This window comes from Anolis sagrei, chromosome Y (assembly GCF_037176765.1).
Source record: "Anolis sagrei isolate rAnoSag1 chromosome Y, rAnoSag1.mat, whole genome shotgun sequence".
NCBI classification, from domain to species: Eukaryota; Metazoa; Chordata; class Lepidosauria; order Squamata; family Dactyloidae; genus Anolis; species Anolis sagrei.
In genome coordinates, this window is record NC_090035.1 from 37,746,343 (window position 1) to 37,818,431 (window position 72,089).

Below are 72,089 nucleotides of genomic sequence, written 5' to 3' on the forward strand. Positions count from 1 at the left end.
ATGAGAAGAGAAAGGAAAGGGCCTGAGGGATTTGCAGTACCTTCACTCACTCTACATCCTACTCACTTTCTGAAAATGCTGTGACCTTCATCCAATGACTGATCTAGACCAAACTTGGCACATAGAACTCTCATGACCCGCTTTACGCCCTGGTGTGGTTTGGCCAGGAATGGACCATTGATTATGGGACTTGCAGTACCTTCGCACAATTCCTGAGACCACTGCAAGCCTCATCCAATTACCGATAAAGACCAAACTTGACACACAGAGCCCCCATGACCCACTCTATATCCTGCTGCTGTTTGGAGGAGGGTGGACCATGGATGATGGGACTTCAAGTACCTTCACTCACTTCCTGAAAACAATGCAACCGTCATCCAATGACCAATAAAGACCAAACTTGGAATACTGAACCGCCATTACCCACTTTATCTAATAACCCGAGCAGCTCCGAGTCCCCAAGCTAATATATAATAAAAGTCAAAGTTTATATGTGTGTGATGGACGTAGGTAGGGAAGTGTATGTGGCAGAGTTCTGATTGGCTGCCAATGTGGTATTATTTGCATGTGGTCTTTGATTGGCCAACCTGAAAACTCCAGCATCCTCAAGTGGCTGAGAGGGGAAAGGAAATGTGCATATGGTTTCTGATTGACCAACCTCAACAGGAGCCCCTGATGGCGAAGAGGGTTAATGAGAGAACCGGGGACATGAGAGAGGGAAATTTGCGTATGGTTTCTGATTGGCCAGCTTCAACAGAAGCTTCCTGATTGGCTGCCACTCGGGTGCTATTTGCATATGGTATCTGATTGGCTAGCCTCAATTCCAAGATTCTGAGATGACAAAGAGAGGAAAGAAAAAGGCCAGAGGCGGTGTCAGAAAATTACCAATATAGACACAGAGCCCGCAAGACCCACTCTACATCCTACTGCAGTTTGGAGGAGGATGGACCATGGATGATGGGACTTGAAGTCCCATCACTTACTTTCTGAGACCGCTTTGACCTTCATCCAATGACTGATCTAGACCAAACTCGGCACATAGACATATCATGACCCACTTTACGCCCTGGTGTGGTTTGGCTGGGAATGGACCATGGATTATGGGACTTGCAGTACCTTCGCTCAATTCCTGAGACCACTGCAACCCTCATTCAATTACTGATAAAGACTAAACTTAGCACACTGAGTCTCCATGATGCATTCTACATCCTGCTGCAGTTTGGAAGAGGATGCACCATGGACGATGGGACTTGCAATACCTGCACTCCCTTCCTAAGAAAATTACAACTGACAACAGTGATGGATCAGGATCACAATTCACACAGAGAGCCCCCATGACCTACTATACATCCTGGTGTGGTTTGGAAGGATTTGGTGATGGATGATGGGACTTGCAGTGACTTCACTTCCTGAGACCACTGTAACCCTTGCCAATGACTGATCAAAGCCAAACTTGGCACACAGAGCCTTCACGACCCACTTTACATCCTGGTGCACTTCCGAGAAGGACAGACCATGGATGATGAGACTTCAAGCACCTCCACTCACTTCCCAAGACTTCTGCAACACTCATCTAATGACCAATCAAGACGAAACTTGGCACACAGAGCCCCCATGACCCACTCTCCATCCTGATCCAGTTTGGAGGAGGATGGAGCACAGATGATGGGACTCACAGTAACTTCACTAGCTTCCTGAGACCACTGCGAGCCATATAAGGAACTGATAAAAACCAACCTTGAAACACAATTCCTTTCTCAAATAACCCGGGCAGCACCGGGTCCCCAAGCTAGCATATAATAAAAGTCAAAGTTTGTAGGCGGAAGACGGGAGGTGTACATGGCAGGATTCTGACTGGCTGCCACTGCAGTAAAATTTGCATATGATCTCTGATTGGCCACCCAAACATTCCAGGATCCTCAAGTGGCTTATAGGGGAAAGGAAATTTGCATATGGTTTCTTAGTGGCTAGCCTCAACAGGAGCCCCTGGTGGTGAACAGGGTCAATGAGAAGCAGGGACATGAGAGAAGGAAATTTACATATGGTTTCTGATTGGCCAGCTTCAACAGGAGCTTTCTGATTGGCTGCCACTCTGGTGCTATTTGCATATGGTTTCTGATTGGCCAGCCTCAATTCCAAGATTCCGAGATGACAAAGAGAGGAAAGGAAAAGGCCAGAGGCTGTGACAGAAAATTACCACTACAGACCAAACTTGGCACACAGAGCCCGCAAGACCCACTCTACATCCTACTGCAGTTTGGAGGAGGATGGACTATGGATGATGGGACTTGCAGTACCATCACTCATATTCTGAGACCGCTGTGACCTTCATCCAATGACTGATCTAGACCAAACTTAGCACATAGACCTCTCATGACCCACTTTACGTCCTGGTGTGGTTTGGCCAGGGATGGACCATGGATTATGGGACTTACAATACCTTTGCGCAATTCCTGAGACCAATGCAACCCTCATCCAATTACCTATAAAGCCCAAACTTGGCACACTGAGTCTCCATGATGAACTCTACATCCTGGTGCAGTTTGGAGGAGGAAGCATCATGGATGATGGGACTTGCAATACATGCACTCCCTTCCTAAGACCATTACAACTGTCAACAATGATGGATCAGGATCACAATTCAAAAAGGGAGCCCGCATGACCCACTATACATCCTGGTGTGGTTTGGAAAAATTTGGAGATGGGTGATGGGTCTTGCAGTAACTTCACTCATCTCCTCAGACCACTGAGACCCTTGCCAATGACTGCTCAAGACCAAACTTGGCACACAGAGCCCTCCTCTCTTTGTCATCTCGGAATCTTGGAATTGAGGCTGGCCAATCAGAAACCATATGCAAATAGCACCAGAGTGGCAGCCAATCAGAAAGCTCCTGTTGAAGCTGGCCAATCAGAAACCATATGTAAATTTCCTTCTCTCATGTCCCTGCTTCTCATTGACCCTGTTCACCACCAGGGGCTCCTGTTGAGGCTAGCCACTCAGAAACCATATGCAAATTTCCTTTCCCCTATAAGCCACTTGAGGATCCTGGAATGTTTGGGTGGCCAATCAGAGACCATATGCAAATTTTACTGCAATGGCAGCCAGTCAGAATCCTGCCATGTACACCTCCCGTCTTCCGCCTACAAACTTTAGATCCTGGTGCACTTTAGATTCTGGTGCACTTTCGAGGAGGACAGACCATGGATGATGGGACTTCAAGTACCTCCACTCCTTTCCCAAGACTGCTGCAACACTCATCTAATGACCAATCAATACCAAGCTTGGCACACATAGCCCCCATGACCCACCCTACATCCCGGTGCTGTTTGAAGGAGGATGGAGGATGGATGATTGGACTTGCAGTACCTTCACTTACTTCCTGAAACCACAGCGACACTCATCCAAACACCAATAAAGACCAAACTTGGCACAGAGAGCCCCCATGGCCAACTCAATATTCTGGTGAGGTTTGGGGGAGAATAGACTATGGATGATGGGAGTTCAAGTACCTCCGTTCACTTCCCAAGACTTCTGCAACACTTAACTAATGACCAACCAAGGCCAAACTTGGCACACAAAGCCCCCATGATCCTCTCTCCATCCTGAGCAGTTTGGAGGAAGATGGACTTCAGATGATGGGACTCACAGATGATAGGACGTCACTAACTTCCTGAGACCACTGCAAGTCATATAAATAACTGATAAGACTAACCTTGATACACAATTCCTTTCTCATATAACCCAGGTAGCACCGGGTCCCCAAGCTAGTATGTAATAAAAGGGAGTGTTTGTATGCGGCAGATGGAAGTGCGGCGAACGGAAGTGTGGCGCACATAGGGTTGTGTATGTGCCAGATTTTTGATTGGCTACCACTTTGGTACTATTTGCATATGCTCTCTGATTGGCGAGCCTGAAAGTTCCAAGATTCTGAGGTGACAAGAGAACAGAGGAAAAGGCCTTATGCTGTGTCAGAAAATTACCAATACAGACCAAACTTGGCATGCAGAGCCCCCATGACCCACTCTACATCCTATTCCAGTTTGGAGGAGGATGCACCATGGACGATGGAACTTGCAATACCTGCTCTCCATTCCTAGGACCAATATAACTGCCAACAATAATGGATCAGGACCACAATTCACACTGAGAGCTCGCATGACCCACTCTACAACCTGGTGCAGTTTCCAGCAGGATGGACCATGGATGATGGGACTTGAAGTACCTCCACTCACTTCCCAAGACTGTTCCCACATTCATCTAATGACCGATTAAGACCAAAGTTGGCACACAGAGCCTCCATGACCCACTCTACATCCTGGTGCTGTTTCAAGCACGATGGACCATAGATGATGGGACTTCTAGTACCTTCACTCATATTCTGAGAACTCTGCGAATCTCATCCAATGTCTGATCAAGACCAAAGTTGGCACATAGAGCCCCCATGACTCATTTTACATCCTGATGCTGTTTCAAACATGATGATCCATGGATGATAGGACTTGAAGTACCTCCACTCACTTCCCAAGACTGCTGCAACCCTCATCATTAGGTCATTAGACCGAGCAAGACCAAAGTTTGCACACAGAGCCCCCATGGGCCACTCTACATCCCAGTGCTGTTTGGATCATGGATGATGGATGATGGGACTTCAAGTACCTCCACTCACTTTCCAAGACTGCTGCAACCTTCATCTAATAACCAATCAAGACCAAACTTGACACACAGAGACCCCATTAGCCATTCTATATCCCGGTGCTGTTCAGAGTAGGACGGACGATGGATGATGTGACTTGCAGTTCCTTCACTCACTTCCTGAAACCACAGCGACATGCATCCAAATACCAATAAAGACCAAGCTTTGCACAGAGAGCCCCCATGGCCAACTCAACATTCTTATGAGGTTTGGAGGATGATGGACCACAGATGATGGGACTCGCAGTACCTTCACTAACTTTCTGAGACCACTGCAAGCCATATAAATAACTGATAAAGACCAACCTTGATACACAATTCCTTTCTCAAATAACCCGGGCAGTGCCGAGTCCCCAAGCTAGTATTATATAAAAATATAAATGTGATTTAAAACAAAAACAATATAATATATATATATATATAACATATATGCAATATAGATAAAATATATAATATAATTTGGAGACTACTGAAAGAATGAAGAACACAATTGTTGCTGTTTTTGTTTCTTTTTTTCAATGAGGAAGGAAGTGGAGGAGTCAAAGGGACAAGTGGGGGAGGTCAAAGGTTAAAGGGCAGGGGTGGTGGTGTTGCGCCCGACCCGCTTCCTGTGCAGAGCTTGGGCCCTCTTCTGTCGGTCGGTGAAGGCAGTGCCTAGTGTCTGCTTTAGGGCAGGAAGTACTGCCCTCTCTGCCGGGGGAGGGGCAGGAAGTAATGGGGTCAGCATCTGGCTGCAGACAGGAAGTGAGGGGAGGGGCAGGAAAAAGAGAGGTTGGTGAGAGAAGGATCAGGAAATAAAGAGAGGGAGGAGACATAAAAGACATAATAATGAATAGATATAATAGATATACACAAAACTATATTACTATTATACATTATGTATTTACACATACACACACATACATACACACAATGGTCCTTCACTTATCATGGGTGTTATGTTCCTGGACCAACCACGATAAATAACATTCCAATGAGGAGGAAGAGGAAGGTAAAAAGGGTGAGGGGCCTCTCCTTCCCCTCCATCCTCCTTACCTTCCTCATCCTCATCTTCTTCACTGCCTGGGCTTTGTGCTGCTGCTTGGGCCCTGCAATGCCTCCCCAGTCATGGGGCCCAAGCAGCAGCAAGAGTCCCCATGCGGCGATGAGGAGGAAGAGGAAGATAAGGAGGGCGAGGGAGTGGCTCTTCTTCCCACTCGCCCTCCTTACCTTCCTCTTCCTCCTCTTCTTCACCACCTGGGCCTCTTGCTGTGAGGCCAGATGGGGCTCAAGCGTCAGCAAGAGGCACCATGTGGTGACGAGGCCGAAGAAGAAGATAAGGAGGGAGAGGGGGTGGCTCTTCTTCCCTCCTTATCTTCCTCATCTTCCTCCTCTTTGCCACCTGGGCCTCTTGCTGCTGATTGGGTCCCACAACACCTCCTCAGTTGCAGGGCCCAAGTGGCAGCAAGAGGCCCCATGTGGCCATGAGGAGGAGGAAGATAAGGAGGGCAAGGGGCACCTCTTCTTCCACCTTGCCCTCCTTACTTTCCTCATCCTCCTCCTTTTTGCCACATGTGTCTTGCTGCCACTTGGGCCTAGCGGCGCCTCCTCAGTCACAGGACCCAAGCCGCAGCAAGTGGCCCCATGCGGCCACAAGGAGGAGGAAGAGGAAGATAAGGAGGGTGAGGGGCAGATCTCCCCCCCCTCACCCTCCTTACCTTCTTCCTCCTCCTTCTCCTCTTTGCCACCTGGGCCTCTTGCTGAGACACTACATGAAGCCCAAGTGGCAGCAAGAGGCCCCATGCAGTGACAAGGAGAAGGAAGATGAAGGTAAGGGCGGTGAAGGGGAAGCTATGGGTCTCTTATATACACAGTGTTACCTCACAACTTAAATTCTTTTAAAAAAAAATAAACCAAAACAGCGAGTCTGCGATAAGCGGACTGTAAAGTAGCGAGGGGCCACTTTGTGTGTGTGTGTGTATTTATATATATATACATATACATAATAGTAGCAATAATAATAGATATACATATAACAGGATTTTTTCATGTCAGGAGCGACTTGAGAAACTAAGTCACTGCTGGTGTGATAATGACATATATAATTCTAAAACACACATATATTAATACACAGTATTAAGTTTATTAATAATACATATGTGGGATGGGCAGAGCCACATCTTGATGAACAGCAGCTAAATTTGTGAGCTCCTGAGGGAGGAAAATATAATGAGCTAAAACTCCAAAGTACAACAGGATCACAATGAGTAATCAATATCTTCAGATGAACTGAGAAAAGCAGAACAAGGGAGCATTAATGAACTGATCAAAAATGAGAGTTAAAAGCTAATAGCTACTTTCATTTTCAGACCGATCTGCTCAGATCGTTCCTGGCATGCAATTATAAGAAAACAAGTCATGATTAATGTCTGTTAGAAGAGATAAAGACTGTAAATCTAAACTAACTGGTGCAAACGTTACAGAATACTTCTTAAGATCTAAAATAAAACCGTCAGATAGAAGCTTAGACAGACTGTCTGTGCGAAGAGCTTCTAAGACAGAGAGACAAGAAGAAAGGGAGGAAGAAGAAGAAGTATTAATGGCATTAAAGCATGACAAAGGACCACTGAGGGAAAAGCAGGGAGCAATTCCCAAACAGCCTCAGGAGTCCCAAGAACCAACAAACTTAGAACTTTCAGGACAGTTTAAGACACAAATTGAAGAATTAAAAAGTATGATTTTGGAAAGCACCTAAAAGATCACATCCAGTATTAAGAATCTGGAACTACAAGTTGCAGAGCAGGCTGAAAAAAACTTCTTTAGAAAGACTGACTCCTTGGGGACAAAGATGGAAACAGTGGAACAGCAGTTGGCAACCAGCACTAAAGATCTACATCAGCTACAAATTGTCTGTCACAGACATGATTTGAATTTTATCTCATTGGCAGACAAAGATAGAAGAGTGAACATCAGGATCAGGAACTTTACAGAAACCCAAACAGAGACTTTCAAAAATCTAAGAGAAACAATAATAAACTGGATCCAGGAAATAATGAAAGAGGATTGGCAGCAGTCTCAGTTTGATCGTACTCATAATGTTGGAGTCGGAAAAACAATCTTCAAGCCTAGGGAAGTTATAATATTTTCAAGTTATTACTATAAAGATCAATTCATGCAAGCCATCAGAAATCAATCCACCACACAAGCAATTCAAGAAAGTAAAATCCAAATTTTTCAGGACTTATGTCCAGAGACTGTGAGCTGGAGAAGGACAATGTGCCCTTGTACCATAATACTCCACGATAAGGGTATATTGTACAAATGGGGATACCCTATTCAAATACGCGGGGAAAAGCTACAATATAACATCAGTGGATCAAGAAATGAGACTATTGGAAGAACTGTTTGAACAACCACAAGGCTCCCTGGATGGAAAGTGAAAGAAAGAGAAGCAGGAGGTGCAGAGGGAAAGAAGAGAGAGGACTAAAAGGACAAAGTAAAGAAATATGAAGTAAAGAAGAAAAGAAGAAAGAAGAAACAACAAGACAATAAGAAATAAGTACTGTATGGATAGTGATACTAATTAATAAATTTGAAGAAATTGTAATAATAACAATAAGTATTATAAAGGGATAATTCAATTAATTTGATAAAAAGGAGGGGTATTTGAATTGTAGAAATAATAATGAAGATAATTGGGAATATGTATAAATGTATCTATGTATGTTACTGTATATGGGTGTGTATGCATGTATGTATATATACACATATATGTATGTTTTGTATGCATATATGGATGGGGATATGGATATAGTTATGGAGATAGATACAATTTTTTCATCCTTTAAGGAATATTTTTGAAACAAAAATAAATACATTGGAGAGAAGAATATAAATTTAATATAGAACCATTGGGAGGTTGTGGTTTGGCTGCTGGTCGGGAGTAAAGTGGATCCCCCCTCTCCCACCGAAAGGCTATGATTAAGCCATGTCCTGGACAAAAAGTTCCAGGGCTCGGTGGGAGAGGGGAAGTTTGGGGAAGAAAAGAGGGGGAGGGATATTTGGGAAGGAGGGGGGAGAAAGGGCGGGAGGGGAGGAGGATAACACATTAGGGTGATTCTCTTAACAGGGACCAACCAAGAAACAGAAGAACGCGAACAAGTACTGGATTGAGTTAAGCTGATATCCTGATATCGTGGAACTGTCACGGGCTTGAATCATGTAAACAAAGGAGGATTACAAATCAGATTCTTAAAGCCAAGGAGGACTTTTTTTTTTGCAAAAAACTCACAAATCATGAGAAGGTTTAAATGAACTGAAATTAAAGGGAACTATAATATATGAAAACACTATGGGCACTTTGAAAGCAAAAGGAGTAGCAATTATAATTAAGAATAGTAGTGGATTTAGCATGGTACTAACAAAAAAAGATGAAATGGGAATGTATGTGATGATTCAGGCGTCTATGGGAGGGGATATATTATACTTTGGTTAATATTTATGCACCAAATACAAAACAGAAAGAATCTTATGAATTGATTTTTAAAGAGTTAGAAGAAATTAAAATAGGGTATGTAATTTTAGGAGGGGACTTCAGTGGAGTTATGGATAGAAAACTGGATAAATCCCACCCAACAAAAGAAGAAAATGGGGAAAGGAATATAACAGAACTTAATAAAGTAATAACTAAAGAGAGATTGATAGATGTTTGGAGAATGATAAAGGGTAATGAAAAAGGATTTACTTTCCACTCCTCAGTGCATAAAAATTACTCGAGAATAGATTATTTCTTTGTTTCAAAAGATGTAATTTCTAAAACTCAAGATACCGAAATAGAGATTATAAAAACTTCAGATCATGCACCAATTAGTATTATAATACAAATTTAAAAAATTATAGGTTAGCTAAAAGATGGAGAATTGATAATAGAGTACTAGAAGATAAAAAAAATCAGGAAAAATAGCAAAAGAACTAGAGGAAATTTGGGAGATAAATGACAATAGCCAATGTTCTGTCGCAATAGTATGGGATACAATGAAGGCAGTGGCTAGGGGAGTCTTCATTAAAGAATATCATCATTTAAAAAAACAACAGGAGGCAGAAGAAAAAAATTAGAGGCAGAAATCAAGAAATTAGAGAGAAGATATATGACAGAACAAAATAGAATGAGTTATGTAAAATAAATAGCAAAAAGACAAGAACTGAGAAAAAGAGGGATTGAAAAGGCACAGAGAAATCTGATTTATTTAATCAGAGAGTATTTTGAGTACAGTAATAGAAACTCTAAGTTATTAGCTAATGCAGCACAAACTAGGAAACAAAAGAAATTGATAACTGTGATTAAAGATAAAGATGGAAAACAGTGCATGAGAACGGAGGATAAAATACTATTTTTTCAGGAATTCTATCAGGAGCTATATACAGCAAATGAAGCTTCTAGAAAGAAAGTTGAAGAGTATATATATAAAGACAATAAAATAAAGATCCAAGAAACAGATAAATTAATTACGGAACAAGCAATATCAGAGAAAGAGATTGAGGAAATTATAGACAATTTAAAACCTGGAAAGACTCCAGGACTGGATGGGCTGGGACCAGAATATTACAAAAAATATAAAACATTATTGATACCTAAATTAAAAGATCTATATAATAAAATAATAAAAGGAGAAAAATTATGCCATCATGGGAAGAATCATTGATCACTTTGATATTAAAACCCAATAAAGACCCTAGAGACCCAGGATCATACAGACCTATCTCATTAATAAACCAAGATGCAAAAATATTAACTGCCACACTGGCTAAAAGGATAAATAAATTAATATATAAATATATTAAAGAGGATCAGTGTGGATTTATAGGAGGAAGGCAAATGTCAAATTTAATGGGTCGAGTATTAAACGTAATTCATAGTATTAAAAAAAGAAATTTAGTGGCAGGAGTATTAGCTCTGGATATTTATAAGGCATTTGATAGTGTATCCTGGCAGACAATAAAATTAATATTAGCTAAATTTGGATTTGGAGAAAAATTTAGAAACCTAATTGATAAATTATATTCAAAAAATTATGCCCAAGTAATGGTGAATGATGGTTTAACAGGGAAAATAGATATAACACGAGGCACGCAACAGGGATGCCCTCCTTCGCCAATTTTATTCGCAATTGTAATGGAACTATTAGCTAATGTAATTAGAGATGAGAGTAGTATAAAAGGAATAGGAATAAAACAGAAATATAAAATAAATTTGTTTGCAGATGACACCCTTTTATCAATGGAACATTCAATAAAACAATGAGAGAAAATCAAGACTCATTTAACAGAATTTGGATTAATGACAGGGTTACAAATTAATTGGAACAAATCAGAAATGATGATATTTAATTATCGAGAAGAAGAGATAAAAATATAAAACAAGAGGGGAAAATTAAAATTAAAGAAACAATTAAATATTTAGGAATAAATATAACTAAAGATTTTTAAAAATTTAGAAATAAATAATCTAACCAAATTAAGAAAGGAAATTGATAAGAAATTACTGGAATACAATAAGCTCAAATTATCATGGTTCGGTAGGATAGCATTAGTTAAAATGAAGATATTACCCAAACTAACATTTCTATTTAGAATGCTACCTGTAAAAATTTCAGATCAAGAAATAAAAATCTGGCAAAACGTGTTAAATCTGTATTGTAATGGGAACAAAAAAACTAGAATAAATAAAAGTTTATGGTATAAATCACAGGAAAGGGAAGTCTTGGATTACCAAACCTCAAGTTATATGATCATTCAAATCAAATAAGTTATATAGTAGAAAGTTTAGCAAAACAAAAGAGCTTGTAGTGGCTGGAAGAAGATGGTAAAAAATTAGGACTGAAATTAGAATACATTTTATAGAGGTAATAGAGGAAAGGGTAAAAAGAAATGATATAACAATTTAAACATTCTCCTTTTAAAAAATATTTTAGAGATTTGGGGGAGATATAAAATAACCCTAATGCTCGGTATTTATCCTATCATGCCAGTTTTAATGACAGAAAACTTCCCAGAAAATTTGAAAAAAGAATTTGAAGTAGAACTTAATGGAAGAGGTTTAATGAAAGTAAAAGACAGATATGAAAATGATAAATATGGAAAGGATAAAAAAGGAATTAGGAGACTTAGATTGGTACAAGTATCTACAATTGGATAAATGGTCAAGTGATATAAGGAAAAAGTATAATGGAGGTAGGAAATACACAAAAATAGAAAAGATAACTCAAAGGGAGAGTAAAGAAGAGAATATTAAAAGACACAGTAAGTGATATCTATAAGCTATTATTAATGAATGAACAGGAACAAGATTATTTGAAGGAAGTATGGGAAACAGACTTGGAGGGAAAACGAATAATCAAGAATGAGCAAACATATGGAATATGAGAATACTAAAATATATGTCTATAAGAATTAAAGAAAATCACCACAAAATGATATGGAGTTGGTATCTAACTCCCATTAGATTAAATCAGATTGATAAAAAAATTTACTCAAATCAGGGCTGGAGAGGTTGTCAGGAAATAGGGATGTACTTTCACATGTGGTGGTCATGTAATATTATACAAAATTTTTGGGAAAGCATATTCAAAGAAATAAGAGCAATAAAAAATAGAGACTGAGATTACACCAAAAATAGCATTATTACTTATACATGATAATATAATTCCTTTACAAGAGGAGAAAGAATTGGTTTCTAATTTGATAACAGCAGCTAAATTGTTAATAGCAAAAAAAGCTGGAAAGAAAAAAAGAAATTCAATTAGAAGAATGGTATAGGGAAAATTGGAATATAGTGATTAATGATAAGCTAACTTGCAATATTAAAATTAAAAGGAAAATATGCAAACAAACAGACTTTTGGAAAATATGGGGAAAATTTATTGAGTATATTTTTAATGAGGGAAAGGGGTATAAGCCAGCAGGAGAAATTATATTTTGTAATGGTGAAACAACATGAGTTGGTTGGTCCTGGTGAAGGGGGCACAAACTAAGGGGAAGGGGAAGGGAGGGGGGAACGGTATAATAATAATAATTATAAAGAAATACGATATGTATAAGCGGATAAAAGATGTGTGATAGAGTTATATAAAGCATAAGTTATAATGGAAATTTAAAAAGAATTATAAGAAATATGATTAAAGATGTTAGATTGTATATAATATGTCATACTCTTTTGTCTGAGGTACTATAAAAAGAGAGAAGAATGTATGCTTATACATTTTGTTGGACAAATTTATAAATAAATTTAAAAAAACATGTATCTAGTATTTATATATATATATATATATATATATATATATATACACACACACACACATACATATATACATATACATATACAACAACAATAATAACATATACACAGCCACAACAATATAAATACATATATTCTTACCATTGTTTTGGGGAATTTTTCACTTTGGGGAAGCGAGACGTCTGTGAACTCCTTCAGAGGAAAAGAAATAATACTATATGTATGTAACTTATTTTTACTTGAGCTCTCCACCTTTAAAATAATAACATTAAATCTATATCTATCTATCTCTATCTCTATCTCTATCTCTATCTCTATCTCTATCTCTATCTCTATCCCTCTCCCTCTCCCTCTCCCTCTCCCTCTCCCTCTCCCTCTCCATCCCTATCCCTATCCCTATCCCTATCCCTATCCCTATCCCTATCTCTATCTCTATCTCTATCTCTATCTCTATCTATATCTATATCTATATCTATATCTATATATATCTATACATATAATAAAAGTCAAAACTTGTATGTGGCGGATGTGTGGCGGTGTGGCGGGAGGAGTATGTGCCAGCGTTTTGATTGGCCAGCCTGAAAGTTCCAACATTCGGATTGGCTGCCACAGTGGTGCTATTTGCATATGGTCTCTGATTGGCCAGCTTCAAGAGGAGCCCCTGGTGGAGAAAAGAGTTCATGGAAGAAACGGGAACATGAGAAGGAAATTTGCATATGGTCTCTGATTGGCCAGCCTCAAACCCAACATTCCGAGATGAGAAAGAGAGGAAAGGAAAGGCCGGGGGCTGGGTCAGAACACTCCCAATACAGACCGAAATAGGCACACAGAGCCCCCATGACCCACTCTACATCCTACTGCAGTTTGGAGGAGGATGAACCATGGATGATGGGACTTGCGGTACCATCACTCACATTCTGAGACCGCTGTTAACCTCATCCAATGACTGATCAGGACCAAACTTGGCACATAGACCTCTCATGCCCCACTTTACATCCTGGTGTGGTTTGGTTGGGGATAGACCTTGGATTATGGGACTTGCAGTACCTTTGCTCAATTCTTGAGACCACTGCAATGCTCATGCAATTACCGATAAAGACCAAACTTTGCACACTGAGTCTCCATGACACACTCTATATCCTGGTGCAGTTTGGGGGAGGATGCACCATGGACGATGGGACTTGCAATACCTGCACTCCCTTCCTGAGACCATTACAACTGCCAACATTGATGGATCAGGATCACAATTCGCACAGAGAGCCCACATGATCCACTCTACATCCTGGTGCAGTTTGGAAAAACATGGAAATGGATGATGGGACTTGAAGTCACTTCACTCACTTCCTGAGACCACTGAGACCCTCGCCAATGACGGATCAAGACCAAACTTGGCACACAGAGTCCCCATGACCCACTCTACATCCTGGTGCACGTTTGAGGAGGACAGACCATGGATGATGGGACTTGAAGTACCTCCACTCCCTTCCCAAGACTGCTGCAACCCTTATCTAATGTCCGAACAAAACCAAACTTGGCACACAGAGCCCCCATGACCCACTCTACATCCTACTGTGGTTTGGAGTAGGGCATACCATGGATGATGGGACTTGCAGTACCCTTACTCACTTACTGAAACCACTGCGACCCTAATCCAAGGACCGATAAAGACCAAACTTAGCACACAGAGCCCCCATGACCCACTCTGCATTCTGCTGCAGTTTGAAGGAGGATGGACTTTGGATGATGGGACTTGCAGTACCTTCACTCACTTACTGAAATCACTGCCACCCTCACCCAATGACTGATAAAGACCAAAGTTGGCACACAGAGCCCCCATGACCCACTCTATATCCTGCTGCTGTTTGGAGGAGGGTGGACCATGGATGATGGGACTTCAAGTACCTTCACTCACTTCCTGAAAACAATGCAACCGTCATCCAATGACCAATAAAGACCAAACTTGGCATACAGAACCGCCATTACCCACTTTCTCTAATAACCCGGGTAGCGCCGGGTCCCCAAACTAGTATATAATAAAAGTCAAAACTTGTATGCGGCGGATGTGTGGCGGTGTATGTGCCGGCTTTCTGATTGGCCATCCTGAAAGTACCAAGATTCTGACTGGCTGCTGCTGTGGTGCTATTTGCATATGGTCCCTGATTGGCCTGCTTCAACAGGAGCCCCTGGTGGAGAAAAGGGTTCATGACAGAAACGGGGACATGACAGAAGGAAATTTGCATATGGTCTCTGATAGGCCAGCCTCAATTCCAAGATTCCGAGATGACAAAGAGAGGAAAGGAAAAGGCCAGGGCTGAGTCAGAAATTTACCAATACAGACCAAACTTGGCACACAGAGCCCCCATGACCCACTCAACATCCTACTGCAGTTTGGAGGAGGATGAACCATGGATGATGGGACTTGCAGTACCATCACTCACATTCTGAGACCGCTGTTAACCTCATCCAATGACTGATCAGGACCAAACTTGGCACATAGACCTCTCATGACCCACTTTACGTCCTGGTGTGGTTTGGCTGGGGATGGACCATGGATTATGGGACTTGTGATACCTTTGCTCAATTCTTGAGAACACTGCAACCCTCATCCAATTAGCGATAAAGATCAAACTTGGCACACTGAGTCTCCATGATGCACTCTACATCCTGGTGCAGTTTGGAGGAGGATGCACCATGGACGATGGGACTTGCAATACCTGCACTCCCTTCCTAAGACCATTACAACTGCCAACAATGATGGGCCAGGACCACAATTTACACAGAGTGCCTGCATGACCCATTCTCCATCCTGGTGCAGTTTGGAAGAATTTGTCAATGGATGATGGTACTTGCAGTCACTTCACTCACTTCCTGACCATTGAGATCCTCGCCAATGACTGATCAAGACCAAACTTGGCACACAGAGTCCCCATGACTCACTCTACATCCTGGTGTACTTTCGAGGAGGACAGACCATGGATGATAGGACTTCAAGTACCTCCACTCCCTTCCTAAGATTGCTGCAACCCTCATCTAATGACCGATCAAGAAGAAACTTGGCACACACAACCCCCATGACCCACCCTACATCCCGGTGCTGTTTGAAGGATGGACAATGGATTATGGGACTTGCAGTACCTTCACTGACTTCCTGAAACCATAGCGAGACTCATCCAAAAACCAATAAAGACCAAACTTGCCACAGAGAGCCCCCATGGCCAACTCAACATTCTGGTGAGATTTGGGGGAGTACAGACTATGGATGATGGGACTTCAAGTACCTGCACTCACTTCCCAAGACTGCATGCAACCCTCATCTAATGACTGATCAAGACCAAACTTGGCACACAAAACCCACTCTCTATCCTGGAGCAGTTTGGAGGAGGATGGACCACAGATAATGGGACTCACAGTACCTTCACTAACTTCCTGAGACCACTGCGAGCCATATAAATAACTGATAAAGACCAACCTTGATATACAATTCCTTTCTCAAATAACCCGGGCAGCGCCGGGTCCCCAAGCTAGTATATAATAAAAGTCAAAACTTGTATGCGGCGGATGTGTGGTGGTGTATGTGCCGGCTTTCTGATTGGCCAGCCTGAAAGTTCCAAGATTCTGACTGGCTGCTGCTATTTACATATGGTCCCTGATTGGCCTGCTTCAACAGGAGCCCCTGGTGGAGAAAAGGGTTCATGACAGAAACAGGGACATGACAGAAATTTGCATATGGTCTCTGATTGGCCAGCCACAATTCCAAGATTCCGAGATGACAAAGAGAGGAAAGGAAAGGCCAGGGGCCCTGTCAGAATATTACCAATACAGACCAAACTTGGCACACAGAGCACACAAGACCCACTCTACATCCTACTGCAGTTTGGAGGAGGATAAACCATGGATGATGGCATTTGCAGTACCATCACTCACATTCTGAGACCGCTGTTAACCTCATCCAATGACTAATCAGGACCAAACTTGGCAAGTAAACCTCTCATGACCCACTTTACGTCCTGGTATGGTTTGGCTGGGGATGGACCATGGATTATGGGACTTGCAGTACCTTTGCTCAATTCTTGAGACCACTGCAACCCTCATCCAATTAGCAATAAAGATCAAACTTGGCACACTGAGTCTCCATGATGCACTCTACATCCTGGTGCAGCTTGAAGGAGGATGTACCATGGACGATGGGACTTGCAATACCTGCACTCCCTTCCTAAGATCATTACAACTGCTAACATTAATGGGTCAGTACCACAATTTATACAGAGAGCCTGCATGACCCATTCTACATCCTGGTGCAGTTTGGAAGAATTTGTCAATGGACGATGGGACTTGCAGTCACTTCACTCACTTCCTGGGACCACAGAGACCCTCGCCAATGACTGATCAAGACCAAACTTGGCACACAGAGCCCCCATGACCCACTCTAAATCCTGGTGCACTTTCGAGAAGGACATACCATGGATGATGGGACTTCAAGTACCTCCACTCCCTTCCCAAGATTGCTGCAACCCTCATCTAATGACCAATCTAGACCAAACTTTGCACACAGAGCCCCCATGACCCACGCTACACCCTGCTGCAGTTTTGGAGGAGGGTTGACCATGGATGATGGGACTTGCAGTACGTTTACTCACTGAAACCACTGCGACCCTAATCCAATGACTGATCAAGACGAAACTTAGCACACAGAGCCCCCATGACCCTCTCTTCATCTTGGTGCGGTTTGGAGGAGGAAACACCATGGATGATGGGACTTCAAGTACCTCCACTCCCTTCCCAAGATTGCTCAACCCTCATCTAATGACCAAACTTGACCCACTTTACGCCCAGGTGTGGTTTGGCCGGGGATGGACCATGGATTATGAACTTGCAGTACCTTTGCTCAATTCCTGAGATCATTGCAACCCTCATCCAATTAACGATAAAGACCAAACTTAGCACTCTGAGTCTCCATTACACACTCTACATCCTGGTGCGTTTTGGGGGAGGATGCACCATGGACGATGGGACTTGCAATACCTGCACTGATTTCCTAAAACCATTACAACTGCCAAGACTGATGGATCAGGATCACAATTTACACAGAGAGCTTGCATGACCCACTCTACATCCTGGTGTGGTTTGGAAAAATTTGGAAATGGATGATGGGACTCGCAGTCACTTCACTCACTTCCTGAGACTACTGAGACCCTCGCCAATGACTGATCAAGACCAAACTTGTCACACAGAGTCCCCATGACCCACTCTACATCCTGGTGCACTTTTGAGGAGGACAGACCATGGATGATAGGACTTCAAGTACCCCACTCCCTTCCCAAGACTGCTGCAACCCTCATCTAATGTCTGATCAAGACCAAACTTGGCACACAGAGCCCCCCAAACCCACTCTACAGCCCGATGCTGTTTGGAGGAGGATGTACGATGGATGATGTGACTTCCAGTACCTTCACTCGCTTCCTGAAACCACAGCAACATTTATACAAATACCAAGAAAGACCAAAGTTGGCACAGAGAGCCCCCTTCACTAACTCAACATTCTGGTGAGGTTTGGGGGGGGAACAGACTATGGATGATGGGACTTCAAGTATATCCACTCACTTCCCAAGACTTCAGCAACACTCATCCAATGACTAATCAAGACCAAATGGGCACACAAAGCCCCCATGATCCACTCTACATTCTGCTACAGTTTGGTGGAGGGTTGAGCATGGATGATGGGACTTGCAGTACCTTCACTCACTTACTGAAACCACTGCCACCCTCATTCAATGACTGATAAAGACCAAACTTGGCACACAGAGCCACCATGACCCACTCTATATCCTGCTGCTGTTTGGAGGATGGTGGACCATGGATGATGGGACTTCAAGTACCTTCACTCGCTTCCTGAAAACAATTCAACCGTCATCCAATGGCCAATAAAGACCAAACTTGGCATAAAGAATCGGCATTTCCCAGTTTCTCTAATAACCCGGGCAGCGCCGGGTCCCCAAACTAGTATATAATAAAAGTCAATGTTTGTATGCAGTGGACGTGTAGCAGTGTGGACAATTATGTGCCAGCTTTCCGATTGGCTGCCACTGTGGTGCTATTTGCATATGGTCTCTGATTGGCCAGCTACAATAGGAGCCCCTGGTGGAGAAAAGGGTTCACGACAGAAACGGGACATGAGAGAAGGAAATTTGCATATGGTCTCTGATTGGCGAGCCTTAATTCCAAGATTCCGAGATGACAAAGAGTGGAAAGGAAAAGACCAGGGGCTGTGTCAGAAATTTACCAATACAGACCAAACTTGGCACACAGAGCCCCCATGACCCACTCAACATCCTACTGCAGTTTGCAGGAAGATGAACCATGGATGATGGGACTTGCAGTACCATCACTCACATTCTGAGACCGCTGTTAACATCCAATGACGGATCAAGACCAAACTTGGCACACTGAGTCTCCATGATGCACTCTACATCCTGGTGCAGTTTGGAGGAGGATGCACCATGGACGATGGGACTTGCAATACCTGGACTCCCTTCCTAAAACCATTACAACTGCCAACCATGATGGATCAGGATCACAATTTACACAGAGATCCGTCATGACCCACTCTACATCCTGGTGCGGTTTGGAAGAATTTGACAATGGATGATGGGACTTGCAGTCACTTCACTCACTTCCTGAGACCACCGAGACCCTCGCCAATGAATGATCAAGACCAAACTTGGCACACAGAGCCCCAATGACCAACTCTACATCCTGGTGCACTTTCCAGGAGGACAGAACATGGATGATGGGACTTCAAGTACCACCACTCTCTTCCCAAGACTGCTGCAACCCTTATCTAATGACCGATCAAGACCAAACTTGGCACACAGAGCCCCCTTGACCCACTCTCCATCCCAATGCTGTTTGGAGAAGGAGGGACGATGGATGATGGGACATCCAGTGCGATTCAGGACAGGATGGGCCACTAATGATGGAATGTGCAGTACCTTCACCCGATTCACTTCCCACAGAACATTGTAGCCCCTACAAATCACAAACCACGCCCAAACTTGGCACACAGAGTACTCATGGCCCACTCTACATCCTGATGCAGTTCTAAGGATGGTGGACCATGGATGATGGGACTTGCAGTATCTTTACTCCCTTACTAAAACCACTGCGACCCTCATCCAATGATCAATCAAGGCCAAATTGGCACACAGAGCCCCCATAACCCACTCTATATCCTGGTGCACTTTTGAGGAGGACAGACCATGGATGATGGGACTTCAAGTAACTCAACTCCCCAAGACTGCTGCAATCCACATTTAATGACAAATCAAGACCAAACTAGGCACACAGAGCCCCCATGACCCACTCTACAAATTGCTGTCATTTTGGAGGAGGGTTGACCATGGATGATGGGACATTCTGAGACCGCTATTAACCTCATCCAATGACTGATCAAGACCAAATTTGGCACATAGACCTCTCATGACCCACTTAACATTCTGGTGTGGTTTGGAAATATTTGGAGATGGATGATGGGACTTGCAGTAACTTCACTCACTTCCTGAGACCACTGAGACCCTCGCCAATGGCTGATCAAGACCAAACCTGATACACGGAGCCCTAATGACCCACTCTACATCCTGGTGCCAATTGGAGGAGGACAGATAATGGATGATAGGATTTCAAATACCTCCACTCCCTTCCCAAGATTGCTGCAACCCTCATCTAATGACCAATCAAGACCAAATTTGCCACACAGAACCCCCATGACCCACTGTACATCTTGCTGCAGCTTGGAGGAAGGTTGACCATGGATGATGGGACTTGCAAGACCTTCACTCATTTACTTAAACCACTGTGACCCTGAACCAATGACTGATCAATACCAAATTTGGCACACAGAGCCCCCATGACCCTATCTACATCCTGTTTCACTTTGGAGGAGGATGGACTTTGGATGATGGGACTTGCAGTACCTTCACTAACTTACTGAAACCACTGCCACACTCATCCAATGACTGATAAAGACCAAATTTGGCACACAGAGCCCCCACGACCCATTCTATATCCTGCTGCTGTTTGGAGGAGGGTGGACCATGAATGATGGGAGTCGTTCCTTCACTCACTTCCTGAAAACAATGCAGCCGTTATCCAATGACCAATAAAGACCAAACTTGGCATACAGAACCGCCATTATCTGCTTTCTCTAAGAACCCTGGCAGCGCCGGGTCCCCAAGTTAGTATATAGTAAAAGTCAAAGTTTGTATGCGGCGGACAGAGGTGTGGCGGTGTGGTTGCGTATGTGAGAGCTTTCTGATTGGCTGCCACTGTGGTGCTATTTGCTTATGGTCTCTGATTGGCCAGCCTGAAAGTTCCAAGATTCTGATTGGCTGTTGCTGTGGTGCTATTTGCATATGGTCTCGGATTGGCCAGCTTCAACAGGAGCCCCTGGAGGAGAAAAGGATGCATGACAGAAACGGGGACATGAGAGAAGGAGATTTGCATATGGTCTCTGATTGACCAGCCTCAATTCCAAGATTCCGAGATGACAAAGAGGGGAAAGGAAAAGGCCAGGGGCTGTTTCAGAAAATTACCAATACAGACCAAATTTGGCACACAGAGCCCCCATGACCCACTCTACCTCTACTGCAGTTTGGAGGAGGATGACATCACTCACATTCTAAGACCACTGTTAACCTCATCCAAAGACTGATCAAGGCCAAACTTGGCACATACACCTCTCATGACCCACTTTACACCCAGGTGTGGTTTGGTTGGGGATGGACCATGGATTATGAACTTGCAGTACCTTTCCTCAATTCTTGAGACCACTGCAACCCACATCCAATTACCAATAAAGACCAAACTTGGCACACTGAGTCTCCGTGACACACTCTACATCCTGCTGCAGTTTGGAGGAGGATGCACCATGGACGATGGGGCTTGCAATACATGCACTGCCTTCCTAAGACAATTACAACTGCCAACAATGATGGATCAGGATCACAATTCACACAGAGAGCCAGCATGACCCGCTCTACATCCTGGTGTGGTTTGGAAGAATTTGGAAATGGATGATGGGACTACAGTCACTTCACTCACTTCCTGAGACCACTGAGACCCTTGCCAATGACTGATCAAGACCAAACTTGGCACACAGAGTCCCCATGACCCACTCTACATCCTGGTGCACTTTTGAGGAGGACAGACCATGGATGATGGGACTTCAAGGACCTCCACTTCCTTCCCAAGACTGCTGCAACCCTCATTTAATGTCCGATCAAGACCAAACTTGGCACACAGAGCCCCCATGACTCACTCTACATCCTGATGCTGTTTGGAGGAGGACGTACGATGGATGATGGGACTTGCAGTACCTTCACTCACTTCCTGAAACCACAGCGACACTTATACAAATATCAAGAAAGACCAAACTTGGCACATAGCGCCCCCTTGGTCAACTCAACATTCTGGTGAGGTTTGGGGGTAGAACAGCCTATGGATGATGGGACTTGCAGTACCTTCACTCACTTACTGAAACCACTGTGACCCCAATCCAATTACTGATCAAGGCCAAACTTGGCACACACAGCCCCCATGACCCACTCTATATTCTGCTGCTGTTTGGAGCAGGGTGGACCATGGATGATGGGACTTGCAGTACCTTTACTCACTTCCTGAAAACAATGCAACCATCATCCAATGACCAATAAAGACCAAACTTGCCATACAGTGCCCCCATGACCCACTCTATATCCTGCTGCTGTTTGGAGGAGGGTGGACCATGGATGATGGGACTTGCAGTACCTTCACTCACTTCCTGAAAACAATGCAACCATCATCCTATGAGCAATAAAGACCAAACTTTGCATACAGAACTCCCATTACCCACTTTCTCTAATAACCCAAGCAGCGCCGGGTCTCCAAGTAATATATATAAATAAGAATGTAATGTTTATTTGTGGGATTAACAGATATCAAAATCCACTGGACAAATTGACACCAAATTTGGATACAAAACACTTAACAGCCCAATGTATGTCCTTCACTCAAAAAAATTTGATTTTGTCATTTGGGAGTAGTAGTTGCTGGGATTTATAAATCTCCTACAATCAAAGAACATTCTGAACCCCACCAACGATGGAATTGAACTTGGCACACAGTTGGCACACAGTTCTCCCATTACCAACAAAAAATACTGGAAGGGTTTAGAGGGCACTGTCCTTTGGTTTTGGAGCTGTAGTTCACCTACATCCAGAGATCACTGTGGACTCAAACAATGATGGATCTGGACCAAACTTGGCACAAATACTCAATATGCCCAAATGTAAACAATGGGGAAGTTGGGGAAAAATAGAATCTTGACATTTGGGAGTTGTGGTTGCTGGGATTTGTAGTTCACCTATAATCACAGAACATTCTGAACCCCACAAATGATATAATTGGGCCAAACCTCCCATGCAGAACCCCCATGACCAGAGTGGGCCACAGCAAAGCGTGGCAGGGGACAGCTAGTATATATATATAGAGAGAGAGAGAGAGAGAGAGGGAGGGAGGGGGTCAGAAAAATTCTCAAAAACTCAATGGAGGCAATACTATCAAGGCCATAAACAACTGGGCCATTCCTGTCATAAGATATACTGCTGGCATCATAAACTGGACACAGACAGAACTGGACAATTTGGACAGAAAAACAAGAAAACTCATGACCATTAATAATTCCCTACATCCTCGCAGTGATATTGACCAGCTCTATCTGCCTAGAAAGTCTGGTGGCAGAGGACTCTTACAAGTAAAACAAGCAGTTGAAGAAGAAATACATGCCCTGGTAGAATATGTCAAGGAAAGCCAATAACCTGCTTTAAGTGTAGTCAATAATTGGAAACTTCTCAAAGCACAGCAGACAAAGAATCTGAAAACTGAACTACAAACCAGAGCTAACAGCTGGCACAACAAAGCATTGCATGGGCAGTTTCTTGACAAAATTGAAAGAAAAGTGGATAAGGAGAAGACCTGGTTATGACTCATGAATGGAACACTGAAGGAGAAAGAAGGCCTGATTCTTGCAGCCTAGGAGAAAATAATTAGAACAAATGCAATTAAGGCCAGGATTGAAAAATCAGCTGATGATCCAAAATGCAGACTGTGCAAGGAAGCTGATAAAACCATTGATCATATCCTCAGCTTCTGCAAGAAAATTGTACAGACAGACTCCAAACAGAGCCACAACTCTGTGGCCCAGATGATTCATTTGAACTTATGTCAGAAGTACGACCTGCCAATAGCAAAGAACTGGTGGGATCACAAACCTGCAAAGGTAGTAGAAAATGAACACGCAAAAATATGGTGGGACTTTCGAATACAGACTGACAAAGTTTTGGAACACAACACACTAGATATCATGATTGTGCAAAAGAAAAAAGTTTGTATTATTGATGTCGCCATAACAGGTGACAGTCAAATTGAGGAAAACAGGAAAATCTCAGCCATTATCAGGAACTCAAAATCGAACTGCAAAGGCCCTGGCATAAACCAGTACAAGTGGTCCAAGTGGTGATCGCCACACTGGGTGCCCTGCCAAAAGATCTCAGTCGATATTTGGAAACAATAAACATTGACAAAATTTCTATCTATCAACTGAAAAGGATCTGTGTGCAACATTTGAAAAAACATCACACAGTCCTAGACACTTGGGGACTGTTTGACTTGTGATTTTGTGATACAAAATCCAGCATATATTTCGTTTGCTGTGACATACTATGTTTTTGTGTCAGTAAAATAATAAAATGTATATAACATAATTACTATATTATATAATAATAGTAGATTGGGAACCCAGCGGTGCCCAGGATGATTTGAAAAAGGCATTGTTTGTTTTGGGAAGTTTGGTAATATCTCTGGATGCTGGATGAACTACAACTCCCATGCAGTTGGGTCATTCCCCCCTGCCCCCCAAAAGCCTCCAGTATGTTATGTTGGTCACCAGGATTCTGTGTGCCAGGTTTCATCCAGATCAATCATCAGGTGGGTTCAGTGCTGCCTGGATAAGGGTGAACTATAACTCCCAGATCCAAGGTGAATCATCCCCAGACCCCGGCTGTATGCACAGTTGGCCATGTTGGGTCTGTGTGCAAAGTTTGATCCAGATCCAGATCGGATGGGTTCAGTGTTCTCTGGATGCAGGTGAACTACCACTCTCAAAATCATTGTCATCATGGAAATGTCCACAAACATTTCCATTATGTTCACTTGGTCATGGGGCTTCTCTGTGCCAAGTTTGGCCCCAGTCCATTGTCGGTGGGGATCACAGTTTCTCCAAATGCAGCTGAACTATAATTCCCATAAATCAAGGTCAATTTTCCCCAAAGATCTCCATTATGTTCTGTTGGTCATGGGGAGTCTGTATGCCAAGTTTGGTCCGAGTCCATCATTTATGGGGGTCTCATTGGTCTGTTGAAGTTGTAGCTGAATAGGGTGAAGGTACTGCAAATCCCATCATCTGTGGTCCATTCTCCCCCAAAACACACCAGGAAATGAGGTGGGGCATGGGGTTCTGTGTTCCAAGTTAGGTCCAGGTCCATCTTTGGTCAGTCAGTCAGTCAGTCAGTCAGTCAGTCAGTAGCCTTTATTTCGGTCAACAAACCATTGGCTAAGTCAAGTAAAAGAATGATGAAATACAACATTTAAGAAATTAATAATATTACATTTGGCTTATGATTAATGAAAACAAGTATAACCATTCGCATTTGGTTGAATGATTGGCTTTATAATCTAAAACAGGAACTGATTGCCAATTAATAATAAGTCTCCCGAGTACTCTTTGTTACAGTCTTAATGTTTACAGGTTATTCGTGAAGCACTTGCGGCTTTTTGCCGCTGCAAAGAGAAATTTGGCCACCTGTTCTGTTACCCTTTTGGGCCCATCTTTGGTAGGATTCAAAGTGCTCTTTGATTGCAGGTGAACTTTAAATCTCAGTAACTACAACATCCAAATGGCCAGGGCAATTCTTCCCCCCAAAACCCACCAGTATTCATATTCAGGCGTATTGGATATGTGCATCAGTTTTGGTCCAGATCCATCTTTCTTTGGGTTCATAGTGCTCTCTGGATGTAGATAAACTACAACGCCTATAAATCAACATCAACCCCCCCCCCAAAAAAAAACCCCCTTTCCAGTATTTTCATTGGTCATGGGGAAACAATGATCTGTCAGTGGGGGTAACAATGATCTGTCTTGATGCAGGGTGAACTACAACTTCCATCATGTTTAATCAGGCCCCCAAGCCCATCCCATATGTTCATCTGCTGATCAATTTGGCTCTGCTTTCTGTGCCCTGCGGAAAAGAGTAGGAAAGCGTTGAGAGGCAGTGGGTGGGATCATGCAAATTCCATATCAATGGTGTGCAAACCACCAAGATTGTGTGTAAACTGCCCTGAATCCCCCCAGGGAGAAGAAGCGATCTATAAATAAAGTTTATTATTATAAACGAGAGAGTCAGGAAGAATGAGATGTTTGTAGTAGAGGAAACACATGAAATCTAGGATGAAATTTCCCTGGATGAAAGCCTTCACTTGGGTGGTGGACAGTCTGTTGATTCTGGAGAACAACTGGCAAGGGTTGTAAATGTTCACAGTGCTCACTATAACTGCAATGTCATTGGAGGGAAGGCCTTTAGTGGCTCCTCACAGGTGGGGATCATAGCTGTTTGAGGAAGTGAAAGTGTCAATGAAAGTGGGCAACGCAGCCACACACATATATAATATTTTAACTTTTATTATGTGTATAGGTTATATAACATTATAGTATGATGTTACATTATTATATTATTATTGTATTACTGCTAAGTGAAATAACAATGCTTACAAAATACTAATAAATAAATCCTATGAATATAATAAATATAAGGATATTTATAACCACAATACAATAAATATAATGATACATACTAAGAAAGCTTAACTACTTCCAATAAATATTATAAATATAATACTATAATAATGATGCATATAATAATATAGATAAATAATGAATACAAAACATATCTATATCTATCTATATAAATAAAAATGTAATGTTTGTTTGTGAGATTAACAGAACTCAGAAATCACTGGATGAATTGACACCAAATTTGAACAGAAGACAACAATTAAAGCAATCTATGCCCTTCACTCAAAAAAACCCCAAAAAAATTAACTGGAAAGAACTTAACACCCCCACAAGCCTAAATGACTATACAGAGCAAGCATTAAAAGAACACCCTCCTCTGCCCTTCTCTCCTGCATGAGGGGGGAAAAAACCAACAGTTGAGAGAGAGAACCACTTGAGAGAGGGAAGGGAAAGTGGCCGGTATATTCCTCTCGCTACCCCCTGCCTCTCTCTTCCTAAAGGATTGAGAGAGAGGGAAGGAGGGAGGGAGATAGTGAGAGGACACCCTCCTCAAGATCCACCCCTCCCTTTCCTTCTTTTCCTTTCCATGGGTCTTGGCTGTCCGCAGCATGGAGGTGCCTCCGCTGATGGGAACTCACACGGGAGGGATTCTCTCTGTGTGTGCGTGCCAAGAAAACTAATCCATATTGAGTTATGGGAAGGAATTCTGGGAAATGAAGTCCAGTATTCAAAGAAAGGACAAAAAAGCACGCTCTGTGAGTTAGGAAATGCTGTCCAGGAAAGCACAATAAAAACACTCCCAAAAGATGGCCGTCCATTTTTACTTTTTTAGCAACTCTATGCTATAATATATCTACAATTATAATATCTATATATCTATCATAATAATATCTATAAGACTACAATATATGTATGTGTGTGTGTCTATGATATCTATATGTCTATAACTATAATATTTGCATGTCTATAATAATATCTTTAGGTCTATAATATCCATATCCATATGCCTATAATTATAATATCTGTCTGTCAATAATATCTATATATTAGGGCTGGGCAGTTTCGTTTCGTTAATTCGTAATTCGTTAATAATTCGTTAATTTTTCCAATTACAAAACGATAACGAACCATTCTGGAGCAATTTTTTAAAAAAACGAATTTTTAAACACGTTTTGTAAATGCTTCGTATTTCGTTATTGTATTCGTTTCATTATTGTTCTGAGGTTGTTTCGTTATTATTTCCGCATGTCTGGGGCAAGTTTTTTGTTTAATTAGTGAAAAAAAATTATAATATCACACCAACAGTCAACAACAGAGGGAGAGGGAAGCTTCAGAAGTTTTTGGAGGTTTTTTAGCGTATTTCGTGGTCGCGTCCGCCATTAACGAATCGATTCGTTATTGTTTCGGAAATCGATTCGTTAATGTTTTGTAATTTTTTTCACATTTACGAAATTTCGTAAATATCGAACTTTTTAAAAGGAAAATTTTGTAATTATTTTAAATATCGAAACAAAAAAAAACCCCAAATACAAATCGATTTTAGAAACATTTTTTTCCGTTGTTACCCAGGCCTACTATATATCTATAATAATAATGCCTATATGCCTATAATACCTATGTCTATAACAATGGTTCTCAACTTTTCTAATGCTGTGACCCCTAAATAAAGTTCCCCACATTGTGGTGACCTTCCCCCACCATAAAATTATTTTCGTTGCTACTTTATAACTGTAATTTTGCTACTGTTATGAATTATTATTTAAATATCTGATATGCAGGATGTATTTTCATCATTACAAATTGAATATAATTAAAGCATAGAGATTAATCACCAAAACAATATGTTTGGGAGAGTATGGACAATGGATAATGAGCTTTGTAATACCTTCAATAGATTCAGCTCTAACCTCCACAGACCACTGAGACCTCCCACAAATAAAAGACCTGGACCAAACTTGGCACACAGAACCCCCATAACCAACCAACCAAAAAAAAATACTGGAGGGGTTTGGTAGTGATTTAGGAGAGATATAGTTCACCTACATCCAGAGAGCAAATGTGAACCCAAACAATCATGCATCTGGACCAAACTTGGCACAAACACTCATTATGCCTAAATATGAACACTGGTGGAGTTTGGGGAAAATAACCTTGACATTTGGGAGTTGCAGTTGCTGGGATTTATAGTTCACTTACAATCAAAGAGCAGTCTGAACTCCACCAATGATGGAATTCAACCAAACTTAGCACACAAAACTCCCATGACCAACAGAAAAGGCTTTATTGCACCTGCAGTCACTCCAGGCACACAAAACTCCCATGACCAACAGAAAAGGCTTTATTGCACCTGCAGTCACTCCAGGAGACTATTATTATACATTAAAACTCAGACAGTTGGAAGGGAACCCCAAAGGTCATCTAATCCAGCCCCTTCTTTCTTCTAGGCAGGAAGCTAGAATTGCTATTATATTTATTATTATTATTATTATTATTATTATTATTATTATGACTCAAACAGTTGGAAGTGTCCCCCAAAAGCCATCTAGTCCAGCCCCTTTCTTTCTGCCAGGCAAGAAGGTAGACCCAAAAGTCATCTAGTCCATCCCCTACTTTACGCCAGGCAGGAAAATAAGAGTTATTATTTTATTATTATACATTATTATTATTATTATTATTATTATTATTATTATTCTCAGTTGGAAGGGACTCCCAAAGATAATCTAGTCCAACCCCCTCCTTTATGCCAGGCAGGAAAACAAGAGTTACTATTTTATTATTATACATTATTATTTTTATTATTATTATTAGACTCAGTTGGAAGGGGCCCCCAAAGGTCATCTAGTCCAAGACCCTCCTTTATGCCAGGCAGGAATATAGAATTAGTGTATTATTATTATTATTATTATTATTATTATGTAGTATTATAAGACTCATACAATTGAAAGGGAATCCCAAAGGTCATGTAGTCCAGCCCCTTCTTTCTGCCACACAGAAAGATAGAATTACTGTAGGAGCAATAATAATAATAATAATAATAATAATAATAATTATAATTATAGTCAATGGAAGGGCATTGGCCTTGAGTTTTGGAGTTGTAGTTTACCTACATCTAGAGAGCACTGTGAACTCAAACAATGATGGATTTTTATCAAATTTGGCACAAAAACCTGATATGCTGAAATTGGAATACTGGCATGCTCGAGAAGTGCATGGAGGCAGAGGGATGAGATTCCTGCATCCGTGGCCCCTTGGTCCTGCTGCTACCATTCTCTCCCCCAGTACCTGCGGAGGGCAAGGATGAGGGGTGGAGCTGGATCTGAATGGAGGGAAGGAGGGGAAAGTGCAGAGGAAAATAAGGAATGAAGGAAGGAGGGAAGGAAGAAAGGAGGGAGGGAAGAAAAAGATGGGAAAGGTGAAAGGATGGATTACGGCAGAAGGAAGGAAGGAAATTGAAAAGATGGGAAAAAAGAAGGAAAGAAAAAAGAGAGAGAAGGAAAAAAAGGAAGACTGAGAAAGGAAGGAAAGAGAAGGAAGGAAGGCAACTGGGGCTGCAGGGCTTGAAGGCAGCGGGAGGTGCATCTGTCTCTTTTCACTATGTTCCTAGTCTTCAGCTGCTCTCCTCTTCCTGCCCTTTGGCCAGGCTGCTGGCCTGACTGCTGCTGCTGCTTTCCCACCCAGGGGCAACAGGAGCAGCGAGAGGAGAGTGGCCAAAGACTAGGAGCGTGGCAAAGAGATGGATGTGCCTCCTGCTGCCTGCCAGTCCTGCAGCTCCAGGTGCCTTCCTTCCTTCTTTTTCTTTCCTTCCTTGCTATTCCCCTCTTCTCTCTCTTTCTTTCCTTCTTTTTTCCTCCCTTTCCTTCTCCCTTCCTTCCTTCTCTTTCTTTCTTTCCATCCTTGTCTCTTTCTTTCCTTCTCTCCTCCTTTCTTTTCTTCCTTTTCCCTCACTTTCCTTCCTTGCTTCTCCCTCACCTGGCTCACACTGCCCATCGGGCCTGGCAAATGGCAAAAGCCAGGTAAGGGAAGCACCACCAAACAGCCTGGCATCGCGGGAGGCCCCTCCCCTGGCTTGCGCCACCCATCAGGTCTGGCAAGCAGCACAAGCCAAGCACAACACCACAAATATGATATCATAGCCATCACTGAAACCTGGTGGGATGACTCTTATCGCTGGAATGTAGATATCGAGGGGTATAACCTCTTTCACAGAAACCGAACAAAGGGGAGAGGAGGCGGAGTAGCCTTAAATGTTAAAAACTCTTATGCTGCAGAAGAGATTCAAGACAGCAATCTGGGAAACCAGCTTGAAATCATCTGGATAAGAATCAAGGGAACTGGGACTCAAAAAGATGTCGTTGTAATCATCTACTACAGACCCCCAAGCCAGGAGGAAGAACTTGATGAAGTCTTCTGCCAACAGTTGACCAAACAGGCACAGAAAAGAGATGTAGTAGTCATGGGCGATTTCAACTATCCCGATATTTGCTGGAAAACAAACTCGACCAAGAGTACAAGGTCCAACAAATTCCTCGCTTGCCTTGCAGACAATTTCATGGTCCAGAAGGTAGAAGAGGCAACAAGGGGATTGGCTACTCTTGATCTCATCCTAACAAATGCGGAGGACCTGATCAATGCGGTCGAAGTGGTAGGATCCTTAGGGGCAAGTGACCATGTGCTCCTGCAATTTGAGGTACAAAGGAAGGCCGAAACTAAGACAAGTCAAACCCGCATTTTGGACTTTAGGAGAGCTGATTTCCAAAAAATGAAGGAAACACTGAGCAGCATTCTGTGGACACAGATACTAAAAGACAACGGAGTTACGGATGGATGGGAATTTCTCAAGAGTGAAATACTCAAGGCGCAATTGCAAACCGTGCCAACAAAGAGAAAAATAGGACAAGTGCAAAGAAGCCAGAATGGATGTCCAAAGAACTTCTAACTGTGCTAAAACACAAAAGAGACATGCACAAGAACTGGAAAAAGGGAGAAAACACCAAAGAAGAATTCAAACAGATAGCCAACACCTGTAGGGAAAAGGTCTGCAAGGCTAAAGCAAAAAACGAGCTCAGACTTGCCAGGGACATTAAAAACAATAAAAAGGGCTTCTATTCTTATGTCAGTAGAAAAAGGAAAAACAAGGAGGCGATAGGACCTCTTCGAGGAGAAGATGGGGCAATGCTGACAGGGGATAGGGAAAAGGCAGAACTACTTAATGCCTTCTTTGCCTCGGTCTTCTCACAAAAAGAGAGTCTTCAACCTCAGCAAGATGGAGTGGATGAGGGATTGGAGGACATCCAACCCCAAATTGGGAAAGAAGTCGTCCAGGAATACCTGGCCGCTCTTAATGAGTTCAAGTCCCCAGGGCCAGATCAACTACACGCCAGGGTATTGAAGGAACTAGCGGAAGTCATTTCAGAACCATTGGCAACCATCTTTGAGAGTTCTTGGAGAACGGGAGAAGTTCCAGCAGATTGGAGGAGGGCCAATGTGGTCCCAATCTTCAAGAAGGGAAAAAAAGGATGACCCAAACAACTACCGTCCGGTCAGCCTCACATCGATACCGGGCAAGATTCTGGAAAAGATTGTTAAGGAAGCAGTCTGCAAACACTTAGAAACAAATGCAGTCATCGCTAATAGTCAACATGGATTCATCAAAAACAAGTCATGCCAGACTAATCTGATCTCTTTCTTCGATAGAGCTACAAGTTGGTAGATGGATGCAGGGAATGCCGTGGATGTAGCCTACCTGGATTTCAGTAAGGCCTTCGACAAGGTCCCCCATGACCTTCTGGCAAGGAAACTAGTCCAACTACGGTGAGGTGGATCTGTAATTGGTTAAGTGGACGAACACAGAGAGTGCTCACCAATGCTTCCTCTTCATCTTGGAAAGAAGTGACAAGTGGAGTGCCGCAGGGTTCCGTCCTGGGCCCGGTCCTGTTCAACATCTTTATTAACGACTTAGATGAAGGGCTAGAAGGCATGATCATCAAGTTTGCAGACGACACCAAATTGGGAGGGATAGCCAATAGTCCAGAGGACAGGAGCAGAATTCAAAACGATCTTGACAGATTAGAGAGATGGGCCAAAACTAACAAAATGAAGTTCAACAGTGACAAATGCAAGATACTCCATTTTGGCAGAAAAAATGAAATGCAAAGATACAGAATGGGGGACGCCTGGCTCAAGAGCAGTACGTGTGAAAAAGATCTTGGAGTCCTCGTGGACAACAAGTTAAACATGAGACAACTATGTGATGTGGCGGCAAAAAAAGCCAATGGGATTTTGGCCTGCATCAATAGGAGCATAGTGTCTAGATCTAAGGAAGTAATGCTACCCCTCTATTCTGCTTTGGTTAGACCACATCTGGAATATTGTGTCCAATTCTGGGCACCACAATTCAAGAGAGATATTGACAAGCTGGAATGTGTCCAGAGGAGGGCGACTAAAATGATCAAGGGTCTGGAGAACAAGCCCTATGAGGAGCGGCTTAGGGAACTGGGCATGTTTAGCCTGAAGAAGAGAAGGCTGAGAGGAGATATGATAGCCATGTATAAATATGTGAGAGGAAGCCACAGGGAGGAGGGAGCAAGCTTGTTTTCTGCTTCCTTGGAGACTAGGACGCGGAACAATGGCTTCAAACTACAAGAGAGGAGATTCCATCTGAACATTAGGAAGAACTTCCTGACTGTGAGAGCCGTTCAGCAGTGGAACTCTCTGCCCCGGAGTGTGGTGGAGGCTCCTTCTTTGGAAGCTTTTAGGCAGAGGCTGGATGGCCATTTGTCAGGGGTGATTTGAATGCAATATTCCTGCTTCTTGGCAGGGGGTTGGACTGGATGGCCCATGAGGTCTCTTCCAACTCTTTGATTCTATGATTCTATGATTCTATGAGGGGCTTCCTGCGAGGCCAGGCCACGCGGCGCTGGCTTTTGCCACTTGCCAGACCCAGCGGGCAGCGCGACCCAAGTGAGAGAGGCACCACCATGTGGCCTGGCCTTGCGGGAAGCCCCTTGCCTGGCTTGCGCTTCTTGTCAGGCCTGATGGGCAGCGTGAGCCAGGGGATGGGCTTCCCACAAGGCCAGGCCAGGCCAGGTGGTGCTACCTCCCTCACCTGGCTTTTGCCACTTGCCAGACCCAGTGGGCAGAGTGATCCGGGTGAGGGAGGCATCACCACGTGGCCTGGCCTCACAGGAAACCCCTTGCCTGGCTCGCACCGCCCGTCGGGCCTGGCAAGCAGCAAAAGCCAGGCGAGTGAGGCAGCACCATATGGCCTGGCCTCACATTTTGCCTCTTGTCCTGGTTACGGCAGGCGGCACAAAACAGACAACAGAAGCAGCACTGCGCAGCCTGGTGGAGGAGGTGGGGCCAATGACATGGCACCACGACCCCTCCGAAATGGCCGGACGACCCCTCTGGGGGTTGCGACCCCCAGGTTGAGAACCACTGGTCTATAATAATAATACCTATATACTAGGCCTGTCGGTTTTAGTTCGTTAATTCGTTATTTCGTAATTTAATCGTTATTTTTACCATATCCGACGCGATATCAAAACATATTTTCAAACCCGGAAGGGTTTAAAAATATCGAAACAGCAGCCCCATTTTTTTTACGAGCTTCAGCTCGTCTCGTTAATGGGATGGAGGCTGCTGTGCTGCTGGTGCCTGGGAGCCAATCCGGCGCTCCCAAGCACCCCAGCAGTAAATGGGGCGGGCGGGGCGAAGGGGCGGCGCGAGCAGCAGCCGGAGCCGATTGGATGGCGCGCGCGCTCCTGCGCCCTCCTCCTCCTCCTCCCCCTCCCGGCACTTCCTGCAACACAGCTGGGAGGAGGAGGAGGAGGAGGAGTGCGCAGGAGCGCGTGCGCCATCCGATCGGCTCCGGCTACTGCGCCCTCCTCCTCCTCCTCCTCCCAGCTGTGTTGCAGGAAGTGCCGGGAGGGGGAGGAGGAGGAGGAGGGCGCAGCAGCCGGAGCCGATCGGATGGCGCGCGCGCTCCTGCGCCCTCCTCCTCCTCCTCCCCCCCCCCTCCCGGCACTTCCTGCAACACAGCTGGGAGGAGGAGGAGGAGGAGGGCGCAGCAGCCGGAGCCGATCGGATGGCGCGCGCGCTCCTGCGTGCTCCTCCTCCTCCTCCTCCTCCCAGCTGTGTTGCAGGAAGTGCCGGGAGGGGGGGGAGGAGGAGGAGGAGGGCGCAGGAGCGCGCGCGCCATCCGATCGGCTCCGGCTGCTGCGCCCTCCTCCTCCTCCTCCCCCTCCCGGCACTTCCTGCAACACAGCTGGGAGGAGGAGGAGGAGGAGGAGCGCGCAGGAGCGCGCAGCAGCCGGAGCCGATCGGATGGCGCGCGCGCTCCTGTGCGCTCCTCCTCCTCCTCCTCCTCCCAGCTGTGTTGCAGGAAGTGCCGGGAGGGGGGGGGGGAGGAGGAGGAGGAGGGCGCAGGAGCGCGCGCGCCATCCGATCGGCTCCGGCTGCTGCGCCCTCCTCCTCCTCCCCCCCCTCCTGGCACTTCTTAGGTGATGTACGAGCACTCTTTGGCAGAGGAGGCTGAAGACCTTGGGCGGAATTCAAGAGAGAGAAAAAGTATGTCTGAGACTAGATTAAGCAGTTACATACAAAACAAAAGCGTGTAGGTCTCTGGACTACATTTCCCACCGCGCCCTGCGGCCTCTCTGCATGGCTATTGGTTGCCGTCCTGCTATCATGTGACTCGCGGGACTCTGGCAAAGCACGTGTGAAGGCGGCCTGCAGGAGCTTCCGGGGCAGGATGCTGCAAAGGATAGCGGTGAGGGGCCAAAACACGTGGAAATGGGGTTGGAAAAATGGGGAGGAGGGGGATTAGCACCCTGCAGAGTCTGGAGGAGCATCTACACTGTAGAGTTGATGCAATTTGATACTGCTTTAACTCCTGTTTCAATGGTATGGAGCTGTGGTTATTAGGCCTGTTTGATCAAGAAAAAATTTGTTTCTAAAATGTTTTGTAAATATTTACGAAATTTCGTAAATAACAAAACATTTTTTTGGAAAGTTTTGTAAATATTTTAAATATCGAAACAAAAAAACACCCCAATTACAAATTGATTTTAGAAACAAATTTTTTATTGATCAAACAGGCCTACTATATACACATATAATATCTGTGTCAAACCAGGCCTCCAAGTCAGCAGTGCCCACAACACTGAAGAAAACAATATTGAGGTTATAACAGTAGAGCTTAATAACATCACCACCACCTCTGTGTACAAGCCCCCAAATGAAGAGTACTGCTTTTCCTCCCCCGAAAATTTTGATAGGCATCAAAGGGCGGTAGTAATTGGTGACTTCAACAGCCATAGCCACGTAATGGGCTATGCCCAAGAGGAAAAAAATGGAGAGGCTGTCCTCTCCTGGTCTGAACTGCACAAACTATCACTCATTCATGATAGAAAGCTCCCACCATCCTACAATAGTGGGAGATGGCACCGAGGTTAAAACGCAGACCTCCTATTTGTGAGTGACAGCATCGTACAGCAATGCACCAAATCAGTGGGACCACCAATCCGAAACACACAGCATCGACCAATAGTATGTCAACTGTTCCCAACTATAAGGCCTCAGGAAGTTTGATTTAATGAAGATTCAACTTCAGAAAGGCAGATTGGACTAAATTCTCAGACATGTTAGATGACATGATCACATCGGCTGCGCCAATCCCTGAGGAATACGAGCATTTTATTGAAATCGTTAAAACCTGCTCACAGGACTTGATACCGAGAGGCTGCAGAACCAAATACCTTCAGGGCATTACTCCTGAAACAGCTGCCTTGTTGGGAAACTATTACAGGCTCCACAACCAAGACCCATTTAGTGAGCAAACCCTTCAGGCAGCGCAGAGCATTGTGTCCTCCATCTCTGAAGCCAAGAAAGAACAGTGGATCAAGTTGATCACAAAGGTCGGCATGGGCAGGAGCAGCCAGAAGGCATGGAGGCTGCTGAGACGGCTGAGCAACGACCCCTCACAAACTAATACCCACGCCAACATAAAGGTAGATCAGATAGCACACCAACTCTTGAAGAATGGGAAACCCAACCTTGCCATCAAAGTAGAAAAGAAACCAATAGCCAGACAACCAGAGATTGAGAACAACAACCTTCATGAACCCTTTACATCTACTGAATTGGACATGGCTCTCAATAAATGTAAGAATGGCAAAGTAGCTGGTCTGGATGATCTATGGATGGAACAAATCAAGAACTTTGGTCCAAAAGCAAGGCGCTGGCTGCTGGAGCTGATGAACAACTGCACTGCATCCTTTCAGATCCCCAAAATTGGGAGGAAAGCAAGAGTCATCGCCATCTTAAAGTCAGACAAAGACCGCAATGACCCACAAAGCTACAGACCAATCTCCCTGTTGTGCCACCTCTACAAAGTTCTGGAGAGACTTATTTTGCTAGAATTATAGAAAAAATAGACCCATGTCTGATCCCACAGCAATCTGACTTCAGAAAAGGCAAAAGCTGCACATTGCAAATGTTGAACCTGACTCAGCACATAGAAGATGGTTTTGAAAGGCAGCAGATCACAGGAGCTGTCTTCATAGACCTGTCAGCAGCTTATGATACTGTGAACCACTGCCTCCTCCTGAGAAAAATGTATAATATCACAAAGGACTACCACCTCACCCGCCTCATAGGAAACCTGCTACAAAACAGGAGCTTTTTTGTTGAGTTCCAGGGCCAGAGAAGCAGATGGCAGACACAGAAGAACGGCCTGCCTCAGGGGAACGTGCTTGCTCCATCCATGTTTAACATCTACACAAATGACCAGCCACTGCCAGAAGGGACAGAGAGTTTCATCTATGCTGATGATCGTGCCATTACTGCTCAAGCAGGGAGCTTTGAACAGAAAGATAGAACAGAGGAACAGAAGCTTTCTGAAGCTCTAGGTGCTCTTACTGCCTATTATGGGGAAAACCAGCTGACCACCAACCCATCCAAAACACAGACATGTGCCTTTCATCTCAAGAAATGACAAGCATCCCGAGCTCTGAAGATCACCTGGGAAGGAATCCCACTGGAGCATTACAGTGCACCCAAATACCTGGGAGTCACTCTGCACCATGCTCTTACCTACAAGAAGCACTGCCTGAACATCAAGCAAAAAGTGAGTGCTAGAAACAATATCATACAAAAGCTGACTGACACAACCTGGGGATCACAACCAGATACAGTGAAGACATCTACCCTTGCACTGTGCTACTCTGCTGCTGAGTATGCATGCCCAGTGTGGAACACATCTCACCACACTAAAACAGTGGATGTGGCTCTTAATAAGACATGCTGCATTATCACGGGGTGTCTGTGCCCTACACCATTGGAGAAATTACACTGCTTAGCTGGTATTGCACCACCTGACATCCGCCGGGAAGTAGCAGCCAATAGTGAAAGGACCAAGGCAGAGACATCTCCAGCTCATCCCCTGTTTGGGTATCAGCCAGCACGTCAACTACTTAAATCTAGAAATAGTTTTCTAAGATCTACAGAGACACTCGCTGGAACACCTTAGCAAGCGAGAGTCCAAAAGTGGCAGGCTCAAACCCAGAACCTCAATCCAATGGCTGATACCAAATGAGTGACTCCCCCCTGGGCACACAGAGGACTGAGCGACTTGGAAGGCGCTGAACAGACTGCACTCTGGCACCACGAGATGCAGAGCCAACCTTCAGAAATGGGGCTACAAAGTGGAATCCTCGACATGCGAGTGTGGAGAGGAGCAAACCACTGACCACCTCCTGCACTGCAACCTGAGCTCTGCCACATGCATAATGGAGGACCTTCTTGCAGCAACACCAGAAGCACTCCAAGTGACCAGATACTGGTCAAAGGACATTTAATCAACTACCAAACTCACAAATTTTGTATTTTGTCTGTTTGTTCGCTTTGTTCTGTTAGAAATGTAATATAATTTGACTGGTTGTCCTGACACGACAAATAAACAAATAAATACGTATAATATCTATATGCCTGTAATAATACCTACAGGTATGTAATAATATCCTTACATCTGTTGCTAGTTTTTGCTTGAAAGATATTTAGCCCTGTGCTCCTTCTATTTTTAATCAGCTTTATACTAATTTATGCAATGCTTTAGATACGAAATAAATAAATAACATCTATAATAATAATACCTACACGCCTTTAATATTTGTGTCTATAATAATATCTATATGCCTATTATAATATCTATGCATCTGTAATAATAATAATAACAACAATAATAATACCTATATAATATATTTGAACTGGGTTATATGGCAATGTGGACTCAGGTAACCCAGGGCCCTTCGACATATCCATATAACCCTTTGGCCTCAAGGAGACTGAAATGGGCTTGTATTAGGTTGACTACTACACAATATCCCAGAATACTTGTAGGGTATCAAAACAACCACAAAACAATCTATGTAATGAGAAAGTATGATATCAAAAGAGCATATAGTATACAATTTACCAAAATCCCCAGTACATAGCTCAATTCAGTGGCATAAAGCAAAATCAAAAGGAGCAGCCACTCTCAAACACAACAGTTCTGTCAGCAGTTATAATCTTCATGTTGCAGAGTATCAAAAGAAAAATAAAATAATGCTTCTGCAGCAGCAGCACAGCCCCAAAGTAATGTGGTCAATGAGAAGCTACATTGTAGCATAAAGTCATCTTACTTTATTGCTGGAACAAAAGCATAATGTAGTTTCAATGCAGGAACAAAATGCAGGAACAAAAAAAAAAAAAACACCAGAGAGAAAATACAGGCAGATGCAGAATATATGAACAAAGGAATAAGCTCTACTTGTATCTGATTGGTAAGACTCAAATTACAAGCATACTAACAGTTAAAGGTGAGCCGCCGTGAGTCGCCCTAGGGCTGAGAACGGCGGTCAACAAATGCAGCAGCAAATAAAGGTACAAGCCTACCAACTAAACATAACTAAGTCATTCTATAAACTATATAATTTTGCAAACATTATAATACTTTCAACACTCCTCCACAAAATTATATTAGTTCACATTTATAAATTCATTTTCTCACAAAACTTATTGTGTTTTTCAAAAGTAAGAGGTTTAGTCAAAATGTTAGCAACATTTTCAGCTGAAAGAATATAATCGAGAACAATTCTTTTGTCTTTAACAAACTATTGTACATTTGAATATCTGACATTGATGTATCTGGACTTTGTTTTCATATTTTGATTTTTACCCAAAGCGATGCAGGTTTGAGAATCAACAAAAACTTGCATTGGCAATTCTAAATCAATGTTAAGACTTCTAATAAAAGATTCTAACCATTCTGCTGATGTCAAAGCATCAGACAATGCTGAGAATTCAGCTTCTCCAGTACTCAGTACCACAATTTTCTGTCTTCTGCTCTTCCAACACACTGGTATATTTACATATTTTATTACAAATCCAGTAATAGATTTATTTTCCTTTAGATTTGCAAAGGAACTATCAAAATCTAATACTAAAGACTCTTCATCATCTGGACAAATTCTGAAAACTTTTTCAGCCATTTGCTTTAAATATCTCAGAACTCTTTTCACTCCAGCCCAGTCTGTATGTGAAGGATTTTGAATCCTTTGACTTAGAATACCAACAGAAAAAGAAAAATCAGGCCTTTTGTTATTTGCAATGTACAATAAAGAGCCAATAACTGAACGATAAATGAAATCGTTATCGAACACTTTTCCATCTGCATGTTGTAAAAACTGAAGTGCCATGGGTGTATTTACAGTGTTTGCATTTTCCATTCTGGTTCTCCTAAAAAGATCATACATCTTGTCAGTTTGGTTTAACTCAAAACCACCTTCATTTCAGGTAATATTTATACCAAGATATTTATTAACATCTCCAAGATTTTTGATTTTCAATACTTTGTTCAAACTCTGGAACATTTCCTGAATTTGTTCCTCAGACCTGATGCATAACACATAATCCACATAAATTACAACAAACATTTGTGTTGTCGAAGGCTTTCATGGCCGGAATCACTGGGTTGTTGTAGGTTTTTTCGGGCTATATGGCCATGTTCTAAAGGCATGTTCTCCTGACGTTTCGCCTGCATCTATGGCAAGCATGCTCAGAGGTAGTGAGGTCTGTTGGAACTAGGAAAAAGTTCTGTGGAATGACCAGGGCAGGACAAAGGACTCTTGTCTTCTGGAGCTAGGTGTGAATGTTTCAACTGAACACCTTGATTAGCATTTGATTGCCTGGCAGTGCCTGGAGCAATCTTTTGTTGAGAGGTAATTAGATGTCCTTGTTTGTTTTCTCTCTGTTGTTGTGCTGTTCTAATTTTAGAGTTTTTTTTAATACTGGTAGCCAGGTTTTGTTCATTTTCATGGTTTCCTCATTTCTGCTGAAATTGTCCACATGCTTGTGGATTTCAATGGCTTCTCTGTGTAGTCTGACATGGTGGTTGTGAGAGTGGTTCAGTATTTCTGTGTTCTAATATGCTGTGTCCAGGTTGGTTCATCGGGTGCTCTGCTATGGCTGACTTCTCTCGTTGAAGTAGTCTGCAGTGCCTTTCATGTTCCTTGATTCGTGTTTGGGCGCTGACTTTGGTGGTCCCTATGTAAACTTGTCCACAGCTGCATGGTATACGGTGGACTCCTGCAGAAGCAAGAGGATCCCTCTTGTCCTTTGCTGAACATAGCATTTGTTGGATTTTCTTGGTGGGTCTGTAGATAGTTTGTATGTTGTGTTTCCTCATCAGCTTCCCTATGCGGTCAGTAGTTCCCTTGATGTATGGCAAGAACACAAGAAAAGAACACAATACATACAATACTTCCGAATCCTTCGTTAATGGGTGGTCTTTACTTTGAAAGTAGTTGTTTTACTCCAGAAAAGGGGGGGGGGGGTGGCGGCAAAGGGAGCAAATTCATCCACTCTGGTTTAAAAAACCGGCTTCTCTTTAATATAACCCAGCTAAACTTCCTGGGCCAGGAGGTTAAAACTATTATTATTATTATTATTATTATTATTAAGAATGGATGGCCATCTATCAGGGGTGCTTAAATTGTGCATTCCCTGCATGGTCAAAAGGGGGTTTGTTGTTGTTGTTGTTGTTATTATTATTATTATTATTGTGAAGCATTTTAAAACTGGAATAGAGAATCCCACCCCCCTCTCCTTCTCCGAGGTTAAAACTATTATTATTATTATTATTATTATTATTATTATTATTATTATTATTCTATTATATATTACATTACATTACATTATATTACTGTATATTATATTATATTATTATAATTGTATATTATATTATATTATTATAATTGTATATTATATTATATTATTATAATTGTATATTATTATAGCCATCGATGATGATGATGATAATAATAATAATAATAATAATAATAGTAGTAGTAGTTGTTTTAATCTCCTGGCCCAGAAGTTTAGCTGGGTTATTACAGAGAAGCCGTTTTAAACCATTTTAAACCAGAGTTTTTGTGCTGCTACCGACTGGATTCCTATAAGTCCTGACTTCGGATTGTTTTTGGACGACAAAATCGCATTCTGGGGTTAATCTTCTGCTTTTGGACATGCTACGACTTGGGACTGTTTTTCGACAATGCTTTTGCTTGCTTACACCTTGTTTTCTTGTGTTTTCTGAACTCTGTGATTTTGAAGCTGTTTGCTTGAACTTTCTGTTATCCCGGATTATATCCCAGTATAATCCGGATTATTTGCTAAATTACGTTTTTTGCACAGCAATTTGCTACGGACTTTAAGTTCTTGCTAGATACACTGAATTAAGTGTTTCTAGCTATTTTTGTTGTGTTAAAAAACTTTGTTTGGACCTTTATTTTTTGTGTCTGACTCCTTTAAGGCATCTGGTTCATGACAATAATATAATATAATCACATAATATAATATACAATAATATAATATAATAATATAATAATAATAAAATAAAATAATATACAATAATATAATATAATATAATAATAATATAATATAATATAATATACAATAATAATATAATTATCTATATCTATATATTTTTCTATCTATCTATACATATAATAGAAGTCAAAGTTTGTATGCGGCGGACGTGTGGCGGTGTGGCGGGAGGAGTATGTACCAGCGTTCTGATTGGCTGCCGCTGTGGTGCTATTTCTATATGGTCTCTGGTTGGCCAGCTTCAATAGGAGCCCCTGGTGGAGAAAAGAGTTCATCACAGAAATGGGGACATGAGTAGGAAATTTGCATATGGTCTCTGATTGGCCACCTTCAATTCCAAGATTCCAAGATGACAAAGAGAGGAAAGGAAAAGGCCAGGGGCTGAGTCAGAAAATTACCAATACAAATCAAACTTGGCACACAAAGCCCCCATGACAAACTCTACATCCTACTGCAGTTGGGAGGAGGATGAACCATGGATGATGGGACTTGCAGTACCATCACTCACATTCTGAAACCACAGTGACACTTATCCAAATACCAAGAAAAACCAAACTTGGCAGAGAGAGCCCCCATGACCAACTCTACATCCTACTGCTGTTTGGAGGAGGACATACGATGGACGATGGGACTTCCAGTATCTCACTCACTTCCTGAAACCACAGCGACACTTATCCAAATACCAAGAAAGACCAAACTTGGCACAGAGAGCCCCCTTGGCCAACTCAACATTCTGGTGAGGTTTGGGGGTTAACAGAGTATGGATGGTGGGACTTCAAGTACTTCCACTCACTTCCCAACAAGTCCCATCATCCCAACAGAGTATGGATGATGGGATTTCAAGTACTTCCACTCTGCAACACTCATCCAATGACCAATCAAGACCAAATTGGCACACAGAGCCCCCATGACCCGCTCTACATCCTGCTGCAGTTTGGAGGAGGATGAACCATGGATTATGGGGCTTACAGTACCTTTACTCACTTACCGAAACTGCTGTGACCCTAATCCAATGACTGATCAAGACCAAACTTAACACACAGAGCCCCCATGACTCACTCTGCATCCTGCTGCAGTTTGAAGGAGGATGGACTCTGGATGTTGGCACTTGTAGTACCTTCACTCACTTACTAAAACCACTGCCACCCTCATCCAATGACTGATAAAGACTAAACTTGGCACACAGAGCCCCCATGACCCACTTCTTGGCCTATGAACCCACCAGGATTTTGAGATCTTCCAGGGAGGCCCTGCTCTCGATCCTGCCAGCTTCACAAGCACGGCTGGCAGGGACGAGAGATCGGGCCTTCTCGGTGGTGGCTCCCCGGCTGTGGAACGCCCTTCCCACAGACATTAGATTAGCATCATCTCTAATGGTATTCCACAAAAAAGTAAAGACCTGGTTATTTGTGCAGGCGTTCGAATAATTTAGTGCAATGATTGGTAATGACATATGAATGGAACAATGGATGACGAATCTGGATCGTGTTTTTTAATGATAAGATGCTAGTGAATGGTTATTATAGTAATGGTGTACTAACTGTGTATTTAGATTAGGTTGTTAACTGTCTTTTATATTGGTGCATTGAATTTTGCTGTTTCCTGTGTGCTGTGAACCACTGTGAGTCGCCTCCTGGCTGAGAACAGCGGTATAGAAGTAAACTAACTAAATAAATATATCTTGCTGCTGTTTGGAGGAGGGTGGACCATGGATGATGGGACTTCAAGTACCTTCACTCCCTTCCTGAAAACAATGCAACCATCATCCAATGACCAATAAAGACCAAACTTGGCATACAGAACCGCCATTACCCACTTTCTCTAATAACCCGGGCAGCGCTGGGTCCCCAAGCTATAATATAATATAATATAATAATATATAATTATAATAATAGTATAGTATAATATAATATACAACAATATAATAATAATAATAATAATAATAATAATAATAGTTTTAACCTCCTGGCCCAGGAAGGCAGTAGGCTAGGCAGGCAGAGTGTGGAGAGAGGCCAAAGGCTGCCTTCGGGAGCAGCAAGCCCCAGCTGTGCCCAGAAAGGACAGCATGAAGAAGGAGGAAGGAGGAGGGAAGCAGCAGAGCAAATGTGACTGGCAGGAGGAGAGAGGAAATCCGCTTAAGCTGAGGCCAGGGACCAGAAGTGGAGTAATGCTGACTCACTTATTGCGCCGCTTGCCGCAAGGGACGGGAGATTTTAAAACTTGCACCAGACATCCGAAAATAATTCCAAAAACGGGTAAGTTGCTTCAATTCAGAATTGCTCCTCCCACTATTCCTGCATGGCTCAAAATTGATTCAAAAGTGAATTTAATCCGAATTAATTACGATTTTAGAAGCTTCCGAACGAACTTGCCCAAGCCTACTAAATATCTCATTAAAATTTTCTCCATATATCTGTTCAAAACCTCTGGCAACTAACCTGGACTTCACCATGACCTGCAAACTTTTCAAAGAATCAAATTCACTTTGCACCGCTTTCAGCCAAAGATTTCTCTCGGTCTCATCTCTTTTCAGCATCTCTTTATAACTTTGAGGTTCAGACCAGTCATTCTGAATTTTCACTACTTCACAATGGCACCTCTTTGGAGGAATACCCTTGGTTTTCCTAGAACTGTGCCTAGGAATGGTTCTAGTACTATCTTCTCCATCCGTCTCATCAGTCTCAACCTTTACAACCTTTAGAGCTAGTACTTTCTGAACTATAAGAAGATTCAGAAAAATCCTCTCTTTTGAGGATCTTTTCTTTTAACTACAGGACTACTGACTTGTAACTGACTAGCAATAGATTCTTGCTTTACTCGCACTTGTGTTCCCAACTGTATATCTTGAGACATGCTTGGTTGTATATTTTGCTGTGCAGTCTATTGTGAAACTGATTGCACCTGTGCATTCGTTTGTGTAGCAGGCTGCTGTGAAACTTGTGTGGTTGTGTAGTTGACTGTGTGGCGAGTGCATTTGGACAGTTTCAAAAGGCAAAAACACCTCCTGATTTGAATGAATCCTTTCCCAACTAGTGTTGTTGGAACTTCACATTTCTAAAAACAATCACCCGATTGTCACCACACCAAAATCACCAATCTTTTGACTCAGAATCAGGGCCAAAATTTTTCAATTTCTTCCAGATAGCATCCTTTTTATGTCTTTTTTTGCTAAGGAATTAAGACAAAAGAGTCATTTCCAAAAACTTGGATTAACCTCAAATCAGGAGTTTTTCCCAAAAAACAACACATAAGGAATTCTATTGACATTTTTACAAAATGAACGATTGAGCACATAGGTGGCATTTCCCATGGCTTCAGCCCACAATCCATCAGACAAACTAGAATTTCTTAACATTTTTCTAGCCACAACCTTTACAACGCCTTTCTATCTTTCTGCGACACCATTTTCACTGGGTGCATAAGGATTTGTTAACCTGTAAACTATACCAAACTTTTCAAGCAAATTTTGAATTTGTTTGGACATAAAATCAGCACTGCGATTACTCTGAAAAGTATTCAGGAAACTGTGTCTGCATTAGCTTCAGCCAAGCAGAATTTTTTGAAAAACTTCACCTTTAGTTCTTAAAAAGAAGGTGAATTTCACATTGAAAAATCATCTACCAAAACCAAAAAATATTTTGGCCCACCTACAGAAGTAGGGTGGGGACCTGATACATCAATATGAACAAGCTCTAAGATCCTTTTTGAAACTCTAGCACTGTATTTTGTTACAGCTTTCTTAAGATTTTCTGATGCACAAATTTCACAATCTAGAAAAATCTTACATCCTTGAATAGGAATCTCACACAACTCAGCTGTCTTAGGTACAGCCAGCACTGGACCCAGAGCCTGCTTTGCTGAGCGGCAGAAAAAGCCAGAGGGTGAGAACTCTACCTTAGAACACCTGCCTGGGGCCAGCCTTTCCAAACATACTGGGTGTGGTCCCCACAGCTGTGCCATCTCACCTGACACCAGCAGCAGATAAAACAGCCAGCACTGGACCCAGAGCCTGCTTTGGTGAGCGGCAGAAACAGCCAGAGGATGAGAACTCTACCTTAGAACTCCTGCCTGGGGCCAGCCTTTCGAATCATACTGGGTATGGCCCCCACAGCTGTGCCTTCTCACCTGATGCTATCAGCAGATAAAACAGCCAGCACTAGACCCAGAGCCTGCTTTGCAATCCAACTATGTTAAGCCAATCAATAAATCTTAGCACTATAGGACTTTTACCAACATAGAATCATAGAATCAAAGAGTTGGAAGAGACCTCATGGGCCATCCAGTCCAGTCCCCTGCCAAGAAGCAGGAATATTGCATTCAAATCACCCCTGACAGATGGCCATCCAGCCTCTGTTTAAAAGCTTCCAAAGGAGGAGCCTCCACCACAATCCGGGGCAGAGTTCCACTGCTGAATGGCTCTCACAGTCAGGAAGTTTTTCCTCATGTTCAGATGGAATCTCCTCTCTTGTAGTTTGAAGCCGTTGTTTCATGTCCTAGTCTCCAAGGAAGCAGAAAACAAGCTTGCTCCCTCCTCCCTGTGGCTTCCTCTCACATATTTATACATGGCTATCATATCTCCTCTCAGCCTTCTCTTCTTCAGGCTAAACATGCCCAGCTCCTTAAGCCACTCCTCATAGGGCTTGTTCTCCAGACCCTTGATCATTTTAGTTGCCCTCCTCTGGACACATTCCTACTTGTCAACATCTCTCTTGATTTGTGGTGCCCAGAATTGGACACAATATTCCAGGTGTGGTCTAACCAAAGCAGAATAGAGGGGTAGCATTACTTCCCTAGATCTAGACACTATGCTCCTATTGATGCAGGCCAAAATCCCATTGGCTTTTTTTGCCGCCACATCACATAGTTGTCTCATGTTTAACTTGTTGTCCACGAGTACTCCAAGATCTTTTTCACACGTACTGCTCTCGAGCCAGACATCGTCCCCCATTCTGTATCTTTGCATTTCGTTTTTCCTGTATCTTGCATTTGTCACTGTTGAACTTCATTTTGTTAGTTTTGGCCCACCTCTAATCTGTCAAGATGGTTTTGAATCCTGCTCCTGTCCTCTGGAGTATTGGCTATCCCTTCCAATTTGGTGTCATCTGCAAACTTGATGATCATGCCTTCTAGCCCTTCATCTAAGTAATTAATAAAGATGTTGAACAGGACCGGGCCCAGGACGGAATTCTGCGGCACTCCACTTTTCACTTCTTTCCAGGATGGATGGAGACACCTTACCATTACAAGAAAAAACACCACACATCTGCCTCCCAAAGGACCTCAAACCACAGTTTATACCCCCCCCCCCCCCCATGAAGGGCTGGGTTGCATTCCTGCCCTTAAACAGTATTCAGAGGACTCCTTAATTGTGAGGATCTGGGAATCTCTGGGAGGGCATAAAGAATGGGGGAGGATATTATTGGAAGGTGTGTGTGGGAGGGGTATGGTAACTAGACCCCTACAGGACCTATAATTTTCTTCGGCCAGCACCTTGATCACTCTGACTTGGACACCACCTCAGCCCTGTTGACTTGTAAATGCCTTTTTTACTTTTAATGTTTTGAGTGTTTGTTATCATTATATCTAGTAGTAAACATGTTATAAATGTTTGATTTATATATTTAAATTTCTAAGTTTGTTATTTTTGAGTTCTATAAGTACACCTGATGTTGTTTATTTTATTGTTTATGATTTGATTTGTTTGTTATGTCATGCTTGCATTGAATAATAAATATTATTATTATTATTATTATTATTATTATTGCCATGACAAATGACCCATTTTCCTGTGAAATTCATAAATACATTTGTCAGGTAATGGCCTGGGATTATCAGGTATCTGATTAATGCAAGAGGACACATCAGCATTAACAGATGACTTTAAAACAAAAAAAAATCCTTTTTCTTGTATCAGTTGTACTTCATTACCTTAACGATCAATCAGCATAGATTTTTCTTTCTTTAAAGTCACCTCAAAACCTTCATCCAAAAGTTTGTTGACAATGAGAATATTCTACACAATTTCTTTTACATAGTACACATTCTCAAGAGTACATTTCAAGACTATCAATATAAAGATCGCAAGACATTACTTTCACTTTTCTATCATCTGCCAAAGAAATAAAATTTATATGAGTCTCTCACATTTGTCAACAGTTTTATAGTCTTTACCAAATGTTGAGAACAGCCTGAGTCAATGATGAAAGAGTTCATTGTATCCATCTTAGAGGTCACCAGGAAAGCATGCTGAAAATCCTTTGAAGAACTAGGTCTCTCCACTTGCTTGTTTCTCTACTGCTCTGGATTCTGCTTGCAATTCTTAGCATAGTGCCCTTTCTTTTTACATTTATAGCACACAACTTGTGACTTTGGCATTAACAACACAAACAGTGTCAGTAGAAGCAGTTCCTAAATCCTTCTGCATAGGAGCAAAACTTCTCAATTTGCATAGAGCTTCAAATTCCATAATTTTTACAGAAATAAGAGGTATCGTAAGATCCCTATCCAGAATTCTATGAAGAGAGTCCATAAATGCATTAAAAGGGCAAGATAGAGACCCCATTAAAATTAACGCCTGCTGCTCAGGGGGAAAAACAATGTCTCGTGCTCTCAATTCCAAAAAAAGAGCCACAACTTTTCTAACATGAGATTGAACTGGGGTGCCCTCCTCATGTTTGAGGTTAAACAGCTGGCATATAAGAATTATCTTTGAGCCACTTGATTATCTTTGAAACATGTCTTTAAACAGGTTCCATGCAGTTTGTGAGTGAGGAATATTAAGAAGATGAACCAACAAAGAATCTGTCACAGACAATTGAAGAAGCTCCAAAGCCCTTTCAGCTTTCTCTTTATCAGCAGGAGTTAGTTGAGCTGGCAAATTTTCAATTATTCCCCACAAATTCTGAGAAACGAGATAAGCTTTAAATCTGATACTCCAACTCAGCCAATTCTTATCAGTTAGTCTATCAAAAGGGAGTGAACCAACTTGAACAGGTGGCAAAGCCATTGTGGTCTCTCACTTTATAAAGTCCCAAAGTTCCAGAAAAAAAAACATTCACTGCACTAAAGAAAAGGACCCCCAGTATGCCCGAATTTCAGACCAGCCAATTTATATTCACTCCTCCATGTAAAATTGGCTTCTAGCAGTTCAATATCTTTCAAACTTTGCAGTATTTCTCTGGAATTCAATCAGGGTCTGCCTCACAGATTGTTGGCTTCTCCTTTCAGCTGTAGAAACATTTGCTGAAAAAAATCCTTTTGTGCAAAGCAAAACAGGAAAGCAACAAAAGTTGGCCCCAGTTGCTCATGCACGTAGAAGGCAAATTCAAACAAAAACTCTGCCATAGCAGGCTATAAATCTTCTTAATGTCTCTGGATGCAGGTCTTTCAACGTTTGGTGTTCAGCAGCAAGCTATCACTTTAAACCTCACTGCTCACCAAAACAAATAGGAGCAGAAGGCTCAAACATGCCTTCAAAAAAAACAAAACCTTCTCAAAGTTTCAAACCACATACTTAAAAAAAAATCACCCCAGATACATGGACTATGTAGTACTGGGCTCATAACATGTTAGCAAAGTTATAATCTTCATGTTGCAGAGTATCAAAATAAAAATAAAATAATGCTGCTGCAGCAGCACAGCTCCAAAGTAATGTGGTCAATGAGAAGCTACATTGTAGCATAAAGTAATCTTACTTTATTGCTGGAACAAAAGTATAATGCAGTTTCAATGCAGGAACAAAATGCAGGAACAAAAAAACAGCAGAGAGAAAATACAGGCAGAATATATGAACAAAGGAATAAGCTCCACCTGTATCTGATTGGCAAGACTCAAATTACAAGCATACTAACAGTTAAAGGTACGAGCCTACCAACTAAACATAACTAAGTCATTCTATGAATTATATAATTTTGCAAATTATATAATTATAATACTTTCAATAAGTTCTAGGTCTAAATAAGGGTTCCACTGTATATAGGATATATAGCCTATATACAGTGGAACCCTTATTCAGACCTAGAACTGTTGCGTTTGAGAGCGGCTGCTCCTTTTGATTTTCCTTTATGCCACTGAATTGAGCTATGTACTGGGAATTTTGATAAATTGCATACTATATGCTCTTTTGATATTATACTTCCCAGGCCCGTAGCCAGGATTTTGTTTCAGGGGAGGCTGAGTTTGGTTCGGGGGGGGGGGGGGGGGCTGAGTCTGAGTGAAAAGGGTCTACCCTAGCAAACCTTTTGTATCGTGACCCATGCATATGGGATATATTGAGCATGGTGATCAGTTCATGAATAAACATAACAGTTTAAATAATGTACTAGTAAGGTCTTCTTGCGGACCACCATGAGAATTTGGGGGGGGGGGGCTGAAGCCTCCCCCCCCCCCCCCCCGCTGGCTACATGCCAGATACTTCCTGTATTAGGTTGACACTTTGCCACTTCAGTTGATAGTTTAGAAACCAGCTCTTATTTTAATCTTTAATATATTTGAATTAATATATCAATATGTCTAAAATTGGCAAATAGGAGGCTCCCTGGGACATATTTTGATTTTTTTTTTGTCCCATCCTCAAAAGATGCAAAGTGAGGGGGGGGGAGGGAGGTCATAACAGCAGGAGGAGTCTGTGGCTTCAGGCTACAGATTTAAGGTGTCCTCCTGGAAGGGAAGAATATCTTTATTCATGTTTCCTAATATTTCCCTTCCATAATGACACAGAAAATCTACACACACACACACACTTATATACACCATGCACCAGCACACTTTGGCCCTTCAGGTGTTTTGGATTTCAGTTCCCACAATTCCAAACAGCCTACCAGCTGTTAGGAAAATTGGAAAATACAGTGTGCGTGTGTATACATATATGTATGAGTGTGTGTGTGTGTGTGTGTACATATACATACATACAAACAAACACATACATACCAGGCATGGGCAAACTTGGGCCCTCCAGGTATTTTGGACTTCAATTCCCAGCAGTTAAAAATTGTGGGAGTTGAAGTCCTAAACACCTGTTGGGCTGATGTTTGCCCATGCCTGGTATGTGCACAGACAAGGTGCTCCAAGAGTCTCCATTAATAGGAAAAATGAACAAATTAATATATTGGAAAATATGAGTAAAGATGTGCTTCCATTCCACAATGACACCTCAAACCTTCTCCCTGAGGCATCAGGCTTCTTCTACTATGTGTGTGTGTGTGTGTGTGCATAGATTTTAGATGTAATTGTGGAAGGGAAGCAAGTCTTCAATCATAGAGTAATATATTGGAATATAGCCTATATATTCCTCCTCTCTCTCTCTCTCTCTCTCTCTCTCTCTATACATATACACGCACATACACAGACTGGGCCACAACAATGCGTGGCAGGTAGTATCTATTTAAATAAAAATGTAATGTTCGTTGTGGGATTAACAGAAATCAAAAATTACTGGGGGAATTGACACCAAATTTGGCCACAAGACACCTACTAACCCAAGAATAAAAAAAAATAAAAAAATTGATTTTGTCATTTGGAGTTGTAGTTGCTGGGATTTATAGTTCATCTGCAATCAAAGAGCATTCTGAACTCCACCAATGAAGGAACTGAACCTATCTTGGCACACAGAACTCCCACGACCAACAGAAAACCCTAGAAGGGTTTGGTGGGCATTGACCTTGAGTTTGGGAGGTGTGTTGTTGTTGTTCATTCGTTCAGTCCTCTCCGACTCTTCGTGACCTCATGGACCAGCCCACGCCAGAGTTCCCTGTCGGCCGTTACCATCCCCAGCTCCCTCAAGGTCAGTCCAGTCACTTCAAGGATGCCATCCATCCATCTTGCCCTTGGTCGGCCCCTCTTCCTTTTGCCTTCCACTTTCCCCAGCATAATTGTCTTCTCTAGGCTTTGCTGTCTCTTTGATGTGGCCAAAGTACTTCAACTTTGTCTCTAGTATCCTTCCCTCCAGTGAGCAGCTGGGCTTTATTTCCTGGAGGATGGACTGGTTGAATCTTCTCGCAGTCCAAGGCACTCTCAGAACTTTCCTCCAACACCACAGTTCAAAAGCATCGATCTTCCTTCGCTCAGGCTTCCCTAAGGTCCAGCTCTCACATCCATAGGTTACTACAGGGAATACAATGGCTTTGACTAGGCGGATCTTTGTTGCCAGTCTGATGTCTCTACTCTTTACTATTTTATCGAGATTGGACATTGCTCTCCTCCCAAGAAGTAAGCGTCTTCTGATTTCCTGGCCACAGTCTGCATCTGCAGAACATCTTTGCGCCTAGAAATACAAGGTCTGTCACGGCCTCCACATTTTCTCCCTCTATTTTCCAGTTGTCAATCATTCTTGTTGCCATAATCTTGGTTTTTTTTTATGTTTAGCTGCAACCCAGCTTTTGCGCTTTCTTCTTTCACCTTGATTAGAAGGCTACTCAGCTCCTCCTCGCTTTCAGCCATCAGAGTGGTGTAATCTGCATATCTGAGGTTGTTAATGTTTCTTCCAGCAATCTTAACCCCAGCCTTGCATTCATCAAGCCCCACATATCGCATGATGTGTTCTGCATACAAGTTAAAAAGGTTGGGTGAGAGTATGCAGCCTTGCCGTACGCCTTTCCCAATCTTGAACCAGTCTGTTGTTCCGTGGTCAGTTCTTACTGTTGCTACTTGGTCCTTGTACAGATTCCTCAGGAGAGAGACAAGGTGGCTTGGTATGCCCATCCCACCAAGAACTTGCCACAATTTATTATGATCCACACAGTCAAAGGCTTTAGAATAGTCAATGAAGCAAAAATACATGTTTTTCTGAAACTCCCTGCCTTTCTCCATTATCCAGTGGATATTGGCAATCTGGTCTCTCATTCCTCTGCCTTTTTTAAACCCAGCTTGAACATTTGGTAACTCTCATTCCATGTATTGCTGGAGTCTTCCTTGCAGGATCCTTAGCATTACCTTACCAGCATGAGAAATAAGGGCCACTGTACGGAAGTTGGAGCAGTCTTTCGCATTTCCCTTTTTTGGTATGGGGATATAAGTTGATTTTTTCCAGTCTAATGACCATTCTTGTGTTTCTTCCAGCAATCTTAACCCCAGCCTTGCATTCATCAAGCCCCACAAATCGCATGATGTGTTCTGCATACAAGTTAAAAAGGTTGGGTGAGAGTATGCAGCCTTGCCATACGCCTTTCCCAATCTTGAACCAGTCTGTTGTTCCGTGGTCAGGTCTTACTGTTGCTACTTGGTCCTTGTACAGATTCTTCAGCAGAGAGACAAGGTGGCTTGGGATGCCCATCCCACCAAGAACTTGCCACAATTTATTATGATCCACACAGTCAAAGGCTTTAGAATAGTCAATGAAGCAAAAATAGATGTTTTTCTGAAACTCCCTGCCTTTCTCCATTATCCAGCGGATATTGGCAATCTGGTCTCTGGTTCCTCTGCCTTTTCTAAACCCAGCTTGAACATCTGGCAACTCTCGTTCCATGTATTGCTGGAGTCTTCCTTGCAGGATCTTGAGCATTACCTTATCGGCATGAGAACATCTGGCAACTCTCGTTCCATGTATTGCTGGAGTCTTCCTTGCAGGATCTTGAGCATTACCTTACCTCCATGAGAAATAAGGACCACTGTACGGAAGTTGGAGCAGTCTTTCGCATTTCCCTTTTTTGGTATGGGGATATAAGTTGATTTTTCCAGTCTGATGGCCTTTCTTGGGCTACTTCCAGTGTCTCAGCAGACAACCATTTTGCCTTCTTGGTTTTCTTTTTCTTTGGAACGTACTTTGTTGCCACCTCCTGAACAATGTCTCAGACTTCTGTCCATAGTTCTTCTGGGACTCTGTTTACTAAATCTAGTCCTTCAAATCTGTTCTTCACTTCCACTGTATATTCGCTAGGAATGTTAGTGAGATCATATCTAACTGGTCTGTGTATTTTCCCTGATCTCTTTAGTTTTATTCTAAATTGAGCAATAAGAAGTTCGTGATCTGAGCTACCGTCAGCACCAGGTCTTGTTTTCACCGACTGGATGGATGTCCGCCACCTTTGGCTGCAAAAGATGTAGTCAATCTGATTTCGGTGTTGACCATCTGGTGAGGTCCATGTATAAAGCCGTCTTTTAGGTTGTTGGAATAGCGTATTCGTTATACACAGCGAGTTTTCCTGGCAAAATTCTATCAGCCTGCATCCCACTTCATTTTGTTCTCCCAGACCATGCTTGCCTGTGATCCCAGGTGTCATTTGACTTCCCACCTTGGCATTCCAGTCTCCTGTAATGAAAATAATGTCTCTTTTTGGTGTATAATCCAGTAGTTCCTGCAGATCCTCATAGAAGTGATCTGCTTCTTCAGCAGCTGTGGTTGGGGCGTATATTTGGATCACTGTGATGTTGAAAGGCTTTCCTTGCACTCGAATTGAGATCATTCTTTCATTTTTTGGGTTGTATCCAAGCACTGCTTTAGCGAATTTCTTATTAATTATGAAGGCTACTCCATTTCTTCAATGTTTCTCTTGTCCGCAGTAGTAGATCTGGTGGTCATCTGATGTGAAGTGACCCATTCCAGTCCATTTCAGTTTGCTGACCCCCAGAATGTCTATCTTTAGTCTTGACATCTCACCAATAACAACATCCAATTTGCCCTGGCTCATAGATCTTACATTCCAGATTCCTATGGTGTGTTGATCTTTAGAGCATCGGATTTGTCGTTCACCTCCAGTACCGTCGGCCGCTAGCCTTCCTTTCGGCTTTGAGCTAGCTGTGTCATCACATCTGGGGCTAGTCGAACTTATCCTCTGCTCCTCCCCAGTAGCATTTTGGCCATCTTCCGACCTGGGTGTCCCATCTTCCAATGGCATACCAACATATCTCTGGTTGTACTGGTCCATTTAGTTTTCTTGGCAAGGATACTGGGGTGGTTTTCCATTGCCTTCCCCAGGGATCACGCTTGGTCTGACCTCTCTGCCACAACCGGGAGGTGTAGTTCACCTATATCCAGAGAGCACTGTGGACTCAAACAATTATGGATCCGGACCAAACTTGCACAAATATTCCATTTGTCAAAATATGAACACAGATGAAGTTTGGGGAAAATAGACCTTGACATTTGGGAGTTGTAGTTACTGGGATTTATAGTTCACCTACAATCAAAAAGCATTCTGAACTCCAGCAACAACAGAATTGGGGCAAACTTCCCACACACAACTCCCATGACCAACAGGAAATACTTAAGGCCATCCGCTCCAAGTACCTTCACCAGGGCAAGAAAATGTAATCAAAGCCTTCCTGACAAAGGGTCATCCAGCCATAGATGTAGATAGATATGATTCACACAGACACACAGATATAGTATCATAGATTTGAAAGGGACCCCTAGAGAAGGAACATGCAATTATATGTTGCATGTTCCACAGTAGGCAAACCAGACAATCTCTATATCAACACTGACAAAGAAACAACAAGAAATACTGTTTACCCACAAGCATGAAGAAATTACGTAATTAGAAACCAACACTTTCTAAATACTTTATTTTCCAGATCACTAGACTGGGCCACAGCAACGCATAGCAGGGGATGGCTAGTCTATCTCTATCTCTATCTATATATCTATATCTATATCTATACATATAATAAAAGTTTGTATGCGGCGTTGCGACCAGGTATGTGCCAGCTTTCTGATTGGCTGCAACTGTGGTGCTATTTGCATAAGGTCTCTGATTGGCCAGCTGCAACAGGAGCCCCCATGACCCACTCTACATCCCGATGCTGTTTCGAGGAGGATGGACGATGGATGATGGGACTTGCAGTACCTTCACTCACTTACTGAAACCACTGCCACCCTCATCCAATGGCTGATAAAGAACAAACTTGGCACACAGAGTCCCCATGACCCACTGTATATCCTGCTGCTGTTTGCAGGAGGGTGGGCCATGGATGATGGGACTTCAATACCTTCACTCACTTCCTGAAAACAATTCAACCATCATCCAATGACCAATAAAACCAAAATTGGCATACAGAACTGGTGCTGAGAGACCCCGCCCAGTAATTGGTCTGCACTGCAGCAGAGAGTTCCGCAGTTCCTGGAAGCTAAAATTGAAAAAAGCTGATGTAATGTGACCCAACAGGCAGCTCCAACTAAGACTGCACTCAGCCTGTGTTATTTTCCCTCTAGCCCTAACTTTGTATCTAATCTCTAATAAAAGTACTTGAAATTGCAACTTTTTAAACTTTTCCTCTTGATACTTTGTGTCCTTCACTGCCTAAGCTAACCCAGGCATGAAATAAACCTCTTTCCAGGCTCCAGGCAACCGCCAGCCTGCCTGGGATGCCTTCCTGGCGTCCCGGGGAGGCCGAATCTGTGTCAATTGGAACCACGGATAAGGAGATCTCCCTTTCAGATCTCAGTATCCACAAAAATCTCTGTAAAGAGGTTGTTAAACTGCTGCCACCAATTGTAACGATGACCGTTTTAATGCCACAGAATGCCACCAAATGTGAAGGTGCGAGTGGCAAAACACCCACTGCCACCTAATCTATGAGGGAAGCCGGGCAACGATCAATATCAGCCTAGGAACTATTTTATAAAGGGACTGTTTCTGGATGGCTTTATTATTGCAGGCTGTTCAACTTAGAAGAAACTGTATCAGGCAAGGCTTGAGGAGAACAGCAACAATTTTATTAGAACAAGCAAGGTATATCAGATTTGATTGTTTCTTCACAAGAGGCACGAATCTTGACTGGTTCCATTAGTAAGGTTTCATGAGTAACCTCAGGAACAGACTTCAAGAGGTTTCTATACGCAGAAGTATTTTTCCTGGACAACTGTCCCAACAAAACAAATAAGCCAAAAGGCCTATTCAACAGAATTGGCTCCCAGCCAAACCTTGATTCTTAACCCAGAATCAATAACCCCCTGTAATTTTATCACTACCGGGTCCTTTCCTGTAACCCCTTTGGTCACAAATAAACTCCCTGTTTCTCCCACTAGAGAAACCAGTCCTTCCCTGTAGCTCGCCGGCTTACAACTGCCACTTTCAAAAAGCTGCACCGTGAAGTGATAGTTGGCTCCGCCCCCGTTACTATGGCAACTCAGCTCAAGCCACTAGCCACCATCTCTAACAAAATATAGTCTCCCATACTTACCATCCCTAAACTACTGTTTAAACAACACACAACCATATGAATAAAAGTTACACATCGTCACAATCTCAAAATGTCGGATCGACTCCATTTCAGTGCCATATTTTTCTATGCTTAATTCCTAACCAAAAGCTATCTTGCTTTTCTCATTTAGGATCCTTACGCCCGGGAAATATTCCTTTTGTTTTAAAGAATAAAATTTGTCAGAAAACAGCTGATTGTCATCTTTGCCGGCTCCGTGCAAACAAGCCTATTTCTCCCCACTGCTGCTCGTTCCTGCCTGGCTCTGCAACTGGGGACTTGCTGCGGCTGCCCCCAGGAGACCTCGAAGAGGTCTCCTGGGGGCAGCCGCAGCAAGTCCCCTGTTCCCCAAGCTAGTATATAATAAAATAGAATGTTTGTTTGTGGAGGGCAGAAGATTGGAAGGCGGACGTAGGGTGAAGCGAGGTTATGTGTCATCTTTCTGATTGGCTATTTATTGTGTCATCAGCAACCAGACATTTGTATTACATTTTTAACAAAAACAAACAAACAAACAAACAGACAAAACACAGAATTTGCAAGCTTGGTAGTTGATTAAATGTCCTTTGACCAGTAGCTGGCCACTTGGATTGCCTCTGGTGTTGCTGCAAGGAGGTCCTCCATTGCGCATGTAGCAGGGCTCAGGTTGCATTGCAGCTGGTGGTCTGTAGTTTGCTCTTCTCCAAACTCGCATGTTGTGGATTCCACTTTGTAGCCCCATTTCTTAAGATTGGCTCTACATCTCGTGATGCCAGAGCACAGCCTGTTCAGAACCTTCCAAGTCGCCCAGTTTTCTGTGTGCCCAGGGGGAGTCTCTAATTTGGTATCAGCCATTGATTGGGGTTCTGGGTTTGAGCCTGCCACTTTTGGACTCTCGCTTGCTGGGGTGTTCTAGCAAGTGTCTCTGTAGATCTTAGAAAATTATTTCTTGATTTAAGTCATTGACGTGCTGGCTGATAAACAAGGGATGAGCTGGAGATGTCACAGCCTTGGTCCTCTCACTATTGGCTGCTACTTCCCGGCGGATGTCAGGTGGTGCAATATCAGCTAGACAGTATGATTTCTCCAGTGGTGTAAAGCGCGTACACCCCATAATAATGAGGCATGTCTCATTTAGAGCCACATCCGCTGTTTTTGCATGGTGAGATGTGTTCCACACTAGGCATGCATACTCAGCAGCAGAGTAGCATAGTGCAAGGGCAGATGTCTTCACTGGGTTTGGTTGTTATCCCCAGGTTATGCTAGTTAGCTTTCATATGATATTGTTTCAAGCACCCACTTTTTGCTTGATGTTCAGGTAGTGCTCCTTGTAGCTTAGAGCACGGTCCAGAGTGACTCCCAGGTATTTGGGTGTGCTGCAATGCTCCAGTGGGATTCCTTCCTAGGTGATCCTCAGAGCTCGGGATGCTTGTCTGTTCTTAAGGTGAAAGGCACATATCTGTGTTTTAGATGGATTAGGAATCAGCTGGTTTTCCCTGTAATAGGCAGTAAGAGCAGCTAGAGCTTCAGAGAGCTCCTGTTCAACCATCTCAAAGCTCCCTGCTTGAGCAGTAATGGCACGATCATCAGCATAGATGAAGCTCTCTGTCCCTTCTGGCAGTAGCTGGTCATTTGTGTATATGCTGAACATGGATGGAGCAAGCATGCTCCCCTGAGTCAGGCCGTTCTTCTGTTTCCACCATCTGCTTCTCTGGCCCTGGAACTCAACAAAGAAGCTCCTGTTTTGTAGCAGGTTTCCTATGAGGCAGGTGAGACGCTAGTCCTTTGTGATATTATACATTTTTCTCAGGAGGAGGTGGTCGTTTATGGTATCATAAGCCGCTGACAGGTCTATGAAGACAGCTCCTGTGATCTGCTGCCTTTCAAAGCCATCTTCTATGTGCTGAGTCAGGTGAGGCACTTGCGGTGTGCAGCTTTTGCCTTTCCTGAAGCCAGCTTGCTGTGGAATCAGACATGGGTCTATTTTTTTCCATAATTCTATGCAAAATAAGTCTCTCCAGAACTTTGTAGAGCTGGCAGAACAGGGAGATTGATTTATAGCTTTTTGGATCATTACGGTCTTTGCCTGGCTTCAAGATGGCAATGACTTGATTTCCTCCAGATTTGGGGATCTGACAGGATGCCATGCAGTTGTTCATCAGCTCCAGAAGCCAGTGCCTTGCTTTTGGGCCAAAGTTCTTGGTTTGTTCCATCCGTAGATCATCCAGGCCAGCTGCTTTGCCATTTTTACATGAGAGCCATGTCCAATTCAGTAGGTGTAAAGGGTTCATGGAGGTTGTTGTTCTCAGTCTCTGATTGTCTGGCTATTGGTTTCTTTCCTACTTTGGTGGCAAGGTTGGGTTTCCCATTCTTCAAGAGTTGGTGTGCTATCTGGTTTGCCTTTATATTGGCATGGGTATTAGTTTGTGAGGAGTCATTGCTCAACCGTCTCAGCCACCTCCACGCCTTCTGGCTGCCCCTGCCCATGTCGACTTCTGCTATCAGCTTTATCTACTGTTCTTTCTTGGCTTTAGAGAAGGAGGACACAATGCTCTGCGCTGCCTGAAGAGTCTGCTCACTAAATGGGTCTTGGTTGTGGAGGCTGTAGTAGTTTTCCAACAAGGCAGCTGTTTCAAGAGTAATGCTCTGAAGGTAGTTGGTTCTGCAGCCTCTCGGTATCAAGGCCTGTGAGCAGGATTTCACGATTTCAATAAAGTGCTCACATTTCTCAGGGATTGGCGCGACTGATGTGATCATGTCATCTAACATGTCTGAGAATTTAGTCCAATCTGCCTTTCTGAAGTTGAATCTTCGTTTAAATCAACTTCCTGGGGCCTTATAGTTGGAAACAATTGGCATACTATTGGTCGGTGCTGTGTGTTTGGGATTGGTGGTCCCACTGATTTGGTGCATTGCTGTACAATGCTGTCGCTCACAAATAGGAGGTCTGGGTTATAACCTCGGTGCCATCTCCCATTGTTGTAGGATGGTGGAAGCTTACTATCATGAATGAGTGATAGTTTGTGCAGTTCAGACCAGGAGAGGATGGCCTCTCCATTTCTGTCCTCTTGAGCATAGCCTCATACATAGCTATGGCTGTTAAAGGCGCCAATTATTACCGCCCTTTGGTGCCTGTCAAAGTTCTCGGGGGAGGAGAAGCAGAACTCTTCATTTGGCGGCTTGTACACAGAGGTGAGGGGGCCCCCCGGTGGCACAGTGGGTTAAAGCACTGAGCTGCTGAGCTTGTTGATTGAAAGGTCGCAGGTTCGATTCCAGGGAGCGGCGTGAGCTTCCGCTGTCAGCCCTAGCTTCTGCCAACCTAGCAGTTCGAAAACATGCAAATGTGAGTAGGTACCACTCCGGCGGGAAGGTAACAGCGCTCCATGCAGTCATGCCGGGCACATGACCTTGGAGGTGTCTAGGGACAACGCTGGCTCTTCGGCTTAGAAATGGAGATGAGCACCACACCCCAGAGTCAGACATGACTGGACTTAATGTCAGGGGACTACCTTTACCTTTTTTACACAGAGGTGATTGTGATGTTATTAAGCTCTACTGTTATAACCTCTATATTGTTTTCTTCAGTGTTGTGGGCACTGCTGACTTGGAGGCCTGGTTTTACAAAGACAGCTCTTCCATACTGCGCATGTGGTCTTTCCACTACTAAGACCATTCCTGGAACTTTTGGTCATTTCTGTCGTTTATCCCTGTGTGTTTCTTGGAAACACAGCACATCGTATTTCTTATATTGGCACAGTTCATAAAGCAGTTGTTCTTTGGCAGCTGGCATGCTTTCACTGGTGATTGAGATTATTGTCATTGGTGGTCCTGAAAAGGTCCGTTGGTTGTTTTGCTTGCTTGCTTGCATGTTGCAAGTCGCTTCTGGTTGCTTCTGAAGCGAGAGAATCAGCCGTCTATGAAGACGTTGCCCAGGAGACCCCGGATGTGTTGCAATCCTGCGAGGAGGCTTCTCTCATGTCCCCCTGTGATTGGCTGCCACTGTGGTACAATTTGCATATGTCTCTGATTGTCCAACCCCAACATTCCAACATTCTGATTGGTTGTCACTGTGATTTAATTTGCATATGGTTTCTGAGTGGTGAACCTCAACATTCCAACATTCTGATTGGTTCCCACTGTGGTATAATTTGCATGTGGTTTCTGATAGGCCTGCCTTAAGGATTGGTGGGAGTTTAAGTCCAAAACACCTTGTGGCCTCCCAACAATGACAGAACAAGACAAAACTTGGCACACAGACTTCCCAAGATACACTCTACATTTTGGTGCAGTTTGAGGCAGGATGAACCATGGATGACGGGACTTGCAGTACTTTAACTCACTACCTTAGAGCACTGTGGCCCACCCCAGTGATGGATGAGGACCAAACGTGGTACACAGAGGTCCACTGGCCCACTTTACAAACTGGTGCTGTTTAGGACAGGATGGGCCACGAATGATGGGATTAGCAGTATCTTAACCCGATTCCCTTCCCACAGAACATTGCAGCCACTACAAATCACAGACCAGGTCAAAACGTGGCACACAGAGTACTCATGACATCCTGATGCAGTTCCAAGGGGGATGGACCATGGATGATGGGATTTGCAGTGCCTTCACTCACTTACTGAAACCACTGCAACACTCATCCAACGACCAATCAAGACCAAACTTGGCACACAGAGCCCCCATGACCCACTCTACATCCTGGTGCTGTTTGGAGAAGGACAGACAATGGATGATGGGACTTGCACTTCCTGAAACCACAGTGAAACTCATTCAAATACCAATAAAGACCAAATTTGGCACAGAGAGCCCCCATGGCCAACTCAACATTCTGCTGAGGTTGGGGGGGGGGGAGAAGTACTTCCACTTACTTTGCAAGACTGCTGCAAGCCTCATCTAATGACCGACAAAGACCAAACTTGGCACATAGATCCTCCATGACCCACTCTATCCTGGTGCAGTTTGGAGGAGGATGAACCACATATGATGGGACTCGCAGTACCTTCACTAACTTCCTGAGACTGTGAGCCATATAAATAACTTATTGAGACCAACCTTGATGCACAATTCCTTTCTCAAGTAACCCGGGTTCCCAAGCTAGTAGATAATAAAAGAGAATGTTTGCATGTGGAGGGAGGGTGAATGTAGGGAGGGTGGATGTAGGGAGGTGTATATGGCAGTGTTCTGATTGCTTGCCACTGTGTTACAATTTGCATATGGTCTCTGATTGGCCAGCCTTAACATTCCAACATTCTGAGATGACAGAGAGAAGAAAGATAAAGGCCTGAGGCTGTGGCAGCTTTCTGATTGGTTGCCACTGTGGAACAATTTGCATGTGGTTTCTGATTGGCCAGCCTCAGCATGCTAACATCCTCAAGTGGATGTGCGGGGAAAGGAAAGGGACTGAGGGATTTGCAGTACCTTCACTCAATTTCTGTGACCATTGTGACACTCATCCAATGACTGATCAAGACCAAACTTGGCACACAGAGCCCCCATGACCCACTCTACATCCTGGTGCACTTTGGAAGAGGGCAGACCATGGATGATGGGACTTCAAGTACCTCCACTCACATCCCAAGACTGCTGCAACCCACATCTAATGACCGATCAAGACCAAGCTTGGCACACAGGTCCTCTGGCATAGCTTTGGTAGGCCGCAGCATAGAAATCAGTAAGCCGGCCTCCATGTTGGTAAGGCAGCTCAGAGTAGCAGACATCTTAGGAGAAGCAGCTAAGCAGAGGGGAGGAGCCCAGCTATCTCCTGATTGGTTAAGATCAAGGCGAGGAGTTGGAGGGAGAGAGTGTAAAAAGGCTGTCAGTTCTGACAGAAGAGAGAGAAGAGTTTTGTCACAGTGGGAGAAGGGTTTCTGACAGAGAGGGAGAAGGGTTTCTGACAGAGAAGATGAAGGATTTCTGACAGGGAGAAGATGGTAGATTTTCTTAGTAAGCTAAGAGTTTGCCTGTTTGAGAATAGTTTAAGGCAGGTGCTTCTAAAGAGTTGGACTAGGAGAGTCAAAGTGTTCTAGTGTTGAGTTAGGACACAAGTTGTTTTAGTCTCTTAGGGACAGAGTAGTCTAGGGAAACTTAGATACTCTGGGAGACAGCCAAGAGAGGCTTGTCAAAGAGACTCACTGCTACAAGGTATAGAGTAGAGTGAGGGAAATAGCTCCTGTTAAGGAAAGGAAACTCAGTTTAAAGAAACCACTTCTTAAGAAGATTGTGCTTCAGTAACAAAATACGCTTGTGTACCTCATAGAAGTCAGTTGTATGTTTCAAAGATCTTAATAAACTTATTTTCTAGTTCACTGTTAAATTGCCTCAGCCTTGATTCATTATATAAGTTCCAGTAATCTTCAACATCTTTACAATTCAGTCACTTGAAAGGAGCTAAAAAGAAGGAGCTGGTGTATAAGAAAATTTACCTTAAGTTTAACAACAAGACAATTTCTTAAAGTAAATTTTGAATGGTGGCAGCAACCCTACCATTACACACTCACGATTCCACAACACACAATGAAGTGCTTTGTGACAGGATTGTGTTAGTGTTCAGCCAGAACCTAAATAAGTAAAATCCTGTACCCTGATCTTTTGAAGTGGTGGTCAGCTGTGCGATGTTTAACAGCTGAAGGAACGCGTGTGGGTGTTTGTGTGTCTCAAGGGATCTGTTAGTGAAATATTAGTCAGGATCCTCTTAAGTCTTTACAGTGGTGATAGCTACAGGATCTGTGAATGATCTCATTCCGTAATTTCGTTATATTCCCCATGACCCACTCTCCATCCAGGCGTAGTTTGGAGGAGGATGGACCACAGATGATGGTACTTGCAGTACCTTTACTAACTTCCTGGGACCACTGCGAGCCATATAAATAAATGATAAAAGACCAACCTTGATACACAATTCCTTTCTCAAATAACCCAAGCAGCACCGGGTTCCCAAGCTAGTAAGAAATATAATACAAATAATAGTACCAATAATAATTGCAATAATTATTAATTGTAATTCAGTGACTGGGGGTTTAAAAGGGACTAATTTTAATTAGATCTTATTGCTTTTATCAACAAAAGTAGGTCTTGTGATGTTTTGATGGCATTGCATATCTTATGTATTATATAGTCCTATATTTATGTCTGTTGTTTCTGAGTTGTAATTAACATGTTTATTGTTTTTGTTTTGCTTTATGTATTGTGATTTGTTCTTCTGATTGGTTGTTTTGACTTATTTTTTCCTGAATTGTTTTGTGTGACTATTATTATTTACTCCGTTCTTCCTTGTTATAAGCCACTCTGATTCCTCTTGAGGAGAGGGAGTGGGATATAAATAAAGCATTGCAATTATGATTATGGTTGATTAAAAATATAACTATACTTCCAATATGCTTGTATAATAAAGAAAAAATACAATAATAAATATAATAAATAAAATGTATAATAGAAATAATATAAAATAATAGTAAAATAATATATATAAGAATAGAATAGTAATAATAAAAGCAATATTAACTATAATAGTAATATTATAATATAATTAATATAATAATTTAAATAATACACAATTTAAATAATATATAATAATATATCCAAAACGTCCAGAGAGCTACTACTATAATAAATATTATAGTAGTAGTAGTAGTAGTAGTATACCCAAAACGTCCAGTGAGCTACTATAATAATAAATATTATAGCAGTAGTAGTAGTAGTAGTAGTATACCGAAAACATCCAGAGAGCTACTATAATAATAAATATTATAGTAGTAGTAGTAGTAGTAGTAGTAGTAATATACCCAAAACGTCCAGAGAGCTGCATATAGTCCTCTGGAATCCTCTTGGTACGATGAATGTCTTCCAAGCAGGACCTCAAGTACATCAACTGCAGCAGAAAACATAGAAATGAATGGCGCAGTATATATGAGGTCACTTTCTGTGGGAGTCCCGCCTCCGCCCCCCTTTTCCCTTCATGTCACTCACTTCCTGCATCTGCATATGGTTGACATTCCAGAGTTGGCGGATGACAGCCTCACACTCCTCCGAAGATGGTGGCTTCTTGCTTCGCGAGGGAAGGACATTGGCTAGAAAGGGGTTAGAGGAGGCCCCTGGGAGCGGAGGTGGGGGCTGCTTCTGGGTCAATGGGCGGGGGGGGGGAAGGGTAGGAGGGGGAGGGGATGTTGGGGAAGGAGGACTGCTCCTATACCCAAAGTCTGGCTCTCTGAAAGGATTAAAATGACAATAATAATATAGGAAAAATAATAAAAACCACTAGACGAATTGACACCAGATTTGGACACAATACACCTGTCAGGCCAACAAGTGACCCTTACTCATAAAAACGCTGAAAAACACAGCAGGAGAGACTTATAAGCCAAAAGCAAAAATTACATTACAACGCATGCACAAAACCACACATACACATATATATGCAAACACACATATACACAAATATATACACACACATATACTGGGCCACAGCAACACGTGGCAGGGGATGGCTAGTAACATAAAAAATCCAATAAAATAATAATACTATAGTTAATTTTATTATATTTGCTTTTATATAATTTTATTTTATTATATTTATTATGATAATACTATTGATGTATTAATTATTTTGGGAACTAAAAATAGTAATATAAAAGAAAGAAATTATACAATACATATAATAATATAATTAATAATAATAAATACAATAATCCCAATAATAAAAATCTATTATTAATAATGCAATGAAACAACAATAACAGTCCATTAAAAGAATATAATACTCCCTTCATAATACTGATAATTTAATAAATTATAAAAATTCAATTAATAATAATGCAATTAAAATACAATAAAATTAGAAATTAAAATAAAATTATTGTTAATAAAATAATAAAACATTACTATTAATAATACAATAAAAATAGAATAGTAATAGCAATAATCCCAACTCTATTATTATTATTATTATTATTATTATTATTATGTAACAACAATAATAATTCCTACTCCATCTAAATGTGTGCTTTTCACTTTAAGAACAGACAAGCATCTTGAGCTCTGAGGATGTCCTGGAAAGAACCTCACTGAAGCATTGCAGCACATCCAAATACCTGGGAGTTACTCTGGACCATGCTCTGACTTACAAGAAGCACTGCTTGACTTCCAAGAAAGAATTGGGCACTAGAAAGAATAAAAGCTGACTGGCATGGTCTGGGGATCACAAACAGGAACAGTGAAGACATCTGCACTTGCACTTTGTGCTCTTCTGCTGAATAAGCATGCCCAGTGTGGAAATACATCTCTCCATGTTGTTGTTGTTGTTTTTTTGTCGTGTTAGGAGTGACTTGAGAAACTGCAAGTCACTTCTGGTGTGAGAGAATTGGCCATCTGCAAGGACGCTGCCCAGGGGACGCCCGGGATGATTTGATGTTATTATCATCCTTGTGGGAGGCTTCTCTCATGTCCCTGCATGAAGAGCTGGAGCTGATAGAGGGGGCTCATATGCCTCTCCCCAGATTCGAACCTGCGACCTGTCGGTCTTCAGTCCTGCCGGTACAGGAGTTTAACCCACTGCACCACCGGGGGCTCCATCTCTCCATGCTAAAACAGCAGATGAGACAAGCTGCATTATTATAGGATGTGTATGCCCTATGCTGCTGGAGAAATTTTACTGATTACTTTAAGAAATATCATACGAGTGTGGACACATTTCGCCTACTACAATGCAACCTGAGCCCTGCCACATAAACAATGGAGGACCTTCTTACAGCGATACCAGAGGCACTCCAAGTGGACAGCTTCTGGTCTAAGGGCATTTAGTATCATGCCATGTTTTTAACTTCATTTGTTTTATACTGTGTTCTAAATTCTGACACGATAAATAAATAAATAACACTTATATTAATGCTTGGAGTAAATATAACAACAGACTTTCCATAGAGGCCATTGTAGAGGGCATTCTTTTCCAATAGAATACAATATGAGACTAAACCCATCTCAACAGATTCAATGTTCCATATTAAACATCTAAATAATACACCTTTCACAGGGCTCCTTAAGAGGGGTCTCTGTGGCCTCTTTTCCCTCTTCTTCTCTTTTCTCCTCTTCTCTTTCTGTTTCATCACTTTCTCTTCTATCCTCCATTTCATTCTCTTCTTTGGAGAAAGCTTTAAAACAGGATAAGATGTATGTGTGTATATATAATTTAATTATTATATATTTTTATTTTATTAAATTATTAAATATTATTAGAAATGTAGAGCAGATAAGAGAGATAATACCAACAGCGATCTTTTCTGGAGGCAGAAAAGTACGGCTTTATTATCAGCTGAGACCCTGGTGTGGAGTTGCATCCAAAAGCAACCAGAGTGAGAATAAAGATGTTGTCTTTCTCTTTTATACATCTTCAAATGCAGGAAGGCAAAGAAAGATGCTTCTACATACGTTAACATCATCACTACGTCACCTTAAGCATCATAGAAATATCAAATTCTATCTTCCAACATGCAAGAGGCATGTTTCTATATTTTTTCTAAAGCAGATTATGTCAATCAGGGGTCTACTTTTGACCCATCAGGAGGGAGGGAGAGAAAGTCCTTATTTCCTACTTATCTCTATTGGTGCCAGGACTTTCTTATCTTCCCCCCACTGGAATGTTCACTCCCCCCCCCCCCCCCTCTTGCCTTTGCCTTGGACACAGATACTTCAGCTTCCCTTGGCCCTGTCAGTTTGGCTTTCTAATACAGAGAGAACCTGATTTTTTTTACATTTCAGTGCTTCTAATGTGCATACAATGTATGAATAAATATCTATATTTCCAATATCTCCATATCAGTAACACTATTCTATTTACATATATCCTGCTTTATATTCCCCAAAGGAGACTGAAAGTGGCTTAACATAAAAGTGTCAACATAGCCATTTAAAATACGCAAATATGCAAACATTAAATCAGCATTAAATATAAACAGTATTTTAAAAAATCCCAGTTAAAAAACACTGAAATAAATTCAAAGTAAAAACCCACCCCTGAACTGATCTTAAAACATCTCATCACCAGGGCCCTTCCTAAAGGGATTTAGGGGCCTAAGCAGGTTCATATGGTAATTTGGACAACTTAGACCTGAGCAAATTTTGTTAATTTTTTATTTACTGTACAAGCTTGGGGACCTGGCCGTGCGTGGATTATTTGAGAAAGTGTTGTTTGTGCTTCAAGTTCAGTCTAGATCCAATGTCAGCTGGGTTTAGTGGGTGCAGGTGAACTACAGCTCCCATGTAAGTCCAACCATCTATTGTCCATCATCAGCCAAACTACAGCAAGACAAAAAAAATGGGACATGGAGCATCTGTGTGCCAAGTTTGGTCCAGGTCTGATTTGTGAGGTCTGCAGTTGTTTGTAGGAGCTGAACAGAGTGAAGATACTGCAAAATCTCATCATCTGTTATCCATCCTGCCAAATTCCCTCAGCCTGAGCTGGGTCATGGGAGTTATGTGTGCCAAGTTTGGTCCAAGTCTAATTTGTGGAGGTTCCAGTGTCCTCAGGAAATGAGTGAAGGTAATGGAAATCCCATCATCCATAGTCTATCCTTCCCTAAGCTGAACCGGGATGTAAAGTGGGTAATGGGGGGCCTGTGTGCCAAGTTTGGTGCTGATCCATCATTGGGGGGGGGGGGGGGTTACTAGTCTGTCAGAGCCAAACCAATTGAAAGTACTGCAAATCCCATCATCTGTGGTCCATCAAACTGTACCAGGACTAAAGTGGGTCTTGAGGCTCTGTGTGCCAAGTTTACTCTTGATCCATCATCATTTTTGGGATTTGCAAAAGTCTCAGGAAATGAGTGAACCTTCTGCAACTCCCATCATCCTCTGTCCGTCTTCCCCAAAACCATACTAGGACGTAAAGTGGTTCATGGGCAGTCTGTGTGCCTAGTTTGTTCTATGTCTGTAATTTGTGGGGGCTACAGTGTTCTGTGGTAACCAAATCAGGAGATGGTAGTCGTAACCCTATCTTCTATGGTCTATTCTCCCCCAAGCCACACCAGAATGTAAAGTGGGTCAAGGGGGTTCTTTGGGTCAAGTTTGGTGCAGTCCCATCATTAGTGGGGGTTGCAGTGGTCTCTGAAAGTGAGTGAAGGTTCTGCAAAATCCATATCTGTGGGCCATCCTCCCCCAAACTGCACCAGGACATAATGTGAGTTATGTGAGTTCTATGTGAGTTTGGTCCACTTCCATTATTCGTGGGCATCAAAGTAGTCTGTGGAAGGTGAATTGGGTAAAGTCACTGCAAATCCCATCATCTATTTCTCATGAAGTGTGTGAAGGTACTGCAAGTCCCATCATCCATAGTGAATCATTCTTCAAACCACAAAAGGATGTGGAGTGGGTCATGGTGGCTCTGTGTGTCAAGTTTGGCCTTTAATGGTCATTGGATGAGGTTTACATTGGTGTCAGGAAGTGAATGAGAGTACTGCATGACCCATATTCCATGATCCGTTGTTCTCCAAACCGCAAAATAATGTTGAGTGGGTCATGGGGGCTCTGTGTGCCAAGTTTGGTCTTGATCAGTTATTGGATGAGGAGTGCAGCGGTCCCAGAAATGAGTTAAGGTATTTCAAGTGGTCCAAACTTCTTGAAACTACTCCAGGATGTAGTGGGTCAAGGGGGCTCTCTGTGTCAAGTTTGGTCTTGATCATACATTGGATGAGGGTCACAGTGGTCTCAGAAATTGAGATAAGATACTGCAAGTCCCATCATCCATAGTCTCCCTCAAACATCACCAGAATGTTGAGTTGGCCATGGGGGCTCTCTGTGCGAAGTTTGGTCTTTATTGGTATTTGGATGAGTATCACTGTTGTTTCAGGAAGTGAGTGAAGGTACTGCAAGTCCCATCATCCATTGTCCATCCTCCTCCAAACAGCACCAGTAGTGTTGCTCATGGGGGCACTGTGTGCCAAGTTTCGTCTTGATTGGTCATTAGATGAGGGTTGCAGCAGTCTTGGGAGGTGAGTGGAGGTACTTGAAGTCCCATCATCCATAGTCTGTCCTCCCCCAATCTGCACCAGAATGTTGAGTTGTCCATGGGGGCTCTCTGTGCCAAGTTTGGTCTTTATTGGTATTTGGATGAGTGTTGCTGTGGTTTCAGGAAGTGAGTGAAGGTACTGCAAGTCCCAGCATCCATCGTCCATCCTCCTTCAAACAACACTGAAATGTAGGGTGTGTCAAGGGTGCTCTGTGTGCCAAGTTTGGTCTTGATTGGTCATTAGATGAGTGTTGCAGCAGTCTTGGGAAGGGAGTGGAGGTACTTGAAGTCCCATCATCCATGTTCTGTCCTCCTTGAAAATGCACCAGGATGTAGAGTGGGTCATGAGGGCTCTCTTTGCCAAGTTTGGTCTTCATCAGTTATTGGCGAGGGTCTCAGTAAGTGGGTGAAGTTACTGCAAGTCACATCAACCATCTCCAAATTTTTCCAAACCGCTCCAGGATGTAGAGTGGGTCATGCAGTCTCCCTTTCTAAATTGTGATCCTGATCCATCATTGTTAGCAGTTGTAATGGTCTCAGGAAGGGAGTGCATGTATTACAAGTCCCATTGTCCATGGTGCATCCTCCTCCAAAACACAGCTGTCTCAGAAGGTGAGTGAAGGTACTGAAGTCCCATTAACTATGGTCCATCCTCCTCCAAACCGCAGTAGGATGTAGAGTGGGTGAAGGTACTGCAAATCCCTCAGGCCTTTTCCTTTTCTTTTCATCCATTTGAGAATGTTAGAAGAAAAATGTTTGTTTTTTTTTGTCATGTCAGGAGCAACTTGAGAAACTGCAAGTTGTTTCTGGTGTGAGAGAATTGGCCATGTGCAATGACGTTCTCCAGGGGACGCCAGGACGTTATGATGTTTTACCATTTTTGTGGGAGGCTTCTCTCATGCCCCCGCTTTTCTCTTTAACCGTCTTCACCACCAGGGGCTCCTGTTGAAGCTGGCCAATCAGAAACCCTATGCATATTTCCTTCTCTCATGTCCCCGCTTCTCTCATTAATCCTCTTCACCACCAAGGGCTCCTGTTGAGGCTGGCCAATCAGAAACAATATGCAAATTTCATTTACCCTCTCAGCCACTTGAGGATGTTTTCAGGCTGACCAATCAGAGACCTTATGCATATTGTACCACAGTGGCAGCCAATCAAAACACTGCCACATACACCTCCAATCTTCTTGCCACATACAACT

General features: G+C 42.8%; 1 long non-coding RNA gene across 1 annotated transcript; it reads right to left on the reverse strand.

Annotated features, from left to right (window-relative positions):
• Positions 1-5,175: 5,175 nt before the first annotated feature.
• Positions 5,176-39,592, reverse strand: LOC137095172 (uncharacterized). The gene is made up of 3 exons (XR_010908802.1): positions 39,531-39,592; positions 13,107-13,157; positions 5,176-5,424 (listed from the first exon to the last, which is right to left on the reverse strand). It is a non-coding gene; the product is annotated as an uncharacterized lncRNA (long non-coding RNA).
• Positions 39,593-72,089: the final 32,497 nt, after the last annotated feature.